Source organism: Euphorbia lathyris, chromosome 2 (assembly GCF_963576675.1).
Source record: "Euphorbia lathyris chromosome 2, ddEupLath1.1, whole genome shotgun sequence".
NCBI lineage: Eukaryota > Viridiplantae > Streptophyta > Magnoliopsida > Malpighiales > Euphorbiaceae > Euphorbia > Euphorbia lathyris.
In genome coordinates, this window is record NC_088911.1 from 113035450 (window position 1) to 113096397 (window position 60948).

General features: G+C 35.9%; 2 protein-coding genes across 3 annotated transcripts; both read left to right on the forward strand.

The window, feature by feature from the left end:
- The first annotated feature begins 27839 nt into the window (after positions 1-27839).
- On the forward strand, positions 27840-42033 carry LOC136219509 (uncharacterized). 2 transcript variants are annotated; one of them, XM_066006931.1, is made up of 10 exons: positions 27840-28071; positions 28980-30608; positions 30714-30851; positions 34740-34811; positions 39395-39436; positions 39653-39742; positions 40449-40556; positions 40653-40745; positions 40891-40965; positions 41053-41219. In XM_066006931.1, the coding sequence occupies exons 2-10, from the start codon at positions 29121-29123 to the stop codon at positions 41074-41076; spliced, it is 2130 nt and encodes a 709-aa protein (XP_065863003.1). In that variant the 5' UTR covers positions 27840-28071; positions 28980-29120; the 3' UTR covers positions 41077-41219. The 2 variants fall into 2 exon arrangements, with proteins under 2 accessions (XP_065863003.1, XP_065863002.1); XM_066006930.1 differs by having other exon boundaries at positions 27846-28071; positions 40891-40970; positions 41053-42033.
- Positions 42034-44034: 2001 nt separating this feature from the next.
- LOC136216502 (probable amino acid permease 7) lies at positions 44035-60437 on the forward strand. Its single transcript, XM_066003026.1, has 5 exons — positions 44035-44214; positions 44304-44540; positions 52730-52823; positions 58961-59537; positions 59822-60437. Exons 1-5 carry the CDS (start codon positions 44157-44159, stop codon positions 60221-60223), a joined length of 1368 nt encoding a protein of 455 aa, XP_065859098.1. The 5' UTR covers positions 44035-44156; the 3' UTR covers positions 60224-60437.
- Positions 60438-60948: the final 511 nt, after the last annotated feature.

Below are 60948 nucleotides of genomic sequence, written 5' to 3' on the forward strand. Positions count from 1 at the left end.
ACGGCACCGTCTGTGGTATGGTTAACGTTGATTCCTCATTTATCGAGCAAGTCAGGATAGCCGGATAACTGAACTGAGATGCTACTTGAACACGGCTGGTCTTCTAGTTTGTCGACGATTTCGTCGGCTAAACATGATGTTTTTTGTTTTTGGTTAGGGATGGAAGCCGGAGTGATGTTCTGTAGCTGTTTATTCCTTGAAGTACATTGTCTTTTGGGTGTAAAGGGAGAGAGAGAAATGGAGAATTAGAGAGAGAGAGGAGAGTTGGAGGGAGAAAGTGAAAATGAGAGAGATGAGAGTTACAGAGAGAGTGAAAATGAGATAAAAATGGAGGAGAGAGAAAATAAAGATGAGATATAAGGTTGCAGAAGGTGAGTGGGTCCCATTTTCATTAAAATATGGGTTAAAAATTGATTATTTGACATATTGACTGGGTTGACCGGTCATTTTTACATGGTGTACACTTTAGTGGGAGGTCACAGGAAGGTTGTACACTTTAGTGTGAAAAAATTTTGGTTGTACACCAAAGTGTGAAAACATGTAAAGGTTGTACATCACACTTTACTGAACTGAATGTTAATGTATTGAACTTAAATGATAAATTTTATATATATATAATTATAATTATAATTATAATAAATAATGTTACATTATATATATAATAAATTATAAATTATATATAATAATTATAAGTATAATAAATAATGATGAATTATATATAAAGAACGTTAAATTATAAATAATATATATAAATAATTATAATAATAATAAATAATGATGAATTATATATAAAGAATATGCTAAATTATAGATAATATATAAAATATATATAAATAATTGTAATATATAAATAATTATAATGAATAATGATGAATTAGATATATATAGAATTATAATTATAATAATAATGATAAATTACTGAGCTGAACTGAACTGAAATTACTGATACTGAAATTAAGTAACAAAGAACATGACCTATGTACTCCTAAACCGTATACGATTATATCATGCCCCGCAAGTTGAACATGGGAAAGAACCAGTTTTAACTTACTATGCAACTCTTGAAAGCGACCCTAAAACAAAGCTTTGGTCATAACATCGACCATTTGACTAATCGTGAAAACAAACCGAACGTGTAATTTTTTTTTCGAGAAACATAGTCCCAAAAAAAAAAATCTATCTCCAAGTGTTTGCTTATTGTTTGATAAATCAGGTTCATGGTAAGATAAGTGTGTTGGAGTTTAGTGTCCTAAAGACAATTGTTTTAGGATATAAATATTAATGAATAAATTGTTTATTTAATCATTTGTTTAATCAGATATATAGCATTAAAATGTAACTATATATAAAGGCACAAATCTTTCATAAAGAAAATAACCCTAAGTTTATTTAAGTAGTTATAAAGTGTTCATACAAGCATGAAGTGAGACTGTACTTTATAATAGACCAATAGACTTAAAGTAAACCCAAGTCAAGTAATATGTTATAGGGGTTGGCATATTAGTGTTGAGACTTGCATGTAACAGTGTTTTCTGTCGAGACAGAAAGCTGATCTCACAAGCTTTAGATATTCAGATATCTAGACAATTACATGGATCCGGTGAAGGAGTTCATTAGGATTGGGACCCGACTTGAGATAACAGAATGGATTGATTTATCTAATGTGTCAACTGTTCATCTCATTGGTATTAGTAAGTATAACTAATCCTCAGACTCAAACATTCGTTAATTAGTGATTCTGGATTATGGAGTCTGATACTTTGATTCTGTGCGAGCACGATCCAACAGGTGAGAGCTTGGGGTGTGTGAGAGCAGGGTTGGGTATCACACAAAGTAATTGCAGAATAGTTAATGTCAGATTGAGCATTCGTCACTCCCGATAAGTGGGAGATATATCCAAATGGCTGCTTGTGGTGAATTGACTGAAATCCTTACAAGGTGATAGAGTTAAGAGTAGAAATGAAAATTTCACTTAACTTATCTTTCAGAGTAAATTCAACCTGTACAAGTAAAACCAGACTCTTCGTTATATAACCTTGACACGTTCCATGGTTATAAGGAATTGACCGACAGGATATAGTTGATGAAGGATCGTAATTGTACCTAATGCAGAAAGGTTAACGTCAGTTATCAACCTGACTTCTTAATTGCTCTGGGGGAATATCATAGGTTCTGCTAGTAACAGCTCGCGACGGTATTCCGTTATATATATGTTGGAATTAATCGTGATGAATAATTTCAAAGGATATATATGGCTAGTGGCAATAAAGAACCTAATGGGCCACATATGGGACTTGGAATCTGAGGACGAAAATGTAATTAGTGAGACACTATATATGGGCCGAAATTTACATATTAATTAGGGATAAATTAATTTGATTAATAATTATAATTTGATTATGATTATGAATTAAATTAAAAGATTATCTGATAATATTAATTAGAAGTTTTTATATGATTGAAACTCTAATTAATTATCCCTAACATTAATTAATTATTAATTTGATTAATAATAATTATCTAGATATAATTAGTTATTATTTAGATAATAGTAAAGTGTTTATTTAATTATCTAATTAGGAATCCTATTCCGAATAAGAATCCAATTATTTAATTACCTAACACAACTGAGATATTAGGGTTTAGAGAAGTCTATAAATAGACTCCCTAACCCCATAAATTCGACCAACACAATGAAAAGGAGCAGGAACCGTTCCGTTTTCGTCTCGGCTAATCTACATTATTTCTTACTCTCTCTTTGATCTCGTATCGATTTCTGTTAGAGACAATCATTGCGATTGCTATTATTAAGGTTGATTACTGATTAGTTATCTTTTTCTGTGTTGTTTCTTTTGTTATGTTCATGAATGTAGAAAAGACATACAAAAGGAGAAATTCGTTTTGCTCCTCCTACATCAGGCCAGTTCACGATTTCGCGGATTCCCAGAGATTGAACCGTCGGATCGTCATGATTTTTGGACAGAAGCTTCTAGAAATATTCTTCCACGTTTCCACCGTTGGGATTGTCGTTCGGAGGTCTGGAAGGTCTGATCGGGTAGGGGAAGATTGGTAGACAGTTTCCATCTCTTTTGAAGTTGTGGGCACTTCGTTTGCAACAGTAGATTGATCGTTATAAAGGTATTTATGTTCAATCTCTCCTTATATGAAATAACGATTAACGGATCTTGGGAAAGGGAAATAGATAAAATAGATAAAATTTTATTATTCCGCTGCGTCTAGGCTTGTCTATTTTCCTACAAAGTGGAACTGAGATTATCACACTAGAGAGTAGGAGAAGGGACTATAATCCCAAGCTTAAAGTGTAACAGTTGCAACCAAAGGACTGCGGATGAAACCGTAGCGAGAGCCCTATATCAAGCTTTGGTGGAGGAGCGGGCAACAGCCCTTTGCTTGTGCGAACTCCTAAGAAATGAGTTTAGAGCCAAGATAAATAAGATACCTAGTCATGGACTTCTAATCATCAAGCAAAGTAGCCTAGTCAGCATCAAAATACCTTTGTAACTGAAGTGAAAGGGAGCTCGATAGGAAACACAAACCAAAAGAGGATGTGCCTTGAGTTACCAAAGATTCTGTTTAATGGTTGCCTAATCAATTTGAGTAGGTGCACTAACAAACTAAGAGACTTTGTTAGGAGCAAACGCAATATTAGGACGAGTGATTATGTGGTACTTTGGTAAAGAAAATGATCATGTATTGGCTTCCCCAACCGAATGTGGAGCTATTCGGTCGAGTTCATCAGACTGGAAATGACATTACACATAGCATACTAACACACCCTAATGAATCCTTGGCATATTTTTGTTGATATAATGGTATTCCCTTAGAATTACGCAATACTTGTAATCCAAGAAAGTATAGACTCCGCTATTTCAAGTGGGAAACTATTTTTGTAACTCATTAATGAGGCGCTGAATGAAGATGGAGTTGTTGATTGTAACATGGAGATCATCCATATATATGAGATAATAAAATTTAATAGATCCGTGACCATAATAGTAAAGTGAAACATTAATCTTAGAACCCCAAAACTCCAATTTGATCAATGTAGATATATTACAGGCATGCCAAACATGAGGGTGCCTACTTGAGACCATAAAGAGAACGTTTAAGCAGCCAAACGTGATTAGGATACTGAGGATCAACATATTCGGGTGGTTATTCCATATATACTTTTTTCGTCAAGATGCCAATGAAGAAACGCATTGGGGAGACATCCATTTGCAAGTAATGACAAGAGACAAAATACAAACACAGGGTGCCTACTTGAGACTGTAAAGAGAACTTTAAGCAAACAAACATGATTAGGATACTAAGGATTAACATATTCGGGTGACTAAACCATATAGACTTTTTCGTCAAGATGGCAATGAAGAAACGTATTGGAGACATCCATTTACTAGTAACGACAAGAGACAAAATAATTCAAATGATGGAAGGCTTTTCCACTAGGTTATATGTATTAAAGTAATCTTAGCCAATTCACTAATGAAACCCTTTAACAACCAATCGTTCCTTGTAGTGGTTAATAAAGCCATCATTCTTTTAATACGCAACACCCAGTGACAACCAACAATATTCAGGGTCTAAACTGCTGGAAACAAACTCCATGTACCATTTAGAAGCGGAGCATTAATATATTCATCATCCATTGCACGATCCAAATAGGAGCATTTATTGGCTTGTGTAAAAGTGGTGGGTTTAGTGTGTGTGTGTAATTAACTTGGGCCATATATGTGGTTTCAAAGAGCCACGAGTCAGTATAATATACTGAAGATGAACAACAATAGGAGAAGGAGAATCTCAGTGTATTTTTTTCCAATGGGCCATATGTTGTCCTCAGATGTGACTTTAGCAAGTGTACTAGATACAAGTAATAAAGTGATAAGTCAAGTATCGTATCCACAGGGATTGAGATCCAAAATTATATGAGAAAATCGTTGCTGAACAGTGTGTGTGTAAAGGTATCTTCTTAGTAGGATTGATTGTTTGAGTTTGGTCAGTTAAGACAAAAGAGTGCTAAATTCTATGAAAGATATGACAAATAGTTGACAGTTTAAAAAGGTAGAACAGGCTAGGCACTGGCGAACAGGTTGTGTAAGGCCATATAACAATCCAACGAATTAGTGACAACACCAATAAAGTCAAAGTATCAGCTTTAATGCCCACTTAAGTCAACTTTCGTGTGTTCTTAAGTTCCTAAGATTTACTAGAACCAATAGCGTCCTAAAGGAACTTTCTTTCTTGCATTAAGATCAAAGCTACATTTCTGTTAAGAAAACCTTTGACACAACCATCTAACATGTCTGCTTTGAGGTTGCGAGATTGATAGAGATATCAGTGAAGATGCAAGTAGTGTCCTAACATTCATCTATCACATGCATAAATGCCGAAGCACAGAAATATAAATCCTCCTCAACACATCATTGGCAAAATACTACAAATTCATTGAAAGAGTTATACAACTTACATCACCGGCCCGGACTGGCCGTGCCCATTCAAAATGGATTACTCACTCATATCGAGTAGTGAGCAATCAGAAGTTCTTGCTACATTTAGAAACTCCATTGGAGCTCTTCTCTAACGCCTAGAAAGTGACTTTTCTATTCTAAACAATAAAATATCCGATGATGAACATGCCCCATCTTTCCTTTGCTACATCTATTTAAAGGAGAAAGACCGGGGCCAAAATTGATACCCGAAAGTACCCTTTCAAAAGTATTACGAAAAATAAGTCAACACTAACTACAACTAAACAAAATAGAAATTATTCTGGATCCTTTTGACCCTTGAACACTCAAGGGTCGAAACTTCTTGTCGTCATGTTACTTTAGGTAATGCCATCGAAACACTTTTCCACCTGCTGCCTCTGCCACGCCCACCTCTGTTCTGTCGCTGTCCATCATCAGAATATCCGGCGTTTGACCGCTGGATCATATAAAGGCTCTACTCCTCTTTGGCAGTTGCGAAACAAGCTGTTTCCAGCAAGTTTGGCTTTAATCTTTGCTTATCTGCAAAAAAAAAACATTAATCAGCCCTTTATTCTTGCAATATAACATAAAAACACCCCAATCTTTGTATAATTATTGTGCTAAACTTAGTCAATTTCATGCCTAACACCATACTAGAGGAAGTCTATGACCAATGGAAATCCAGGGGATGAAGGTGTCACAAATGACTTGGAATACATAAAATCCATGGTTTGAGATTTTTTTTTTTAAAAATCATTTAATGCAATATGTCGCTATCATTCAGAGGCAATATTAGAATGTGTCTTTGGAGTGCCAAATGTTAAATGACCTAATATCAAGGAGCTACTCAATGACATTTGAACTCTAAAAGAACGAATGAGGGCTCTCATCCATGAGTGAGAACCTCTAATTGTTAGCATGACCTCCATCGTGCGCGAGGGACAAGGGAGAAACAACTAATAAGTGTTGGAGAAAACAGAAAACAATAGACTTAAAGTTGAAAATAAAGAAGAAAAGATAACAAGAAAGAGCTGGCGATTTTCTGCATCATTATTTATAAAGAGAAGGTGTCTTTTATACGCTTACAAAGTAACTAAATACCATAAAAATCTGAACTAATTTCAAATTTATTAGCCAATACTGCAGTAATAAAATAACAACTAAATATCTATAACTATGGGTAAATTACATACATGGTGTACAACCTTTACTCTATTTCACAATTTGATGTACAATATTCACTTTTGCACACAAAACTGCACAACCTTTTGGTGACTTCCCATTAAAATGTACAACTGGTAATTGTGACCGATCAACGTGAAGTCAACACGCCACATCAACAATTTGACCTCAATAAAAGTAAACAAATTGACCGATTAACGGAAAGTCAACGTGCCACATCATCAATTTTGACTTTTAGGGAGGTCAAAATGTTGACTTGGCCATAAAAGTAAAAAAAAAAAAATGACCGGTTAACGGAAAGTCAACGTGCCATGTCATCAATTTTGACTTTTAGGGAGGTCAAAATGCTGACTTTGCGTGTTGACCGGTCATAATTACCGACTGTACACTTTAATGGGAGGTCACCAAAATGTTGTACAATTTTGTGTACAAAATTGAAGGTTGTACACCAAAGTGTGAAAAATGACAAAGGTTGTACACCACGTATATAATTTACCCCTGTAACTACATCAGAAAAATCAGCTACAAATCAACTACCAAGTCAACTTTGAATTAGTCTTCAACATCCCCCTTAATTCAAAGTTAGTAACTCCAAGTAAAGCTCTGAAAGAGAAAAACTTTTTTTGAGATAAAGACTTTGTGAGAATATCAACCAAATTCTTATGAGTGTTGCAATAATGCAAAGATATCTCTTCCTTCCCAACTAATTCATGAATTAAATACAAATGAGTATCAATATGTTTAATTCTGCTATGGAATGGTGGAGTCTTTGTTATGACAATTATATCGAAGTTCTGCATTTCTGCAGTAGGTGGCCGATCGGCACACCATGTGGCTGATCAGCTGTTTTTCGTTCGTTTCGTCGGGTTGAGTCTGTAGTTTCCGATTTTCGATAAACTTAGATTCTAGTAGGCATAAATAGACGTTTAAATGCTCAACACGTAAAATGCAATTAATTACGGGTTAAAATGGTATTTTTGGAATAAAATTAATCTGTTAGGATAGATAAATGTAGTTCACTGATCGAATTGCAATGCTGATGTGCTAGATTTCTAGGATCTGATTAAGTCTTATGTGATCGAGTCCGGTGTTGTAGAATAAATCTAAAAGAAGAGTCTCAACACCCCACAACTAACGTTTACTTATTTTGCAAGTTTAATAAATTTGTTTAGGGTTAGATCAATATTATATAAGATTTTGATATTAAATTGGGATGCAATTTATAATTCCGAATTTATTTATCGCTTTCCGCAATCTGTGTGGTGAATGATTATAAACTGAAAACGGATTAGAAATATTTGGTATTCTAACAGAAGTCATGTCTACAATTTTATTAATCAATCACTTCTAAATGTTTAATTCACAAACTTGTCTATAAAGAGATGATCTAGTGTGAGCCCTTATGTTATCTAATTTTTATGTTCCCAGACATTAATCCCGGGTGGTGACTCTAACATATCGAATTAGTCTAAAATCATGATAAAAAGGATAATAATGCATGGCGTACAGATCCTCTAGAGTTTGAGGAAACTCCACAAGGTAGAGTTAAGCAAATCTCAGCCCTCCAAATAAATCAACAGTCTAGATTTATCCTAATTAAAATAGATAATTAACTCATTTTTTCTCTCTCTTCCTCACTCTCTTTCACGCACGCGTTTCTTCTTCCCCCCTCTTCCTTCCCTTTCAACTTTCCAACCACCGTATTTTATGGCCGACCACCACACAGACGCCGGATTTTAATTCCGACGACCACACAGACGCCGGAATTTATCTCCGGCGACCGCACAGGTAGTATTATCAGTTGTTTGCTTTTTTTATTGATTGCTTAATTGAAATTGAAATCCCTAATTACATTAGCTTTACTGTCAAAGCTTGATTTTTTAATTTACATTAGCTTTAATCCTTAATTGTATTTGATCCAAGCTTATAATAATTTATTATTCCCAATTATACATTAGCTTTAGGAAGGCAACTTTGTTATAAGAGCAACAAGATTATTGATGCAATTCATATTCTATTGGTGCATTTTGAAAAGGGTGCTGCAATTCCTCTAGTGAAATCTGGCAAATTACAGAATGCTATGTTTGTTAGGAAAGGCAGACAACTCATTCTGTATCTTTCTATTTAAATGACAATTACAATGGAGTAATGGAGTTGAGACTAGGGTGTGACAATTTCGGGTTTTATGTTTCATATTGTTATATCGTATGATTTCTAAAAGGTATGATTTCTAATTTTGAGAGGGGACAAAATCAATTTAGTTGTTCCTGGTTGAAATAAAGTAAATATTATTTCATGATGATGTTTGATTATAAGTGTTGAGCATCTGCATTTAGCAATAATTTCTTATTCAATTGAGTAGCTATCCAACCAGCTCGATAAGTTTCAAGTTATGATGAAAGAGTGATTTGCTATTTGTTGTTTACTATTATGTAATATGAATAATACGAATAATACTTCCTGAAATTTCTTAGGTTCAAGAACCTTGTGCATTTTGTTGTTTCCATGAAATGAAAAAAAAGGACAATTTTCATTAGATTTGCCAATTTGTGAATGAATTATGATTCTGCATATGAGTTGTTCATGAGTTTGTTAACGAGTTTTGTTCACGAGCAACTCGTTAATTCAGTTCATGAACGTTGAGCCTAAATTGGTACTTTCCTAAAAACCTTAGGCCTATTTTGGTACCTTATCCCTTTCTTTTTTATGTGTATCATTGAATCTATATTTAATTATTTATATTAATACCAAATTTTTTGTTCATAGAATGATGAATAATTCTACAGCAAAAGAGCTCAGCGATAATGTAGACCTATCAGAAAATTAGATTCCTCGTGTTGGTATGGAATTTGACTCGGCGGATCATGCTTGGAATTTTTGGTTAGAATATGGAGGGAAGATGGGTTTTAATGTCCGCAAGCATTATGCGAACAAGAATAAGGGCGGACAAGTTACCTCTCGAAGATTTCTTTGTTCAAAAGAGGGTTTTCGCCGATCTGACAATCGCGATCAATTGACGACTAATCCCCGAGCTGAAACAAGAACTGATTGTAAGGTTCGTCTTGGTATTAATTTAATTAAGTGTACGGGAAAATATCATGTTCATGAATTTGTGTCCGAACACAATCATGTACTTCATTGTCCAAATACCACACATTTGTTGTCATCACAAAGGAAGACAACAGAAGTACAAGCTGTTGAAATTCAACTTGTTGATGATTCTGGAATTAGGCCTAGAGCAGCTCATGATTTCATTGGTGCACATGTTGGTGGATCAACAAATCTTGGCTACACCCATCGGGACCATAAAAATTATCTACGGAGTAAGCACCAAAGAGATTATATGTATGGGGAAGCCAGAAGTTTATTAAAATACTTTCACTTACAAACAATTGAGAATCCTTCATTCCAATATTCAATTCAATTGGATTGCGAAGAACAAATAACAAACATTTTTTGGGCTAATGCAAAGATGCTTATTGATTATGCTGCATTTGGAGATGTAGTTGCCTTTGACACTACATTTGGTACAAACAAAGAGAATCGACCCCTTGGTGTATTTGTTGGTTTTAACCATTTTAGGGAGACAACAGTTTTTGGTGCTGCTTTGTTATATGACGAAACAACTGAATCTTTTAAGTGGTTGTTTGAAACATTTCTAGCAACACATGGCAATAAGCATCCAAAGACAATGTTCACCGACCAAGATATCGCTATGGAAAATGCTATTGCAGAGGTGATGCAATGTGTGGCATGGATTGTGTACTTGGCACATCACAGAAAATGCAACCAAGCACTTGCTACCTTATGGATCAACTGTTCTTCAAGAATTCAAATCTTGTATGTATGAGATTAAAGAAGAGGTAGAGTTTGAAAAAGCATTCGAAGCATTGCGTGGGAAAGTGATAAAACAAAGTTGGTTAGATAGTATTTATGCCGTAAAAGAAAAGTGGGCAGAATGTTACATGACCAATGTATTTTCTTTGGGGATGCGTAGTACTCAATTAAGTGAAAGCTTCAACAGGGATTTAAAAGGTTATCTGAAATGCATTATTGATATAATGCGTTTTTTCAAACGATTTGAGAGAGTTCTTGGGATAAAGCGGCAAAATGAGACAAATAATGAGTTTGAGTCGTGGGAAAAACTTCCAAGAATTAAGATGTGGAGATCACCTTTACTTAGACAAGTTGGCCAAATTTATACTCCTAAGATATTCGAAGCCTTTCAAGATGAGTATGATTGGTCAACGGCAGCTTATGTTGAACAACATGTTGAAGGCCAACTAAGTAATGAATATAGAGTTCGACTTTCAAACCCTGAAACTAATAACTCTATCGATGAAGAATACCAAGTATTGAGTGATCCTTTGAATGATAAAATTTCATGTAGTTGCAAAATGTTTGAAAGATTGGGCATATTATGTGCTCATGCATTAAAAGTCCTCGATACTATGAATATTAAATTGGTTTCGGAAAAATATATTTTGAAACGTTCACTATGCCATTTTCCCTTTCACATGACATAAGATACATGACAGACATTTGTTTTCGTGTCGTCTGAATATTTTTCGTGACAGTATTTTAACTGTATGTCATCTGAAAGCGAAATAAAAAATGCGCTCGATTCTCAGATGACATTACGATTACATAATCCTGTCATCCAAAGAAAACGTGCGTTTTCGTTAAATTTCACTTACTCAACAGATGACACTTCTAATAAATGAATGTCATTGTTTTCCGAAAACAAAAAAGCGGCAAATGAAATTTCACTTACGCGGTCAATCCCCAAATTATAGGCGCTCTTGTTTGACTGAAATATCAGCTGATATATAAACCCTCTCTCTAATCCCAAACCCCAGTTTAGGTTACGCAAGAGCTTCATCCCTCTCATCCCTCTCTATCGCCATGGCTGATTTGAACATGCAATCACTGGGTGAGCTATAAACACGGTACTGGTAAGTATCTATTGATTTTCATTGTTCCTTACTCTCTATTTTCCTCATTCGATTTACTTTTGTGTATGTCGATTTCAGCAGCTGGAATAAGGATCTATTGAAGAGATTGCTGGAGATGTTCTGATTTCTAGGGCAATACATTGCCGGTTGCTGAAGATGTTCTGATTTCTTTTTATTTGAACATAATGTTTGCAGGGATAGTAAGAATGCTACATGCGAAGGCTGACTGAAGAGATTGTCAATCGGTTCATGCCTTTATCATATGGGAAGATTTCTTTAACTTACTGAATATATATTAATGTTAAGTTGGTTTGAACTGATTGGTCATGCCTTTAGAAGTGCTTGTGTATGTTTGATGTACTGTTTTAGAACCTAGAACTCATTGATTTAGGAACTAGCCTGATTTAGTATATATATTGTTATGTGGGTTTGAACTGAACGATTACATATATGTATGATGTTTTGGGTGATGATGAAATGATTGGTTAGATATAACTGTTTAGGAAGTTAAGACTCACAGAGTTTATGTATGAATGATCATTAAGCATGTGGCTGATTAGGCATACTCTAAAGCTTTGAATGTTCATTGAGATTGGCACTACTCTTACACCTATGAGTTATACTGCTAGAAGTGATTGAGTATGTGTATGTGTATGAAACATGTTTATGTATGATGTTCTGTTGATGTTTATGTTTGAGGTTCTGTATGAGTATGTGTACGATTGTTCATTTGGGCATGTAGCTTATTAATCATGCATCAAGTATTAGAGGAACATTATAAAAGGGTCATTGAGCATGTATGAAGCATGTATTAAAAGGTAAATTTAAGCTAATTGCATGTACTGATATGGCTTGCAAATGATAAGATATCACCATACTCTTTTTTATTTGAACATGACCTATGATGATAAGTAAGGAATAAGTTGTCTTGAATAAGTAAGGAATAGACATGCACGAATAAGTTGTCTACTTGTTATAGCATGTTCACTTGAATATACATGTCTACTTGAATAAGTTGTCTACTTGTTATAGCATGTTCACTTGAATATACATGTCTACTTGAATAAGTTGTCTACTTGTTATAGCATGTTAGGCATACTCTTAAAGCTGAAAATGTTATGAACTCAACTGGCTCATTTTTATTTGAAATGATAAGTAAGGATTCTGAATGCAATTCGTTTATGAAGCATGTATTAAAGGGTAAATTTAGGCTAATTGCATGTACTGATATGGCTTGCAAATGATAAGATATAAACATTCTCTTTTTTATTTGAACATGACCTATGATGATAAGTAAGGAATAAGTTGTATGCTTGTTATAGCATGTTCACTTGAATATACATGTTTGCTTGAATAAGTTGTCTACTTGTTATAGCATGTTAGGCATACTCCTAAATCTCCATTACTATGTATCATGTCACTTGGCTTGTTATGCTTATGGAAAAGTGTTTAACATGGTGATGAAGTTGTATGATTCTAATAAGTTTATGACTAAGCTTGTGGTGACAGTATCATACACTTCATCACCATGCTAACTTCATCATGAACTGTACAATCCAAGTGGCAGGTACATAGTGGTGGCTTTATGATGCTATGAGAACAAGTTTTAGACATGCACGAATAAGTTGTCTATTTTTTATAACATGTTAGGCATACTCTTAAAGCTGAAAATGTTATGAAACCATTCAGGATGGTGATGAGATAAGTTTACAATATACCTTCCACTTGGCTTGTTATCTGATTGAAACCATTCAGGATGTTGATGGGTTTTCGATGCTATCAGCATAAGTTATGAACTTGATATTATGTTTAGGAAGGTAGCTGATCATGCATACTCTTAAAGCTGAAAATGATGAACTTGCCTGATTCTTTTCTATTTTAACATGAGTTATGCTGATGAGACATATGTTTCATGTCAATTTAACATGTTATGTGTTATGTGTCTATGTATGAAGCATGTTGGCTTGTTTTATGTTCTGTTTATGAAGTAACTGATTCAAGAATAGACATATGTTTCATATCAATTTAACATGTTATGTGTTAGGAAGTAGAACTGATTCAATTTAATAGACATAAACGAATAAGTTGACTACTTTGTTATAGCATGTTATGATCCACTTGAATATACATATATATGTCTACTTGAATAAGTTGTCTACTTTGTATTGCCTATCAAAAAAGGATAGCGTGCAAGGGGGGCATTATGGTGTGACATGCGAATAGCGTACAGGGGGGCGTGATGCGCGATTAGAAAGGAGATTTTGATGCTAAAGAAACACTGGAGCTGGATGGATGGAGTGGAGTACTGGAGGGGCATGGAGCCAACATTGAAGATCAGATTGATTACCAAGTACATTTGTAATCAGTAATCATTCTGTTCTTCAAGAATGGCTCTATGCCCATCTAGTAGTCCACACCATCCAGCTCAGTGTTTCTTTGGCATCCAAATCTCCTTTCTTCAAGAATGTGCAGATGGTAAACAAGGATATCGGGATGATGGGGAACCATTAGAGTTAAATGGCGTCGAATACTAGAGGGGCATGGAGCCAACATTGAAGATCAGATTGATTACCAAGTACATTTATAATCAGTAATCATTCTATTCTTCAAGATTGGCTCTATGCCCATCCAGTAGTCCACACCATCTAACTCAATGGTTGCCTAGCATCCAAATTTCCTTGCTATTCGCACATCACGCCCCCCCCCCCCCCCTTGTACACTATTCGCACGTCACATCATAATACCCCCCCCCCCCCCTTTGCTTGCTATTTGCACATCATATATCCACTGCATGCTCTTCAGTCCATCTCCTGGAAGTTGCTACATAACCTGCCCTGTTGCTGATGTATCGTTCAGCAATTCGCTCTCGGCCAGAAAATGGCCCCTCAATGAAGGGCTCTACCAGAAGTCCATAAATATTCCACAACAGCTATAAAATGCATAGATAAATTAAATTAGACCCCAAACATGAGTAGATAAACTAGACCCCAAACATGAATAGATAAATTTACGGGTAAAAATACATAGATTTACATCTTACCGTGGCAATACTATAGGCAGGGCGATCAAGTAGCTGGGGCATAGAAACATGCCCCAAGGGACCGATATTAGGATGGTAAAATTTGGTCCTGAATATGACCTGCGAACAATAGTAATATCATGAGTGTATTTACAAAGATATGAACTAATTTATGTGTGTTAACAAGTTTATGCATATTCTTACAACTGGAGGTGTGGAGGGGAAATCGACAGGGAAGTCCATTTGGACTATGAATACACCTCCTTCATAAGGGAAGTCCATTTGGACATAGACATGATGGGTGGTAAAGAAGTGCATGCTGAAGGTTTTTTATACGAAAACTGTAAATCTGTGAGGTACCATTGCATTTGTTCCTTAGAAATAGGCCATCAATCTTACACTTTTGCGGTAATCTACGTTGTTGTCTGATACGTTTAGCAAGCAATCGATTTGTTGATGACTGTGTACAAGATAAAGTTCAAAAATCTTGGTGGCTACTTGGTTGATATGCAAAGGGTAATGTAGTTTTTTCGAGTTACCGTATACTAATGTCTTCTAAATCATGCCTTGAAATTCTGTTATGTCCATAGCAGGTGAATGATCCGAAGCATTGTTATTTCAAGCTAAAACACGTGGAAAAATTCATTCTCTTGATCGGTACATACGAAGAGATGATCTTCAAAAAAAGAGCAGAACTGTATCAGCATAAACTTATAAAACTCTGCACAAAATGGGATGCAGTAAGTGCCAAACATTTTCAAAATTTTCCAATGTCATTCATGAACTAATGTTTATATGTTTCTCAGCTCAAAGAAGATGAAAGTGAATCAGATACTTCCAACAGCTCATTTGCATCTCTTGACGAAAAGGCGAATACTTCTCAAGATTTGGTAACCATCTCTATGAAACTTAGTAATGTTTTCTTGTATTAGTTAGTCACTGATTAACTTTTATCATTTGGTAAAGATGTTACAAAATACCAAGGAGCTTAAAGAGAAGCTGAAAGCTCGTCTTCGGCAGAAATCTGATCTTTTCCGAAATGGAGGCTTAGGGACAGACAAGGTATGAACTTATCTATCTTTGAGTGTCCACTTTTCGGAGTATTTTCGTTGTTTTCTCACCGAGTTCTTGAACAGGTAAAACTGGGGACTGCTGATTGGAGAAAAAGATACTACAAGGAAAAGTTCTCTGCAGAAAATGCTAGTGATATTGAAAGCACCAGAGAAGATATAGTATGACTTTCGAAACTGAATTTCGAAAAAAAACTGCATACTTTTGTTCTTTATTATTATGAACGAACTAAATTCTCGGTCGATTTTGAAGGTAGAAAAGTACACATAAGGTTTGCATTGCGTCCTTGTTTATTATTTCTCAAAGTTGCCATCATGGACATGGTATGAACTTTGTAATATAGTGCAAGAATGTAATTGTGCAGAAAAAACATTGACAGTGGAAGCTTCCCGTATGTGGCTGCTGCAGTCGTGTACAATCCACCTTCCTCTACTGATGTGGCTGAAAAGGTTGCAAAGGCAAATAATGCATCTCAGTTATCAAGAAATGTATCTCTCATACAAAGGAAAGGATATACCAGCGATGAAGAACTAGAAGAAATGGATTCTCCTCTTGTATCCATAATTGAAAAATCACAATCTTTATCAACTGTTCGAGCTAATGGAAATGGAAAGCAGACTGAAAATACTAGTCCGAAACTGGCAAATGAAAGGTACAAACTCCTTTATGAGGTTTATCTTCCTTTTTCTACTTGTTTTGTTAAATTAAGTTGATGTGTACTAAAATTAGTGGATGCTTTGAATTAATTTTGCAGAATATGGGAGACTTTTCTAGTTGTGTTGGTTATCTACATAGCTTGGGTATCACCATTTGAATTTGGGAGATATTGAGGGTGCTGAAAGGATCTCTAAAGAGTGGGACTCCCAATGCACGGAGTATGAGTAATGAATAGGCTTCCTGCTGCTTGATCAGTGGTACCAGTGCTTGATCAGTGGATAAGTGAAGGGAATACTATTGAGGAACCTCTATTCATCTCTCTCATTTGGCTCCTGCGAGGATACAGGCGCTATAATCATGCTAACGAGGTAATTTTCTTTTCTTTCTTGGAATTACAGTGAGCAGGTTGTTTATACAAGAGTTTCATTGTTCCTTTTTTCCTCTTGTTTGAGCATCCTTAATGTGGTTTTTGAAGCAATGACTGCTCTCTTTTGAATATTATTTTTTATGAATATTTGAGATTTGTTACTTTACGTATTTGCTAATTTAAGTAACAAATGTTTCATGTGAATTTGTGGTGTGAATTCTTAGAAAACCTTTAAAATTTTATGCATTTTATGATGTCGAGTATTGATTCTCTCTCTCTCTCTCTCTTTTCTTTCTCCTTGAAAAGTACAAGGTAATCTTTGAAATGGAGCTGATTAGTGCATTGCATAAAATGGTTTTACTTGATTCAGTAACAATTTCAAGTTTATTATGTTTTCTTTGAAACTAATAATTGTTAGACAGCTACCCAAAAAGCTGCTAAAGCTCTTCAAGCGAACCAGCTGACTCAGTGCTTGATAGAGTTACGTGATGCAAAACATCTGTGTATATGATCTTGTCATTGTTGGTGGCTCTTCTTTTAGTTAGTTCCTTAATCATTACTTTATCATATGCCCTTGTCATGTTGGAGATCGTAGCTTTTTGTTTATCTAAACCTTTTCAATTTGGAGTCTTTCTAAGTTTTAATTACTGGAAGAAAAGTGACATAAGAAGGCAACATTCCAGTGTTTGATTTGTCAAAAGTAATGGAAGAAACCTTGAATCAGATCAACAAGACTCCTCGATTTATCGAATGGCAGAAGTATTCAATAGCTGCAAATGGATATCTGGAGAGTGGGTTGATTGAGCCAGCTTTTACAATGTTTGGTTGTATGATTATCATTTCCTAATTTTGTTTGATTGTATGATTACATAGTATATAATTTACAAATTTTTCTTATGGTTATTAAAATTTGGGATTTGTTTCTTAGTAATATAATGTATTTCCGAGCTCCATTCAATCCAAATATTTTTTTTAATTTGTTACAAGATACTGAGATGCAGGATATTGAAATTAAATAAATTTATTTGTGCAAATAATGTAATCATTTGCATCGGCCCTTAAATATGGCCGATGCAAATAAAGAATCATTTGCATCGGCCGTTGTAAGGGGCCGATGCAAATGATTGTAACATTTGCGTGCAAATATACATCATTTGCATCGGGCTGCGGCCGATGCAAAAGGCCCTAAACGGTCGATGCAAATGGCCATTTTTCCACTAGCGCTGTCATCTAAAACAAATCTCTTGACATGATTGATTAAGACATATGTCATCTGATACAAGTTACTACGACAGAAATTATTATAAAAATTGTCACCGCGAATACCAATATGCCAATTTCCCATATAGCGACTTGACATTTTTAATTATTAGTATGTCATGTGATGACATTAAAAGTGACGTTAATAAATAAAAAGATGCATCGTAATAATGTTCATATGACAGTATGAAACTAGGCTGATGTCATGTATAGTATCTTCAAATGACAGAACCTAACCGTCGTCTGAAGGTGCAATAGATGGCAGCGAGCCCTGTGACAGATTTATATCTCGCGGGACAACGATTTTTAACCGTCGTCTGAAGGGGGTTTTGGCGTAGTGGTTGGACAGGAGAAGCAAGGGCTGAACCGGTGAAAGATATTTCTGGGAGGACTATTCTTGAGGACCCTCGGTTGGATGCTACTTGTAGATACAAAGCTTTATGTCAAAAATTTGTGAAAATGGCTTCGAGAGCATCCAACTTTGTGGAATCATCATCATTAGTAGACAATGGCTTGGATAATATGATTGTTGAGGTTGAGAAGCTATTGTTGAACCTTAAAATAGAAAAGAGTGGAGCTCCTATAATTTCACAAATGAATGAAGATGAACAGCAAGGTGAAACACATGCCTTTATTCCTGATAAGATTGCTCTGAAGCCGAAGGCGGGAAAAAAGGGGGGTAAGCGAAGGAAAAGTTGGACTGAAAAATTTCATCAGACAAAAAAATGTAAGAATGTGTCAAACCAACCAGATAAAGAAAATATCCTGACACAGGTATGTATGAATAAATGTTGTAATATATTCTTGATTATTTTTTATTACTAACAGATTTTTTCTTATGGAACCTTTAAATTAGGAAGGAGAAAATCAGATGGTTTATAACAACAATTTATGTCATTTGGGAACAACTATCAAAATTTTGAAAGACCTTGCAGTAGTTATACACAATTACTCTTGGTAATTAATAGTAAAATACATTATATAAAACAATGTACGTTCTTTTTATTATGTTTTCATGAGCTTTGTGCTTTGTAACCTAGGCTGAAACTTATGGAAGACACGAAACTCCACCTTATTGTGCTTTGTGGAAAGGGAATTCATTTCCAAGTCAGGTATAAACTTACCACAGCTGTAACAATTTGTATTTTGGGAATAATGCTTCATCTTTCAGTTACTTCTTGTAGGTTATGAACGTACAAAATTTTAGTGAACTCCATTCCCAGACTAATTTATGCTATGTGCCAAATGAAAATACCTTAGGTACAATCTTACTTATCAATGTGTGTCTCTTTCTGGATAAAAACTTGACTTATTCTAAATGGAAGTTCTAAATGGATGTAGGTCATTGATGCTCAAAATATCACAAGGGATTGGGTTGCTTTGGCATCGAAACAATTTCATAGGTGCAAGTTTGATGAAGACTTCGGCTTTTTAATTTAATTATAAATTCTTGAATAGTGCTTCAGGTGTTATTTTGGCTTTAATTATTTCTTGTTTAGATATTAAGTACAATTCATCATGCAAGAACTTGTTTCTTTAATTTTTGTATCATATGCAAAACTTGTTTTTTCCATTGTTATTATATTTTGCTCTATAGTTTGCAAGAATACAACAACATTTTGGAGTTTAACACAAGAGATAAATGTCTTTTACAAATTATATGTTGGAAAATGACATGTTAAATCAATATATATCTAAAATTTGTGCCGGATTTATTGATCATGGAAGACAAGTTAAAAAGGGTGAAATTAACCCTTTGTAGAGGCGGTTGTAATCGCCTTAATTCCTAACAACATATTTTTGAAAATTTTGGATTGAATGGAACTCTGGTATCATCAAATTAAGATCCTTAAATTTAGAAATCCAATAACAAGGCTTTGTTTATTGTTTCTTACAAATTGCTGTTAATACTTTATCATATTCCCTTACCTCAAACAAGTTCACATTAACCACTTAATGGTTCTAGTTGTCAAATTACACTCTTAGAATTGAAAGCTGAATTCCAGTAAGAAAATAATAATAATTGAAAGCTGAATTCCAGTAAGAAAATAATAATAATTGAAAGCTGAATTCCAAAGTAAAAGGATCCAAATATATTAGAAAATTTGGCCATGCCTCCTACTAGAGTTTAAAAATATAATTACAAGCCAAGCATTTTCAAGTAATTTTAATTCCAGATCAATAACATTAATAGATACATTCAATTGGCCCAAAATGTTGATTGATAATGCCATAGTATTATATCTTCAGTTCATTCTCTGCTCTCGTATAAGCTGCCCTTTTCCAAACACAATTAGAGGCCTCTCTGCTTTTCTAAGCAATTTTGCCGCAGCTTCAATTTTTGAGCTTCTAACCTCATCCAAAAACAATGATACAAACAGTTTATTACTGGTCATAAGTTCATGGGATGAATTAAGAGATGAGAATGACCAATATTTATATTATGTGTTAAACTTTTGACAGTAAATAATTCAACCAAAAACACATATATAAGATCTTATCTCCATATTTATACCTTAACAATTGGAGAAATCAAATTACTAGAGCAGTCAATTAGGGGATTTCAATTTCAATTAGTACAATCAGTTTGTTTAAAAGAAACGACCTGCTTATCAAGATCAAATCCAATTCTAAAATTGCTTTGAGCAAAGTTCCCAAATACACCAATATCAGCATCAGTAGGAGCCATAGCAAAGCAGAAAACATCTTCCTTGGGAGCAATGAATGTGCTACTCGGCACTAAAGGAATTGCAGCACCCTTTTCAAAATGCACCAATAAAATAGGAATTACATCAATAATCTTGTTGCTCTTATAACAAAGTTACCTTCCTAAAGCTAATGTATAATTGGGAATAATACATGATTATAAGCTTGGATCAAATACAATTAAGGATTAAAGCTAATGTAAATTAAAAAATCAAGCTTTGACAGTAAAGCTAATGTTAATATGAAAAATTAAAGCTAATGTAATTAGGGATTTCTATTTCAATTAATCAATCAATAAAAAAAGCAAACAACTGATAATACTACCTGTGCGGTCGCCGGAGATAAATTTCGGCGTCTGTGTGGTCGTCGGAATTAAAATCCGGCGTCTGTGTGGTGGTCGGCCATAAAATACGGTGGCTGGAAAGTTGAAAGGGAAGGAAGAGGGGGGGAAGAAGAAATGCGTGCGTGAAAGAGAGTGAGGAATAGAGAGAAAAAGGAGTTAATTATTCTATTTTAATTAGGATAAATCTGGACTGTTGATTTATTTGGAGGGCTGAGATTTGCTTAACTCTACCTTGTGGAGTTTCCTCAAACTCTAGAGGATCTGTACGCTAATGCATGCACGAGAGACATACCAAGTGTTGTCCTAAAACAACATTAAATGATGATGTATTGTAAAAATAGACATTTCCAAAGGAAGGTTCATATGTTCATAATAGGATCTTCATCTATAATCCTAAATATTGGACGAAGAACTTTAGACTTGAATTACTAATAATATTAATACATTTTCTAACTATACCAATTAATTTATAATTTAATCTTTTACTAAACTAAAAAACCTAATATTTTTATATTCTCCTTAAATTTTTCAATAACATTCATTCATTAGTTTAATTGTTAATTTTAATTCAAATAATTTTGAATAGAAATATAATTTCTAAAATAATAATAGTAAATTTAGATTTATTAATTGACATTTACCACTAAAATATAGTTAGATGAATATGTTTATCGTATTATTAATTTATTTTTCGTAAAAAAACAAAACAACATTTGTGTTGTTTAGGTAAATAGTAGCAATTAAGAATAGAAATGTCATTTAAAAAACACGTAGCAATAAGCTAATTGAAAAATCTCCTAAAGAAGGTACCAAAATAGGTTTTTTTTTTCGACAATGAATAATCGAATTTTATATATCAGAAAGTAGAACCGTACAGATACAAGGGGGAGGGTGAGAAATCCAAACCATCCTATCTGTGCCTGATGTAGCAACACGGGCTAAAGAATGAGAAGCCCTGTTGGCTGTTTTACGAACAAATGAAATAGAGACATTGACAATTTCCTTTAATAAGAACTTGCAGTCTTCAATGATCAGATCAAGAGCTGAATTGCCGCTAGTTTCTCGCTGTAAAGCATACACTAGCAATTGGGAATCAGAATCTACAAGCACGTTCCGTCTACCCGTCTCCTTCAGCCAGCTTAACGCCTCGCGGCAAGACATAGCCTCAACCAAAAAAGGGTCCAGTCGACAATGAAGCATACCGTTTCCCGCTACAACGAAATCACCCGCACTGTTCCGAAGTACAAAACCGAACCCTGCACAGTTTCTCTCCATAAAAACCGCCCCATCGACATTTGATTTGGTCCAGCCATTCGAGGGGCGGTGCCAATGCTGTTCGCACGGTCTGTCTGTTGCATCAGCAGCAAGGCGAAGGGCTTGAGCAGCGCGCCAATTTGCCAAATACGACACAGCCATAGAGTGAAGAACAATTGGGGTAGAAGATTTTTTATTCCATACCTGGTTGTTTCTGTTTATCCATAGGAACCAGCAGCCAACAGCCGCCATGTCCACATCCTCCGGTTTGACAACCAATAATTTCCGCCAGAAGTCGGAGAAACCTATGCAACCGTCTATCAGCCCCGATAGACCCGTCAAACACCAAAACAACCTAGCCTTTCGACAAGTGACTAGTGCGTGATAGTCGTCTTCTTCCATTTGATTACACATAGGACACGCACTACTAATCTGAACCTTCCGGGAATTAAGAGCTTTTAGTGATGGGAGGCATCCAGATAGCATTCGCCAAATCAGATTCTTTACTTTAGGAGGGGCCTTGAGCAACCAAACCGAATCCCAATTAATAACAGCGCTTACCGAGTTCAGTTGTGCTCTATTCTAGTCCGCCCACAGTTGCCGATAAGCACTTTTGACCGTGAACTTGCCTCTTGAGTCCCAGAACCACTCCCACGAGTCACTGACAGCCCGTAAGCTGAGCGGAATGCTACTTATAAGCTCAGCATCTCTGTCAACAAAAATTCCTCGAATTAACTGTAGATCCTAGTCGCCCGATTCGGTCCAGAGACTCCCTACTGTTTCACAGCCTAGACCAGTAAGAGGGGTGCTCTCCACATAGGGGTTGGCTGGATCCGGGAGCCATGGCTCGTCCCAAATGTTGATTAATTCCCCTGACCCTACCACTCTCGTTGCTCCAGATGCTACTGATAACTAAGTTGCATGAATGCTGCGCCAGATGAAGCTGGGCTTGGTACCAACCTGTGCTCCTAAAAATGAGGTAAAGGGATAGTACCTGGCCTTGTAGACACGGCCTACCAAAGAGTCCGGGTTGGTAAGCAAACGCCAACCTTGTTTAGCTAAGAGGGCAATATTAAAGAGATGTAGCTTGCGGAAGCCCATTCCCCCTTCACATTTTGGCACACATAGTTTCTCCCAAGACTTCCAATGAATACCTCCCTCGTTTGAGCCAGACGAACCCCACCAGAAATAATTCATCATCCTCTCTAAATCCGCACATAGTAGTTGGGGCAGTAAGAACAAACTCATAGCATATGAGGGGAGAGCCTGAATCACTGACTTAAGTAGAATTTCTTTACCTGCTCGGGATAAAAGTTTGGATTTCCAACTTGTGACTCTGGATTTGACCCTATCCGCAATATACTAGAAAACCTGAGATTTGCATCTTCCTACTAACGCGGGGAGTCCCAAGTAAGTAGCAGTATTCGACCCAAAAGGGATTCCCAACAGAGTGCTCAATTCAAGTCGTAAATTGGTGGAGCAATTCTTGCTGAAAGACATAGACGATTTAGAAAAATTCACCTTTTGCCCCGAAGCAGCTTCATACTGGTTTAAACAGCTCTGAACCTCCATACATTCCTCCCTGCTAGCTTTGAAGAACAAATAACTGTCATCGACGAAAAAAAGATGAGAGATGGATGGAGCGGACCTAGCAATGCGACACCTGTGGATCAAACCTTGTGTTTCTAACGCCTGAAGGGATGCAGATAGCCCCTCAGCACAGATTAAGAAAAGGTAAGGAGAAATAGGGTCCCCTTGTCTTAGCCCGCGTTGTGGTAGAATGGGTCCGATTGTCTGGTTGTTATGAGTAATATTGTACCGAACCTTTGTAACACACTGCATGACCAAAGAAATCCATCTATCATCAAAACCCAACTTCTGCATCATCTGCCTAAAAAAATCCCACTCCACTCGGTCATACGCTTTTGCCATATCCAGTTTGAGAGATACAAAACCTTGCTGCCCCCGAGACTTGTGCTCCAGAAAATGATTAACCTCAAAGGCCAGCATGATATTGTCAGTAATAAGACGTCCAGGGATAAAAGCACTCTGAGTAGGCGAGATGATAGTGTTCAAAACCCTTTTAAGCCTGTTAGCGATTGCCTTAGCCAGAATTTTGTATATCACATTACATAATGCTATAGGTCTGAGATCAGAAATTCTTTCAGGAACTGCCTTCTTCGGAATCAGCACAATGTTGGTGTCATGAATGCTTTCAGGAAAACCCCCTTCGTGCAACCACTGAATACAAGACAGAACCACCTCCGGGCCAACTAAACCCCAGTAATGTTGATAGAAGCAAGGATTAAACCCATCAGGACCTGGGCTTTTATCCGGATGCATAGAAAACACAGCCCTTTTAATTTCCTCCTCCGTGAAAGGTTGTAACAGGTCATTATTCATCTCAACAGTTATCTTTGAATGAACATTATCCAACACAGGAGTAGCCCCACATCCAGAAGAAGAGAAGATGACATTGAAGTAATTAAAAATAAGAGAGGACAAACCTGAATTCCAGTCGACCCAGTTTCCTGACACGTCTCTTAGTTTCCTGACCTCGTTCCTTTTCCGTCTGACACTGGCTGCAGAGTGAAAGAATTTAGAGTTTAGATCCCCAGCCCTGAGCCAAAGAGCCTTACTTCTTTGCTTGCAGTACGTCTCCTGCTGTAAGAGAAGTTCATCAAGGCGGATACGGGCTTGTGAAAAGGACTCACGGTCAGGGATGCTTTCTTTATCCTTCAGCCTTTTGATGATTATACGACACTGTCGAATCTCCTTCTTAAATCGGTTCCGAACTGTTAACCCCCACTTTTCAAGAGTTGTGCCACACCTTTCCTGCTTTTCCAGAAGACCACTATCAGCTGACTCTTGCCAAGCTGCAATAATCTGATCCCGGCAGTCCCCCTCCTCAATCCAGGAGTTCTCAAAACGAAAACGCCACACCACTGTGCCTGGGGTATTAATTAGAGTTAATAGAAGGATCGAGTGATCACTGCAATGGGCATCCTCATTGCAGACAAAAGCAGAACTGAACTTAGAAAACCACTCCGTATTAGCAAGGGCTCGGTCCAGCTTTTCCTCAATGGAGTTAGCAGTGCCTCTACCTCTCTCCCAAGTGAACGGGTACCCTGTCATATGAACTTCAGCCAAACCACAATCAGTAACCACAGCGTTAAAACCTCTCAAAAGTGCAGGGGGTGCCTATTACCTCCCTTCTTTTCTGACTGAGAAAGGATGTCATTGAAGTCTCCAATAACAACCCAGGGATCAGCGTTGCTAGAGGATAGACCTCTTAGTAACTGCCAAGAATCTGCCCTCCTCGACCTCTCAGGAAAACCATAAAAACCGGTTAATCGATACTCCGGCAAACCTAGTAGAGTAACCCTGCAATCAATGAAATTGGAAGAGAAACCCAGTAATTGGACTGAACTAGCTGTTTTCCACATCAAAGCTAAGCCTCCTCCGGTGTTAACAGGCTCAACAAAGAACAGTCCATGAAAAGAGAGCTTTTTCTTCAGAGCCTCAACTTTGAGACGGCTACATTTGACTTCCATCAAAAAAATGATTTCAGGATGGTGACTTCTAGCAAAGTCCACAAGCTGACGAACTGTCCGGGCATTCCCGATCCCCCGGCAGTTCCAAGATAGAATGCTCATAACTCTGTGTGAGTCGGGGGTCCGCGACTCGCCTCTATATTACTGCTACTACCATCAGTACTGTCCTGCATACCCTTTGTTTCCAGCTCCCTGAGCACTGCTGCTATACTCTTATTACCGTCTACCCAGGTTCGTTTACGCTTCGGGTCAGATAGCTCAATAACTTCCTCTTCAAATATCTCAATCATGCTGTTAACAGTTTTCACTCCACCCCAAGGGATGTTTTCCTTTCCCCCTGCCCCTTTAGCAACCTTTGTTTTGCCGTCAAAGCCTGGAGGGATCACTGTAGCTATCTTCGGAATACACGTTGCATGAGTTGTCGGCACTACCCCTGCACTGTTGTGTGCCGTATTTGAACTGTTTTCCTGAGGGATAAGTTGAAGGGGACGGTTTAGAAGAAATCTTGATTGAGGCTGAACAGATGACCGACGCGTAGGGGCTCTAAGCCATGGACCATAAGGTCTCTCAGTTTTAATCGGATCCGCCACATGCAGCAAGGCGGGGCAGAATTTATCGGCATGCCCAATGAGTCCACAGACAAAACAGAACGTTGGCAAACGCTCATACTTAAAATTAACCCAGAATACTGTACCGCCCGACACACTGATCTGCATTTTCCTCTTCAACGGCGTGAAGACATTGATCGAAACTCTGATGCGGAGATACGTTCTTGCAATCCCTGTGAAGTTATTAGGATCTGCTTCAACAAAAGCTCCCACAAAATTGCCAATACTAACAGCAACCCGCTCAGACATAAAGCCGACTGGGAGGTCATATACCTGCAACCAAAAATCTGTATGTGATAATTCAACATCCATTGGGTTCTGTCCATCCACAAGAGGTTTCAGGATTAATAGATGTTGCTCAAAGGTCCACGGCCCTCCCTGTACTACTCTGTCTCGCTCCCAATGATGATAGAATTCAAAGCGAAAAAGATTAGGTCCCATATCTTCAACAAACATACCTTTTGAGGGGCTCCAGACATCAGCCAAAGTTGTTTTCATAAACGAGCTTTTAATCGGGCGATCTGTGAGGAAAGTCCCAATTAAGCTCCAGGACAACGGGCAAGGGCGCGGCTCAGACTCCTCTGGCTGGAGGACAAGGCCGAAATTCAATTCTTCTTCTAGAGTTAACTGGGCACTTTTATCCACAAGAGAGTTCATACCTTATTTGAATTGAGCGCTGCAACAAACGCTGGAGGCGGAGCAGTTCGGAATTCCACCTCGCGGCGAAATTAGGTCACGGGAAAGCCACAATCCGAGCAGCGGAAAGCAAGCGGGGATGACGAAGGATTAAGGGGAGGTGGGTTAAGGTTTCTGGTTGTGGCCGGATTTGAGCAGACGGCGCGCCGGAAGGGATGGGGTTTCAAGGGAGCGGTGAACGGTGAAAGGGATGTTATTACTCCAAGTACAAAATAGTACCAATATAGGTTTAACGATTAAAAAAAGTATTAATTTAGGTATCGAGAACAAATTAGACACATCATTCCTATTACTCTGTTAAGTTCCGATTTCTCCCTTTACGTATAATTTACAGAACTTAATGGAGTAATAACAATGACGTGTCTCATTCCGTTATCGAAGACTAAACTAAATTGATACTTCTCCAAAAACTATAAACCTAGTTTGGTACCTTGTTTTTTTTTAGTAGAGGTTTGAATTTAAAAAGCTATTTGAAACGTGTCTCGTTCCGTTTTTGACTAGTCAAAACCTCTAAAACCGATTCAAACCTCTAATTTTACCTCAAATCTCTATTACGAGACAACTCAATAATCTGGTTTTGGAAGAATAATTTTTGTGAAAGCAGCAGATCGCCTTTAACTTGGACTGATAATATCAAAATTCTGAACTTATCCCGAAAGTGTCTACTGATAAAAAAAAATATATACCTAAGTATGGGTATAGGTTAAAATATCATGAATTTAGAAATATAATCGCCAACTAATTAAAATGGATAAATTTTCATAGTGCTCTGGTGTCTTAGGTTTCTTATTAGTGCTATCACTGGTAATTGCTCGCTCCTGCTTCTCTTACTCCACCACCACCGCCGCCGTCGTCGTCGCTACCTGCATCCTCAATTTTATTGTTTTCACGCAGCCTGCTGCTTTTCAAGGTACGCCAGTCCTTGGACTTGCATTCACTTCTATATCAAGCAACATATGATACTGAATTCAATGTCCGCTTCAATTCTGATTATTAGCAGCAGCAGCAAATGAAATGTCTATTCTTAATTGCTATTTTCTGTTGTGTGTGCTGTGACTGTAATCTTAGCTCCGCTAACCTAACCGGTTAGGAATTTGTTGGTTTCTGCTATTTCTTATGCCGTATGGACTTTTGAATCAGTAATTGTTAAAGTATGCCTAATAGAGTAGCAATGAAACAACTATCAGCTAACTTGAACAGTTAGACAAAGTGGCCACTAGGTTTTGATCATTGATAGCTATATGATGTTTTATTTGTGCTCTGTCCTGAACTTACATGAACTATGTGGGTGGTTTATTTCTCTCTCTCTTTGTTTTTGTGTTTTTTTTTTTAATTTTTATTGGAAGACTTGTAAACAGAAAGTTGTCTACTCTTGAATTTATAGCTCCATTAGCTATAATACTTATTTATTTTGTGATCTCATTTTCAGATTGGAAAATATTGTAATAACTGTTATCTACTTTTATTTTCAGTTAATTCTTGATGCATGTTCTCTTCCAGAGCGAGTATGAAAGATCTATAATAATTTTTTTTTTTCGGAAGTTCATGTCTTGCATTATTTGGAATTTGAGGAAAATGCTGTTGAATGCTAGTACTGTACATGCATGCACTTAATTGGCATAAGATTCAATGCTGATATTATTCTATTGGACCTCATTATGTTTGTCTTTCTAAAGTTCCTTGCACGGTACTTGATTTCAATGTTCTGCCACCTATTATGTTGTTAGAAGCACTTATTTGGGTAGACACATGGACCACAGGCTAACATTGGTTGAGGGTTGCTGGCTAATTTTTCTACATTCTACCTTATATGTGCAGATACATTTACGAAGTGACAGTCCAAGAATCTGCTGGCATCTCATTGGCTTTCTTGTGATTCAGCCTAAGTGTAGTGATCTGAATGTTTTATCTGATCTACTAGGACATCAAACTTACTATTGTACTCAGCTTGTGCATAATATGAGCAGATCTAGTCAGCATAAAGAAAGACATGGAAAAAGTAGTGGGATTCCCCTTGTTCGTCATGATGAAGGAACTGCTGCGCGGACAAGGCCTTTAAGCTTTGATGAGATTATGTCAAGACGGGAAAAGAAAAAGAAGCAGTTTGATGATGAGAAAGAAGGAACTATAGAAGACATAACCACAGATAGGGATATTGCAAAAGTTTCTGAAAGGGATACTAGGCGAATCAAAGATTCTTCATCTGGTATTAAAAAACATTTGTTAGAAGGAGATGCAAAGCCAAGTTCCAGAAAGAAAAAAGAGAGCACATCTGTGAAGAATAAAGATGTAGATGAAAGCAAAGATAGAAGAACAAGGGATTCAGAAACCAAATTGAAGCCCGCAATGAACAAAGATCTAAAAGCTAGAGGCAGGATTGAAGAAAAAATTCATGGCAGGAGAAAAAGTGATGAGCGGCAACGGCAAGGCAATATGACTGAAAATGAAGCTTTGAACAAGCATTCAAAAGCTGTAACACAGACTGATAGACGTGTAGATGGAAGTAGAGGAAAATATGAAAGAGAGAGCAAGAGAAAGGAACGTAGTGTGATTGATGAAAGAAATAGAGGTAGACATCCTACAAAGAAACATGAGGTAAGGACAGGGCATGATAGAGAAACTTCAGATAGAAAGGAAATTGATGTAAGAAATAGAGATGGACATCCTACAAAGAAACATGATGTAAGGAAAGGGCATGATAGAGAAACTTCAGATAGAAAGGAAAATAAGGAATTATCAAAATCTCGGTATGAAGAATTAAAACTGAAAAGAAAACGGTCAAGGAGTCGAGAGGGCGAGGACAGAAATAGAAGGTCTATTTCACCTTTGCCAAGGTCGCATAAACGTGCATCTTATCATAGTAGGGAACATGGAGAACTGTCCTCATATTCTAATATAGGGAGATCTGAATGGCAGCATTCTGATACTGACAGGAGCAAGAATACGAATAATGGTTCGAGTGGCCAACATAGGAGACATGGTGGCTCTACAAGTGGGCTTGGTGGCTATTCACCAAGGAAGAGGAGAAGTGAGGCTGGTGCAAAGACTCCTTCCCCACCTAAGCGCTCGCCAGAGAAGAAAAATGCTAGATGGGACCTTGAACCACAAGAATCTCATAAGCCCTTGTCTGTGGCAGTCCCGTCTGATTTTCGATTACCTAACAAGATTGTACCCCTAAATATTAATGTAGCACTTGGTACAGTTCCTGTTCCTTCAATTACAGTCAAACCCCTTTCAGGGGTTCCATCCAGTATTTTGTCGACAAATAAGAATAACCCCCTTGACCCTGTTCAACTGACGCAAGCTACTCGTCCTAGGAGGAGGCTGTATGTGGAAAATATACCAGCTTCAGCTTCTGAGAAAGCTGTACTACAATGCCTTAATAACTTTTTGACCTCTTCAGGTGTTAATTATGTCAAAGGAACCCAGCCTTGTATCAGCTGCATTGTGAGTTAATGATTTCTCAATCAATAATGTTCTTCTTATTCCTTTCAAGCTTATGGTTGCAAGTGCGGGTTTCCTCTAACTTAGATTATCCTGTTATTACTGCAGATAAACAAAGAAAAAAGTCAAGCTCTTGTGGAATTTCTTACACCTGAAGATGCTTCAGCAGCTCTTCATTTTGATGGCAGTTTCTTTGCTGGCTCTATAATAAAAATCAGACGCCCCAAGGACTTCGTTGAATTGGCTGTAAGAATTGCTAACCTACAGTGGTTACCTCTCTTAATGTTCTTAACTCTTAACCTTTTGCAATATTTGCTTCTGTGATTTGTTTGTTTTAGTTATTCCTAATATGCCCCATTTTAAAGATACTAGAGCAGTGCTGGATGTTTAAGAAAGAACTTCAGGTTGCTACCATTTCTCCATTGATTTAAATGGAATTTTGTAAATGTTATGATCATAGAAAGTAGTTAGACTAAAGTGGTTATTTGGCTAGCAAAAGTTGGTCGTTGAAAATCATGAGTCTTGGGAGTTCATTTATCCATATTTTCTGCATCTAGATACATAATTCTTTGCTGGTCTGGATCACAAATTCAGTCAGTTTATTGCAGCTGGCTTTAATAGTTATAGGGATAACAGCCAGTATGAAAATAAGCACATCTTTGATCTAGGTACATATGGGAACTCATTTTGAGACAGGATTTGACATTTCAAAAATATATGAAATTCTTTTATTTTTATTTTTTATGAAAATCCTGAAAACAAGTGGGGACTACTTGTATGCAGACAAGCTCACCTCTCATTTAGAGGAAGGGGACATATTCTGTGATCACCTAAGCCTATCATATAGTCTATAGACAATATTTCTAACTTAGAAGTTAGAAGACATATTTAACTTCAGGTTTGTGTCAACTTCTATCCAATAGTTTGGGACTTAGCTTGTTAGATATCATGTAGCTAGTACTAGTTATTCTTTTAGACTATTTGGGAAGGATAGGCTACTAGAATGAGTCATACAATAGGGTTCTCTTCAATACGTGGCTGCAAGCATGCAGTTTATCCATTGGCAAACATCCAAGTTTTTTCATGCATTCATGAACTAATAGTTCTACGAGAAGTTGAAATTAATGTGGCAAAAATATATTCATCAATTAAGTATTGGCTGTTGAAAAATCAAGTCTTATAAATTGTTTTTATCTCTTATGTATGTCATTGGCTCTAGCTTTGACTGAAGTGATGGAAAGTATATGCTTATCCTTGGAACATTACCATGAAACATGGAGTATAAAGGCTATAAATAATTTCCCACCAAGTTATGCTAGGTAGAATTCTTGATTCACAATATTTTTTTCACGTTACTATTTAGTAATTACTGCATTTATCTTTGGAGGACCATGGGTTGCGATTTGGTGTATATATTATGCAGGAATTAACGTATACTGGAACCTAGTTTTTTTAAAACTTAAATTAACTTCTGAATATTTATTGCTCATTAAATATATGCTTTGGTTGCAAAATTGGATTTAACAAAGTCAACATCATGAAGTTAGTAATTGGATGGTCGGGGGCCAATGAAATTCAGTGCAACCACTTATTTTCAATACACACAATCCATTTTGAAAGCAGGTTATACTTGGGATAGTGATGGTAATATGTTTTCTGTACATGCATAAATGCATACTTACAAGTACAACAGGTCTCTGAGTGCATAGTCCAAATAATTTATGCTATTATTATTTAGCTATTGCTGTGGTGTACTTACAGTTGTTTATAGTTATTAGCTTTTTTTTTGGTTGCTTTTATCAAATTTCTGGTTTCTATCGGGAGTGGTTTAGAGTTGAGTGTTGTCAATATGATAATGCATAGTGTATCATATCTGTATTAATTAAGTTGACCTTTCAAGATAACTAAGTGCTTGTCTTCAAAATTAAGTTTTTGAGAGTCAATATGGTCAGATAATGGCTTGAATTTTTAAGTTCTTGATTTATGTTTTGTATTCTTTGCAACTTGATCCTAGGGCATCAGTTTCATGCAGTTGAATATCTGCAACACCAGTGATCATTCATGTGTTTTTGCTTCCTATGATCTGCTCTCTGGAGCTGAGGTGGAGACATTTAGCTTATGTATGTGCTGAAGGTTGTAAGCTGATGATGGAACAAATGGGTCAGAAAACGTGAATGGGGTTAGGGTCCAATGTGAACCATGTAATTTAGGGGAACCTATTAATTGAGCCCAACTATCATGTCCGTGCATTTCAGTGTTAAGTATGCCAGAGGCCTCTAGACTAAATAATCTCATCTTGAACTCTGTGCTAGAAATTTATTTACGTGATTAAAGGTTGTCAATGTTCACAAGTTTGTTTTTTGTGTAGTTTTTGCATGAAATATAGTCTAGGGACAAAATTGCATGCAATGTATCCGGATTTGTGCCTTTTATTGTCCTTAAGATCTTGGATTGTGAGATTATGCATTTCAAGAATGATCCCTTGAGTCTCCTTCATATTGCTTGAAATACAGTAGATACAAGTTCAGATTGTTTTACAATTTAAGTACTAGGAACTGTTATTGCAGGTTCGCAAACTTTACATTTGCACATGGAATATTCTGTTTGTGACTTTGTGTAGTTACATGAGATTTACTGATTGTCATGTTGGAATCTCTTAATTAGGATGTTTATATTGGGTATGTCATAATTCACGACTGGATGGTGATGAAGCTGTCTCCTAAGTAAGAAGATATCCAGTTATAGCAACAAGTGTGATGTGCATGGAGCTTCATTTTCTGCCATTGGTTTTGGAACAATGATCTAGGCTGCTCAAACAGTAACTTTTTTCCTGATAAAGTAGTTGCAGTATTTTTTTATTTGATATTTAACTTCCAAAATCTTCTTCAGATGTATTGATTTGGGATATTTGGTGATACTTTGAGTTATCTACCATTGCATTTTCCAAGGCTGCAGTAAAATATATTTGGTGATACTTTGAGTTATCTACTGTTTGCATTTTCCAAGGCTACAGTCAAATATACAAATTTTTTTTGACAAAGTTGGCTAGTGATAATCTCCTAAGTCTTGGCACCTTAACAATTTTCTTGACTTAGTGTCCTTTTATGTTGTGGCTAGATGTCTCCACTCTTCGATTTAAGTATTTGCTCCTCATTTTTGAGCAGGTGAAAAGTAGAAATTGAGAGGAGCTTAAGATCTATAAGGAAGGCAGTTTGAGTTTCCATTGTTACTGTTTATGTCATTTTCTTAAACTTCATTTACATTCAAAATATGGTAATGGTTTTTACTGAATATAAGGCATAAGTTCAGCACTATTTGGCTTTGAGATGAAAGGGTTAAAACCATTCCAAAGTTCTTATCATTAGTTAGAGGAATCTTATCGTTTGTAGAACATGATTAGGCTGTAGCAGAACAGTGTTATAGTTTTCAGAGAGCATAGGTCATAGGTGACTGTAGTTCATCAATAGCGTTTGACATGTTTAGAGTCAGCATTCACGGAGATGTGGTACACTGAAGTAATTTTCATTGAAGTATCTGCTCAACATTAACTGTTGGAATTTGATTCTAATTGCTCCAATTTTGTTTCTACTGCAGTTAGGTATTTGTGAGTTCCTTTAATGTTCTTACTGTTGGCATCTCTCTAATGGAAGATGGTCAACAGTCATATAATTTCCATTTTTATGACATAACTAGTTCTCTTCTCTACCACATTAGCTTTTTTCCGTTTTGTGTCCCTTTTATACTATGACGCTGATGAGACACATCATCTTTGTTATTTTGGTGCACAGAATGATATGCTGGGAGATTCTTGATCTCATGATATTGTCATGATGATTCAATGCTTGTTTGGAAATATATTTCAAGTTATCTTTTTTTTTTTGGCCTTTTAATGGAATTTGCACAATGTAATAAAAATCTTCATGTATTTTATGCCCCATGCTAGGGTCTTTTGTTTATATTTTTAAATTTGTTCAGGTCATAATACTTTGCTGAAGCTTAAGTAATGGAACCTTTTTCTGTTTCTAAATTCAACCAGCTCTTACTTTTGCATTTCGATTCTGCTTTTGCATTTGCTGAGGTTATTGTGGTTATATTCATGTAGCAGGTTTTCAGACAGTTGCTATTTTCATGCAGACTGGTGAAGCTGAAAAATCAGTAGCTGCAGTTGAGACAATTAGCAATATTGTGAAGGATTCACCTCATAAGGTAAGCGTAATCACCTTTCAAATGTTTTCATTTGGTGCATCGCATGCATTTTTTTCCTTTTAATTCATGGTAAATACCTGGGTCCTCCATTTTGCTTTTCCCTTCATTTTAAATGTACATTTTCCAATTTTCACTACATGTATGTTTGTCCACTGCAAGTTTTCTTGAAAAGTATTATTCTGACATTTTGCTATGTGGATGATAGAAAACTTCCTTTCTAATTGTTAATTGGCTTAATACATCAGTAACCTCTGAACTTGCCCCAAAAACTGATTAGCCGCGAATAGGATCTAGTCACAGGTCTTTCCACCGCGAATCTTGTTATTGCCCTTCCTTGGAGTACCTATTTTTCTCAATTTGGGAATGGTGGTTTTTTTAATTTAAGAGATCACCAACTCTTCCTTAAATTCTTGATTAAAATTCTCCTTCCTTTTATTCAATCACTTTCTCTCTTTTAAAGAGTAAGATTCCTAACAGCATAAGGTAACTTCCTTCAATAGGACTCTACCACACAATTACTAACAATACAATACCACCAGCTATTAATTTAAATACTAATCGTATTCCTAAATAATGGAACTCCCTAAATAATAAAACTCTTAAATATTAAAGACTCTTAAGTAATAAAAAAAACCCTAAATAATATAACCTAAAATCAAACCATTGTAACATTTCTTCCCTCTTCGACTAGAGCTTGTCCGCAAGCTCGAATTTAGGCTGTCATCCTCCTTCAACCTCCAGTTCGTCCATCAAAAGGCAGAAGAGTCTCTTATACTTATGTCTTGGTGAGTAAAGTTCATCACAATTAAAACACAGCCCTCGAGCCCTTCGGTCTGCCATTTCAGTTTGGGACAGCCTTTTGATTGGAGGCGGAGTGCTATTACTCATGTTTGAAGTTGACGAGGTGTTACTCGCACAAGTCTTTTGATCGTTGACAGCATAGTTGTTAAAGGCGCAAAGCGCACTAAGGCGCCAAGGGGTCCTGGGGCCTAGGCTCAAGGCGCAAGGCGAGGCGCGCGCCTTAGAAACACGAGGCGCATAAAATAAAATTAAAAATATATACTCTTTTACTAGTTAAGCATAAAAAAAAAACACTTATGACCACACAAACAAAACAAAACCACATAATAACATAATACTAAATCATAAATGCAAAAAACACCAAATTAAGTTCATACTTCATAAAGACACGTATACTTAACTTCTTAACCTAAAGTACCTAACTATAACTAATGCTGCTAAATTAATAACAATTCATTGTCAATCAAAAAGAACACACAACAAAAACTAATAATCATCATCATCAAGATCATCCTTCAAATTAATATGGTCCTCTCCATATACTTAACGTGATTTCTTCTCCTAACATATACTTAACATGACTTCTTCTCCTAATCTTTCTCTATTCTGTATATATTTAATTATGACTGGGACGCTTCACATTCTTATTTAAATTAAGGGTTAAGATTAATCTTATTTAAGTTATATTAGTGGTTGAGATTAATAAAGGAGTTACTTTAATAAAAAAACTGTAAAAAAACACTAAGTAAAACTGCCAGGCGCTCCAGGCTCCAAGCCGCGAGCGAGGCGAACAAGGCGAGAGCCTTTTTTACAGCGCCTCAATTTTAAGGTTCAAGGCTCAAGACCTTGAGCCTTGCTCGAGGCGCGCCTTTAACCACTATGATTGACGGTGGTTTGATTCGAGGGTGATGAGTTGAGCCCCTTTGGGACTATCCACGAAGAAGTGGCTTGCCCCATGATCCTTGGCTGATTAACAACTTCCTCTCAAAAGCCCTCGCAAAATTCATGGCGGTAACCAAATTTGAAGGATTTTGCATCTCCACATCCATCCTTAAGGTTTCAGACAATCCAGCAGTAAAAAAGTCTACTTGTTGCTCAGCCCTCATGGACACAGCCCTCGCCAGAAGGGTCTGAAATTGTTCTTGGTACTCTTCCACCGTTCCTGTTTGTCCTAGATTAGTTAATTCACCCAATGGGTTACTGCTCAATGGTGGCCCAAATCGCAGCAAACAATAGGACTTGAAACCGGTCCAAGTGAGTCCGGACTCCTCTTGTTCGAGTCGGTAGTACCATAATTGAGCTTCTCCTATCATGTGAAAGGCAGCTAACCCTGCCTTCTCTCTTCCGTCTATATTTTGATTGCCGAAAAATTGCTCACAGCGGTACAACCAGCCTAAAGGATCCTCCTTTCCGTTGTAAGAAAGAAACTGAAGTCGGGTATACTTTGGAACGGTGTTTGAATTTCGGTGTTGGCCACCGTAGTTGCCTGTTGCCTCTGATTCATTGCTTCCAGTTGCACTTCCACCTTCGGGTTCCTTTCCTTTTCCCAAAACGTGTAACTCCAGCAAACCTTGGATTCCTTACATGCCTTCTCTTAACTTTCGCAACTTGTGGCTAATTTTTTTTTCGGATTGATCCTGAACCTGGGAGAGGGTGAGCCTTGGCGCAACGGTAAACGTTGTTGTCGTGTGACCAAGAGGTCACGGGTTCGAGTCTTAGGAGCGGCCTCTTGCCAAATAAATTGGTAGGGGAAGGCTTGCCCCAGTACACCCTTGTGGTGGGACCCCTCCCCGGACCCTTGCTCAGTGGGGACGCGTAGTGCCCCGGGCCGTCCATTGATCCTGAACCTGGGCTGTCCATTGCTCAAAATCACCCATGACGATAGGCTCTGATACCAATTTGTTATGGGTCCACAAATAGGATCTCGTCATGGGTCTTTCCACCGCGAAGTCGAGCGTGATCCTTTTATTCTTGTTACTGCCCTTCATTGGAGTACCTATTTTTCTCAATTTGGGAATGGTGGTTTTTTAATTTAAGAGATCACCAACTCTTCCTTAGATTCTTGATTAAAATTCTCCTTCCTTCTATTCAATCACGTTCTCTCTTTTAAAGAATAAGATTCCTAACAACATAAGGTAACTTCCTTAAATAGGACTCTACCACACAATTACTAACAATACTACCAGCTATTAATTTAAATACTAATTGTATTCGTAAATAATGGAACTCCCTAAATAACAAACTCTTAAATATTAAAGGCTCTTAAATAATAAAAAACCCTAAATAATATAACCTAAAATAAAACGATCGAAACATTAGCCCCCTGAATCTGGAAAGTGTCTTCTTGTTAGCCCATGAACTTGCTTAAAGTGACTTATCGGCCACTTGGATTTGTTTAAAGTGATCCATTGGCCTCCTGAATTTGCTTAAAGTGATGTACACTTCAATTTGTCCAATCCTCTCTTGCTCTGCCATGTTTACTCAGGGGGCCAATCAGTTTATTGGCCAAGTTCAGGGGGCTCCTGATGTATTAAGCCTTGTTAATTTCATTTGAACTTTGTGGTTGAGTTGGTGAACACAGTGCAAGGACTGGGGATGGAAACTATTATGGCGTTGTACAAATAAATGTTACTTTCTGCTTCTAGAGAGGAACTAGTCTAGAGAAAAAGTTGAGAAAGGCCCCATAAGTTTTTTATAACTGCATCTATCCTTAATTCTATTCTTTTTTTTTTTTGTTTGTTTTAATTTTAATCATATTGTATCGAAGTATCATGCTGCGAGTTTTGTGTATACGCAAAGCAGACACTGAATTGAGGTGCTGACATGGTTGTACAAGCTAAGATTGAAGCAATTTGGTTTGGCTACAAAAGGCATCCTTAACTTGTCAAGTTGGAACAAATAAGTCCAAATTAACTTTTGTGGTCAAATAACCCACTTCACCTTTCTTTTTAGGCCAATTTAATCCAATTCATGAGATGATTCAGTATTTAGGTGAGTCAACTTGAAAAAATCGGGAAAAATGAAAAGTGAACAGCTTATTAATATGGAGTTGTTTGTCTCGACTTGGCAACTTGGGAGTTTAGTTTTCTACTAGTATCCATTTGATTTGGGTCCATCTAAATCTCTCTCACCCATTAAAACTTTGTAGATCTACATATTGTAGAATAAGAAATTTGAAAGGGTTAGACATTTAGGATTTACCACCAAATTGGAACTTCAGAATCTCTTCAGCTTCCATTTCTGTGTCATGATAGCACTTCAGTTTTAGCTCTATAGGAACATATAATTCCTTGCATGTTTCCTAATTCCTATTATGGATGAGATATCTATTTCATAATTTATAAATTATGAAAAAGAAAAATGTTTAACAATTTGATGCAATACTTATGTAAAATTAGGCTATTAATAATAGAAAAAGAAAAAGAATGATGACAGACTTATGCTCTATATGCTGAAGTATGATTTTATATTTTATTTACGGGATGAGAAAACAGGAATCAAGTAATTAGGAACTGGCTTTGTTGTATGGGCAGTGGGAGCTTTCTGTTGATGCAATATAGATGAACTTGTAACTTGACTAGTTGTTGGACTGCTGTCCTAATAAGGAGAAGAGGAGATCACTGTAGTTAATTGAGCTGAATTATTTACTTGTAAACTGGCACGAAATTAGTTGCATGTGCTTGTTCTGTAACGTGAAATCAGGATCATATCCTTCTATTGGTTGACATTTATTTAACCTTGGTTTTTTGTTTTAAATTTAATTTCTCGATTTGTTGGTGCAGATCTTCATTGGTGGAATTTCAAAGACTCTATCTTCTGAAATGGTAATGACTTGTGTGATTTTTGTGCTTCTGTTGCCTTTTTTCTCTATCGTTCGATGGCTTCTATTTTGTGATTGTTGCCTTGAGAAGTTTTCAAAATTTTCCACCCACCAGTCAGCCTGTCTTCCCTCTCACTAACTTCGTTGCCTTGTCTCTTTGTTCAGTTATATCATTGTTCTTCTCTGATTAATGAAGTGACTATTTTTTTTCCCTCTCTAGATTATGGAGATTGCAAGCTCATTTGGACCATTGAAAGCATACCATTTTGAAAATAGTGATCATCAGAATGAGCCACATGCTTTTCTTGAGGTAATGTAGCTTGGTTGCTCTTGCTTGGCATTTGAGGTGGAATGGTCTTTGCTTAATGTTGCCAGGGCATCTTTGGTTATTTGTACATGTATATTGCTAGGAAGCACCAAACACTTCTAGGAGGTTAAAATACAAGTGTCGGACACTCTAGGGACATGCGAGGACACACACCAGACACTCCAAAATAAGTGTCCCTTCTTTTTGTAATATGGGAACACTTCGGGACACGGCCTCTAAGTTAATTAAGTAGAATAAAGGGTTTTATTTTTAATAATTTACAAAAAGGAGGGGTTAATATATGAAAAAATCAAATAAAACCTTGATAAAATAAAGAAATCAAAATCTAAAGAAAAAAGTATAGCAACCACCCATTTTTTGGTAGTTTAAATAGTTTGAAGTATTAAATGTTTCTTTTTGATGAATTAATGACTAATTATGCATGTTGTCCATGGTTTATAATGACTTATGAATGTTATTTATGACCTATATATATATATATATATATATATATATAGATATATATAAATTTAGGGTGCCCGCTGTACCCGTGTCGCACATTTGTTTAAAATTCCGCACAACCTACCTGTACGAGTACCGGTGCTTCCTTCAATATTTCCACTGTCTTTTATTCTTCATTTTTCATATATATTGTTTTTCTCTTCTTCCCTGAAGCTTCCAATAACTTGCATAAAACTTTTGATATCAGTATGTAGACCAATCAGTGACTTCCAGAGCATGTGCGGGTTTGAATGGTATGAAGTTGGGAGGTCAAGTGCTAACTGTACTTCAAGTTTATCCAAATGCATCAACTTTGGTATTACATGGCTTCCGACTCTTGTATAGAATTTTCATTAATTAGACTATCTATTGCATTTGAATGTGTGCTAAACTAAGAAAATACATATGCTAGGAAAGCAATGTAAACTCACAATTCAATGGGATCCCTGATCATGCCAAGTCACTTCTTGAGAATCCTACACAAGTTCTAAAGCTTAAAAATTTGGTATGGTATTTGCTACTGCTGTTAGTTATTTTGGGTAATCGGTACTATTTTTTCTTCCTATATTGTGTAACAACTTCTTAGTTGTCAAATTTAGATTATTATTTTCCTAAACTACCCTTTCTATCTTTTCTGGAAAATGAATTAGTTTGATCCAGAAAATCTCCTATCACTGTCTGAGACAGAAATTGAGGAAGTACTGGAAGATGTACGTCTAGAATGTGTAAGGTTTGAGAAAAAGAAAACCATTCTTCATTTGGATCTCTTGTCTGCAAAAATTTTAAACATGGCTAATCCCTCTGTCCTGCAGGTTTGGCTCTGTGAAATCTGTTAACATTGTCAAGCATGGTTCAACTCCCAGTTCCACTGTACAAGTATGTGAAGTAGATGACGATATGGAATTTGCTCGGTCTCGGAAGTTTGATGTAACAAATGCTAAAACAGACAGAGTTCAGGAAGCTACTAACCTTACGATTGCTAAAAGTAACGGTGTTGAGGACGAGTCCCGTCAATCAGGTCAAATTGAGGATGATACATCTCTTCAAAATCTACCTATCAAGAGCATTCCTGAATCTGAAGAACTTGCTAACGAGATGTCGAAAGATGAATCAGGCACTGCTGATGACAAGGTCATTGGAAATCTTCATACGAAGGATTCAAGTAAGGAAGGCAAAGTGCCCCTTGAAGTAGATTTGATTTTAGAGCCAGCGAGTGGAGATATAAAGGGAACTTTTGTAGATGACAAGGGCCACCAAGAGGAACAAGATTGTAATGTTGGCCACATTTTTGAGCCAGGTTGTGTTTTCGTCGAGTTTGGAAGAGCGGAAGCCTCATGTACAGCAGCCCATTGTTTGCATGGACGATTATTTGATAACCGCACTGTGATGGCAGGATACATTCCTCTTGATGTCTACCGGTCCAGATTTCCAAAATAAATCCTTGCATGATGCAACTGGTTGGTTTTTGTAACATGTATTGGTAGATGGGGAGGACAAGCTCTGCTAACCTAAGACTTGAAGGATGTAATCAAGTTCCATTCTATTTGTGATTTGTGAACTCTGAAACCAAATTTCATAGCTGCACTAGTCCGATTGCACCCCGATAACTCACAGCATATACCAGATGAGGCTTTAAAAAAATCATGCTAGAGCGAGATAATACTGTAACTCATTTGTAGGGTATTCTGATAGTTATTCACTTGCTATATTTTTCTTAAAAGAGACTTGTTGACAAACCTCTTTTTCTTGCGTTGTTATCAAATTATCTCCACAATCTTTGTTTGAAGTAGTCAGTAATGAGTTTATGCGTTTAATGTGAGTGCTGACTGTTTTCTGGTTACTTCTCTTTGCTGGAGGCAACCCGGCAATGTCATTTTGATTAAAGTCGAAAACTGTATGGAAATCAAATCGACTCATAAACGAGTGTATGAGAATGATGGAGGAGAGTGAAAAATTGCATCTCGTGAAGAGGTGATCAAACCTTAAAAGTCTTGAAAGATACCTAAATGAGGGGAATCTGATAGAGATGGTGGATAAAAACATATGATGAGATGCGGGTAGAGTAGCTTTTGTATGGTTATATACGGGTAACCGAAAAACATGAAAGATGACTCAAAATTCTACTACTTTTTTCTTATTACATCTTTGTGCCTAGCAATATATGAATTGTGTTTTTGTATTATGAATTTTAGGTTTTTTATGAATTCAGATTGTACGTTCGGTACTATGGAATCCGTATGTCCGGGTTTATGAAATACCATTGTGTTTGGATTTATAAATTTCATATTGTTCGAATTTTATAGTTGTCACTGCATTCAGATTTTATAAATATGGTTAAATTCAGATTCATCTGGTTTTTGTACTTTCGGTAGTTTATGTCTTTGACTGACATACATTCATATGTCCAGATTGAAATCTGGCAGAAAGTTTTTGAAATAATATGTTGCAGATTCTTATGATAAAGAAAAAGTTAAACTCTAAAAGGGCTTGAACCGAACATGAAGGGGGCATCTGACACCAAGCGTCCTATAGACGTAGGACTTGTACATTCCTATTTTAACTAAAGAGAGAGTCTTTTAGTTAAGCCGGGAAGTTCCTTCCTTATCAATGATCAGGTAAGTCGAATCATATGGAAAGGATTACCTAAACTCCTATATATAGACGTTTAAGTATACGCAAGCCGTAACTTAGAATTAGAGAGGGAAATATCAATATTTAGAGAATAAGGTCAAACTCAAGATAGATTTATATTTCTCTTATCCTGCTTAATTCGTAGACTGACTTGGACATCCTAGCGTCTACCTTATTTTGCAGGTCTCTCACATCCGGACTAGAGACGTTCAGATTCAGATTATAGATGTTTGGTCTCATACATTCGACTGTTACTTGGGATCAATTCATCTAGATCGAAGGACGTATGGTCGCTACCCGAAGCTCTACCCAATAATTTTTCACAAATTTATCATTGGTGCGACATAAGTTTAAAAATAAATTCAGTGATTTTACATTTTAACACTTTGAAGACTAATTTTTTCCCCACTAAATAGTACCCGTGATTTCGATGTTAGCAATAAAGGATTCTAGCGATACTGGTAAAGTTAGAACATTTTTTTCCAATCACTTTTCTCTACGTATTTCATTTTGTTATTTTTGACAGATAACCTTAGATTACTTCTTTTTGAAAGAACCTTAGATTACTTCTAGTTGCCATCTTTACTGTTTTTTTTTATTGATTGGGAGCATGTAATGGGTTCATTTCACCTATTATTTTGAAATTTCTCTATTCATGCATTTTTCTTTTAAAGAATGAATTATAGGAGGGAAAATTAATACGTAATGCATTAACCACATCATCAACTTCAACAGTGATGATGTCGAAATTTCTCAAATTTTAATAGTATTATTAAAAATTTCATTTTTATTCTAACAAGATATTTTACCTGTCATATGTACGTCAAGCTAATAATTTAATGTTACGTTACACCTCAACTAATAAAATATTAACACTCTATAATTAATATATAGTTAATTATTTATATAAAATTTGAGAGACTAAAATATAAACTCTAAACCCTAAAATATATGATCGATTTGATGCGCGGATGACATGGTACGTCGAGCAAATAGTACAAATGCTATTTGCTAACATTGAAACCACATGTACCGTTTTATTAGAAATGTAGTTATTTTTATATATGTGTAAAATAAATAAATAAATAAATAAATAGGTTGTAGCATTTATTAGGATTAGACTAAAATAAGGGTAAAATGGAATTGGTTGGGTTAGTGTTGGCGTATACACAAGAATTGAAGAAGAGAAGATGAGCCAAACTCGTAACTAACTATTTTATCAACTTCACTACCTATTTTTAACTCATTTTACATGAGCCAAGTCTGTATTGAAATTGATTGAAAAATGAGAGAAACACAAGAGACTCCATTGTTGCATACACAGATTTCTCTCAAAAGAACTGGTTTGCTTTCTGTTCTCTTATTTCATCCTTCAATTGCTTTTACATATCTTATATTCTAATTAATTTGGAAGTGTTGGCTTGGCTGGCAGGGAGTGTATGGACAGCAGTGGCACATATAATAACAGGAGTTATAGGGTCAGGAGTGCTATCACTGGGATGGAGTGTAGCTCAGCTTGGCTGGATCGCAGGCCCATTGATGATCATCTTCTTTGCATTAATCACCCTTTTTTCAACATACCTTCTATGCGACTCGTACCGTTTTCCTGATCCTGAATATGGTCCTGGAAGAAATCCTTCTTATCTTCTGGCTGTTGATGCATCTTTAGGTATTTATTCCTTCCTCTTTCTTTTTTTATATATTTTTCATCTTCGTAAAGAAAGACTTAATTCACCCTAAACGAGAATATGTTTAGAAAGGCGAGGATTGTTACGTAAATAAAGGTTTAACTCACTTTAAAACGTAACTCAAATATATGTTTTTTTTTTTGTTGTTGAATACAATTGTGGAACAAAAACTAAAATGGGAAGGAGGGGGTTGAATGGTTGGTAGAAACATAAACTTGGAATGGTAGAACACCTACCTGCATCTATGTGTCTTTTTCATAAATCAATTAAATATGTGTCTAATTAAAATGTCCTTTTCCATATTATATATATGTGCTACATTCTATGCCATGAAATTAATTAAAATGTGTCTACATACATTTACATAGTATTCTTTTTTAAATTTATTTCTAATCTATAACCCAACATAGCTTTAGACATTTACTGTGATGTTCAATCAAGTCATGATTTATTACGTACTTAAATAACTATAATCATGCATCCATTTCATTTTCTAAATATATAACTGTTAATCATTGTAAAAACAGTATAACTCAGTTAGTACGTCTTTGAATACGCAAGTTTAAACCAATTTCCTTGGAAAAAAAAATTAAATAAATAAAATCATGTAATGAGTTAATTAATTAATCCATGCCTAGAATCCAATTTTGAGATTCTTGTATCCCAAATTAATTAATGTTGTGCATTTAAAGAATTGTCTTAGTCCTAGTTATTTTTTATATATATAAAAATCCATTATATTTGTTAGCGGGCGGGTTCTCTATTATAAAAATCCATCAATTCTTTTTCAATGACAAATTGTAAACAAAATTATTTTTATTTTAATTGGAAAAGTGTGAAAATAATTAGTACAGTAGGTATTAGTTTTGTTGAGATCCTAGTAGATTCAGATTATATATATAATAAGATTCGTCAAAGTCACATCTTGCAATCGTCAGGGTTTGGCAACAAATCCATTATGTTGGTGTGTGAAACAAATACAAGTATTCCAATAAATAAATAATTCATTTTTGGACCCATCAATAATTAGACATTCACAATTATTATACACAACATAATTCCGATTATTAAATAACTAAACCGAAATTATGCTAAATTAAATCAAGTTGATTGGATTAAAATACTTTCACTAGACAACCAAGAGCCAATTTATTCTTAACATTATAAATGGTAACTTAAATTATATATAGTTTTGAATCTTGTTATCTCCACTCTACTATTAATAGCAAATCAGTGACACGTGCGTACACGTAAAAAAAAAATTAGAACTTTGAATAAATTTATCGTGTGTATATATGTCTTTAATCCAGTACAAAATGCGAGATATTTTTTTATTTTATTTTTTCATGTGCGTACACATGTTTTTAATCGGTTACTAATAATTGATGACATGATGCACACACGAAGTGGAGATAACGAGATTCATGACTACATAGGATACTCCATTAATAGTGATGGAAATTAACTAACTTTCAAACTTCAGGGGTAAATAGGCTAAAATTGCAAACATTAGAGGTATAATTGTGTCATTTTATGATGTTATGGATAAAATTGATCCTAAAGGTCCACGTTTTTATAACTTATCCCTAGTAAATATATCTGCCAACTGATTTGTGACGCGCCTTGAGCTGGTGCTCAACAAACTGACTTTAGGAACAAGTGTATCTTGTTATATATAATAATCTGAGAAGTCCAATTATCAAATCCACGAGAATTATTTGCAAATATCGAATGTAATAGGCTTTTTTTTTTTGTTATCTAAGCAACTCAATAACGTGAAAATTTTGGTTTTCTAAGTTATAAACTACTCCTACTCCTAATTAGTGAGACAGAAGTAGTATTTCATGCTTCACGAAGTAGCATTAACATAGTATTAATCTGATTAAGCTTTATATGTATCAATTTAAGCCAAATCTCCCGAGCCAATACTTGTATTCAAATGATCTGCAAGAGAATCCTTTGAGTCATAAATACTACGCCAAACATAGCTTAGATTTCGTCATAGTTCTTCCCAAAGAAAAAAAACTATGAAAAAAATATTTAGCTTGTAAGACTCGTTACATCATGGAAGAAGGATTTTTGAGCAAACGCCAACCTAGTTTCATTAAAAGAGCGAGATTGAATAGACGAGCGTCATGAACTCCCACAACGCCTTTACACTTTGAAAGACATAAATGTTTTCTAGATAACCAATGAATTTCACGATTTTGAGATTGACCTTTCCACTTGAATCTTTCCATGGAAGAGGTATTTTTTATAGAACACAATCATTGAAGGAGAACCCATGACTCATGACGTCAATTTTCATCAGAAAACCCATAGAACCTCCTGAAACCTCCTAAAACGAAAAGTGGTCACATTTTTCATATTCAGAACCACAACTATATGGTTATTAGGGGTAAACTACACCAATGGTACCTGAACTTTACATAGTTTACACTTTGGTACCTAGATTACATTTTGTCCCAAAATATACCTGAAGTAACGATGACCGGACAATTTAGTATATTTTTACCGGTTATGACTGGTCAACGCGAGTTTCATGAGTTAATTACATTAATGGTACCCGAACTTTACCATAATTCGCACTTCGGTACCTGGATTTTATTTTATCCTAAAAACATAACACAAGTAAAGGTGACTGAAAGTTTAGTTCATTTGATCGGTTAGTGACCGGGTAACATGAACTAAACATTGAGACTCACCATACACTCAATTAACATAAAATTATAATACTGTTATAATTTTATGTTAATTGAGTGTATGATTGGTTTCAATTTTTAATTTAAAATGGTCAAACTCGGGTTGATCAATCACTGATCGGTCAAATATACTAAAATATTGAGTCATCTTTACTTGAAGTGTATTTTTTGGACAAAATGAAATCTAGGTACCAAAATGTGAATTCGGGTAAAGTTCAGGTACCATCAGTGTAATTTACTCATCAAAATCGGATTTGACCGGCCATTAACCGGTAAAATATACTTAATTGTCCGGTCATCGTTACTTTGGGTATATTTTTGAGACAAAATGTAATCTAGGTACCAAAGTGCGAATTATGGTAAAGTTCATGTACCATTGGTGTAATTTACTCTGGTTATTAGAGAAACTCTACGATCAACAAAAGCTTTATTCTTCTAAAGAAAAGATAATCCACTACTACGACTCCAACAATCCAGCGTGAAACAACCCTCAAAATAAGTTGTAGTTTCATCATCCTTTCCCTTATAGTTACATTAAGCATATAATTCTCTTTTCAAACTATAAAAAATATTCTGAAATACTGTTGGAATTTCAGACTTAATAAAAGAGAATGAATGAGATGATTTGATAACAACTCAATTTGTTGTGAAAAGCGTACATATTATTGAGTTTAAATACATCAGGAACAGTTACAGAATAACTGTTGAATAACCACTTCCTACAAATCAGTAAATTAATAACCACTTCAGCAACTGACTAAATCAAACTTACAGAAGAAGATATTCTAAACATAATATAAAAATAATGTAGCAGTTACTAAAGCATAAATTCAACACTCCTCCTTGCTTTGGTTGCTGCAAACTCTAAGCTTTTCTCTAAGAAACTCAAACTTGCTCTTTGGCAATGGCTTGGTGAATATGTCTTGCCAGTTGGAGATCAGTCTGGCAATACTTCAACTTAACAGATCCTTCCTTTTGCACATCTCTGAGAAAGAACAACTTGATATTAAAATGTTTTGTTTTCCGATGAAATACAGGATTATTTGAGATGGCAATAGCAGCTTGATTATCTACAAACACTTCTGTGCTTTCTTTTTGTTCCAATTTTAGATCAACCATTAACTTTCTAAGCCACAAAGCTTGATTCGCAGCTGCAGTTGCTGCTATGAACTCTGCCTCAGCAGTTGATTGTGCAACTATCTCCTGCTTCTTACAACACCAAGAAAACATCCCGAAACCCAAATTAAGGTGCTCTTCATATCTTCAGAACCACCATGATCACTATCAGAATATCCCTGCAAAACACAGTTCTGACTTGCACAAAACTTAACTCCAAAATCAAGTGTTCATTTGACATATCTCATCACTCTTTTTGCAGCGGTAAGATAAGTTTCAGTTGCAAAATGACAAAATCTTGATAATACACTAACAACATGCAAAATATCAGGTCTAGTTGCTGTTAAATACATTAGACAACCAACCATTCTTCTATAAAGAGTCTCATCCACCTTTTCAGTTTCATCATCCTTGCTAAACTTCTGGGTTCTACACATTGGAGTGGGCATTTCCCTACAATCTTCCATTCTGAATTTTTTCAGAACCTCCCTTGCATACTTCTTTTGACAGACAAAAATGTTGTTTGGATTTTGCTTCACTTCCATTCCAAGAAAGTAAGCCATCTCTCCCAAATCAGTCATCTCAAAACTTTTTTACATATCCTGTTTAAATTCTTCAACAAGACTGACATTGCTACCTGTAACTAGCAAGTCATCAACATACAAAGTAACAACCACAAAGTCAATTTCATCACCTTTAATGTAGAGGGTAACTTCACTGACGCTTTTTTCGAAACCCAGCTTCATCAAATGCTCGTCAATTCTGCAGTACCATGCTCTAGGTGCGTGCTTCAACCCATATAAAGCTTTTTTCAGTAGATAAACCTTATCGTCATGCTCCTTTATTGTAAACCCATCAGGCTGTTTTACATATATCTCCTCCTCAAACAAGCCATTCAAAAATGCAGATTTAACATCAAGTTGATACACCTTCCAACCTTTTTGTGCAGCCATAGCAAGTAGCAATCTGATTGTATCTAGCCTGGCAATAGGAGCAAATGTGTCAGAAAAATCCACTCCATAAATTTGAGCATACCCCTTAACAACAAGTTTGGCCTTGTGCTTGTTTATGGAGCCATCATGATTCAATTTTGTTTTGAACACCCATTTTACACCTATCACTTTTCTGTCTTCATGCTTTTTCACCAATTACCAATCTGATTTTTCTCAATCATCCTCAGCTCTTCCTTCATAGCAGCTACCCACTTAGGATCTTTCCTTGCTTCCCAAAAATCTGATGGTTCAAGAACAACAACATTACACCTTTGGTAAATATCAGAAAGTGATCGTGTACCTCTAATGGGACTATCATCAACTAATTCATCTTCATTGAAGTGAATAGTTGAAACTTGAGTCAGAATTGAAATTGATTGCTCCCATTTCCAATTCCATTCTTCATTCTCCATAAAATGCACATCTCTACTTATTAGAATTTTCCTTAAATGTGGTTGGAAAACTCTATAAGCTTTGGAGATTGTACTGTACACCACCAAAAATTCTAGCTTCTGCCTTGCTATCAAGCTTTTCTCGTTTTATCTGTGGCACATAGACAAAACACAAACAGCCAAAAATCTTGAAATTTTTCAAAGATGGTTTATGCCCATACCAGGTTTCAAATGGAGTCTTTCCTTCCACCGCTTTTGTTGGAAGTCTGTTAAGAAGAAACATTGCAGTATGTGCATCTTCAGCCCAATACTCTTTTGGCAAGTTCTTCTCATACAATAAGCACCTCGCCATCTCCATTATTGTGCGATTTTTCCGCTCACTAACCCCATTTTATTGTGGAGTGTACGAAGCTGTAAGTTGATGTTCGATGCCCGATTCTTCACAGAATTGATCAAACTGCTTAGAAGTGTATTCTTTGCCATTATTAGACCTCACAATTTGAATCTTGCACCCACTTTGAGTTTCAACCCACTGCTTGAACTTCCAAAATACACCAGCAACCTCTGACTTGAATTTGAGGAAATAAATCCAGCACATCCTGGAAAAATCATCAATAAAGATTAAAAAATATTTACTCCCATTAGAAGAATGAGTTCTATGAGGTCCTGCTACATCTGTGTGTATGAGTTGCAAATTTTTTTCAGCCCTCCAAGTTGATTGCTGGAAAGGAAGTCTTGTTTGCTTCCCTTGATGACAAGCTCTGCAATCTGGAATTTCAGATTCAAGGTGTGGTAATCCTTGAACCAGCTCTTTTCTTTGCAAATTCACAACAGCAGCATGATTGAAATGCCCAAGTCTTTTTTGCCAGACTTCTGAATTAATTTGTGTTGCAGTAAACACTATTTGCTCCTCCTTCAATGGATTCAATGCAAAAGCTCTTGCCTTTCATCTTCACTTTGAAGACATCTTTATCCGCTGAATCCTTTATGATGCAGTGATTTGTTTCAAATAAAACTTTGAAACCCTTCTCAAGAAGTTGGCCAACACTCAACAAATTCTGACTTATGTTAGGCACAAATAATACATCTTTGATTATTTTTGTACCTAAAGTGCTCTTAATAGCTACTGTACCTTTTCCCTTCACTGGAATGTATTCTCCATTTCCAATTTTGGACTTTGGAAACTGCTAATGTATCTAGCTCTTTGAACAAAGCACGATCATAAGTCATATGGTTCGTACATCCGCTATCTACAAGTTAATTATCACTTGAATTTCCAGCAGCAAAACATGAAGCCACAAAAAGATACTCCTCTTCTTATTGATTATCACTTTTGTTGAGTGTTGCTTTTGCAGATCTTTTGATGATGTCCTATCTTTTTGGCACTTCTCACATTGTTGATCTGGTCTTCTCCAACATTTAAAAGGTGGATGACCTTTCTTCCCACAATGATGACAAGGAGGAAAGTCAGAGTTAGTTCTTCCATTGGTGTTAGAAGAATCTGAAACTTCCTTCTTATTCTTCTTGTACTTCTTCCCTTTTTCTCCCTAACTGGATTGACCCTTTGCAAATAATGCACCTTCAACAAAATTCTCAGACCTCAAAAGTCTCCTCTGCTCTTGTGCCTGCAAAGCATTCAATAACTCTGCCAAACTAATTTTTGACAGATCCTTAGTGTTTTCCAGAGAAGAAATGGTTGCCTCAAACCTTTCAGGAACAGTCACAAGAAGCTTTTGAACTAATCTAGAATCAGAAAATTCAGTACCAAGTAATCTTACTTTGTTAGCAATGTTAAGCAATTTGTCTAAATACTCTTTGACAGTTTCTAAATCCTTCATCTTTTGAAATTCAAATTCTCTGATCAAGTTAAGAGCCTTCATTCCCTTGATCTTCTCATCTCCTTCAAATTCCTTCTTCAAGAAATTCCAGACTTCAAAAGTTGATTTCATTGTCATGATTCTGATAAAGATACCAGATGAGACTGCAGCAAATAATGTAGCTATGGCCTTAGTGTCACGAGTTTATTTTTCCAACCCGTGCGGCACTTAGACGCTCGCTATCAAAGTCGCTAAGTAAGCCTAATTTTCGTATGTAAGAACAAAATAGGCTGAATGGACGTAATGAGTTTGGGAGAATGAAAGGGACAAGAGAGTTTTGCAAAGAAAGCTTTTGTATTGCTTTAGACTTTCTTGATTTCTTCTCTTTGTGATTTTTGATCTGTGCCATAGTTGGATTCTCGGACAATGGAGGAACTTCGTATTCCTCTTCAACAGCTTCCCAGAGATCATTAGCCTCTAGATGTGCCTCCATCCTTGCTGCCCAAATATGAAAGCCTTCACCATTGAAAACAGGCGGTGCTAATGCAGTAAATGGAGTTTCTGATGAATCCATAAAAGAATAAGAGAAAAAGAAATAAGAACAAATTCACAAATCCCTCAAGAAGAGAGCTTCAGACCTAATAAAAGAGAATGAATGAGATGATTTGATAACAACTCAATTTGTTGTGAAAAGCGTATATATTATTGATCTGATACTGAGTTTAAATACAACAGGAACAGTTACAGAATAACTGTTGAATAACCACTTCCTACAAATCAGTGAATTAATAACTACTTCAGCAACTAACTAAATCAAACTTACAGAAGAGATATTCTAAACATAATACAAAAATAATGTAGCAGTTACTAAAGCATAAATTCAACAAATACAAATGAAATAGGTCATGTCGACCCCGAATCATTTCGAGACTAAGGCTTTATTCTTGATGTACAATGAAATAGGTCATGAATTTTTAATTTAGTTTGATGTTCATATTTTCCCATCACAATTATAATTAATGAATTACTTAATGTGTCAAATTGAAATCGAAAGGATTAATGTGTTGAAAATTGAAAAATGAAATAGGGATTTGAGGATATTTTGTCAGATATTAATTATAACAAAAAATGCATTGATGGATTAATTTCAGGTAAGAAAGCATCGTGGATATGTGGTATCTTCGTAGAAATAAGCTTATATGGGGTGGGAATAGCTTATACCATTACAACTGCTATCAGTGTGAGGTATATTTTACTTTTCTTTTTTAGAACACAAAAAAAAATATTCAAGTTTTTTTAACTTATATTATTTTATTCAAAAGGTCTTTGATAAATTGTTTTATTCCATTGAGTTTCTTGGTTTTTTTTATTTTATATATCAGACCCTTGATCCATTATATTACCACATTAATTAAGCCTATAAACTTTCACTGTTTTATTCATAAGTCTTTCATTAATCCTTTTTTACATTAACTAGCCTTGCATTATCAGTTCCGATATGATTACGCTCCACTTCTGTGGTGACATTATAGTAGAAAGCTTAAAATGAACTGCCAATGGATCGACTTTGCATTTCGTCATATCAAACCTCTTAAGGACTTTCTCAATATACCTTTCATGGTTAAGTTATAACTTTCCAGCTACCATGTCATTGACAATCTCCAGACCCAAGATTCTTTTGGCTCCACCCAAGTATTTCATCTTAAATTCAATTTAATAGATTTTTCAGCTTACAAATTTCAGACAGATGTTTACAAGCAATGAGCATATCGTCAACATATAATAACAGATAGATGAAAGGAATATCCAACCCTCTTCAGATAGACACAACTATCATAAGATGATCTCGTGCAACCATATGACAACATAAAAGAATCAAACCTCTTATACAATTGCCTCGGTGACTACTTTATTTGTAAAAATATTTCTTCAACAAGCATACATTATCTTCCTTTTCTTTAGCCTTAAACCCACTATGTCGTTGCCTACAAATCTTCCCCTTTAACTCTCTATGCAAGAAATATGTCTTGATATCCAGTTTCTCCAACTCGAAGTCATTCATACCAACATGAGACAATAAAGCAAGAATTATTGTGTGTTTTACTAGCGATGAGAAAACGTCATAGAAGTCTACCCTGACAACTTGATTGAAGCCTTGTGCCACAAGCCTTGCCTTCTAGTGTGTGTTGTCCACACCAGGAATACCGTGTTTCTTCTTATATACTCGTTTACAGCCGATATTTCCTTACCTTTGGGTGCTAGAACTATATTCCATATGTCATTCTAGTGAAGGGATTGGATGTTTTCCATAGCAACCAACCATTTTTCAAAATCAATTGACCTGATTGCCTTATTAAAGGAACTTGGATCACCATCTGACTCTACTTTACTTGAAATAGTAATGTATGAAACTTAATTTTCATTGCCACATTGGTGGATGTATCTTTGTGCTTGATCTTTTCTTAGAAATACATACAAACATTGTATTGCATTGGATACTCACATCACAACTAACTCAACTTATTAGTAACAAGTTCCCCAAATGTTGGTGTGTTGGGTGACATTTCAAGAGACGGAGGAATTACCTCTAACTCAATCAATTTGCCAGTTATTTCATAAGGACTTGCCTTACTAGAAATAAAACCTTCCCCTCTTGGACGTATCTGTTGGAAATTAGGCTAAGGTATAGCAGCAGAAATATAAAATTTTTAACCTATTTCCATTTAACCACAAGATCCGTTAACCGTTATTTCATATAAAGAAGGATAAGAAGAAATACATTTTAGAAGTTCTATCTACCGTTGCAAACGAAGTGCCCACAACTTCAAAAGAGATAGAAACTGTCTACCAATCTTCCCCTATCCGAAACAGATCTTCCAGACCTCCGAACGACAATCCCTTCGGTGGAAACGTGGAAGAATATGTCTAGAAGCTCATGTCCAAAAATCGCGATGATCCGACGGTTCAATCTCTGGGAATCTGCGAAATCGTGAACTGACCTGATGTAGGAGTAGTAAAACGAATTTCTCCCTTTTGTTTGTTTTTCTTCTTCGAGTTCCCAAACACGAAATAAAACACGGGAAGATTAATTTAGTATCAACCGTTGAATAGCAACCAAAGTAGATTGCCTCTAACTAATCAACACAAGATCAAGGATAAAAGAAATAGATGAAAATTAATTGATCAAACGAAGCCGTAGAGAAATCTCGTCCTCGAACTAGGGGTGTCGAATTTTCTCTCTCTTGGACTAGGTGAATTTTGAAAATCACAAGTAGGGTATGGCTTGCTTGGATTTCGAAAATCTCAAGGGAAAGGGTATTTATAATCTCTTGTATCTAATCCCTAGTTAGATAGAATTAGGTTACTGAATAGGAATTCCATTCGGAATAGAATTCCTAATTATTATCTCACTATATATCTAATACATTAAGGATAATAATGATAACCTTATTGGATAATAATATGAGTATATTAATCTAATTAAAACTCCTAACTTAATTATCTCTTAATTAATTTAATTCATATTCCTAATCTAATTAGGATTAACAAAATCAAATTAATTATTCATGTATATCACTACATGAATTTCGACCCCCTTATGTCCATGGGCCTTATTGGGCTCAATTGGGCTTCTATCAATTAATTAACATCTATCTCTCTTTTAGGTTCCAAGTCTTATGTGTGATCCATTAGGTTCTTATTGCTTCTAGCCGTATGCAACGTTATTAAATTAATTTTTAAAGAATTACATTTAATCTTTGCATAACGGAATGATGTACAGAGTATGTGATTAGCAAGTCCGTAATCATTCCCCCAGAGCTATAAGAAGACAGGTTGATTCTGTCGTTAACCTTTCCGTATTAGTTACAGTATAATTCGATCCTTTATCAACTACATCCTTGAACTGAATCTTGTGACTATGGGTGATGTCAAGTCACATATAGCGAGACGTTCATTTTACTTGTACAGGCCGAGTCAACTCAAAAAGATAGGTTAAGTGAAATCTGTATTTCTTACTCTTAAGCTATCACCTTGCAAGGATTTATATTCGAGTCTTCCACAAGCGATCCATGGATGTATCTCCCATTTATCGGGAGTGATAAATGCTCAATCCAATATATAACGACTCCACAATCCCTTCCTGTGATACCCAACGTCTACTGTTCACACCCCAGAGTCATCTCTGTTAAGGATCGTGTTACACCAGAGTCAAAGCATCACATTCCGTAATCCAGAATACCAATTAATATTCCTTTGAGTCTGAGGATTAGTTATACCTATTAATACCAATGAGATGAACAGGTGACAAGGATGAATCTACCCATCCTGTTATCTCAAATCGGATCCCCAATCCTAATGAACAACGTTTCATCGGATCTATGTAACTGTCCAGATATCTGTATATATGAAGCTTGTGAGATCAGCTTTCTGTCGGACAGAAGACATTGTTACATACAAGTCTCAACAGTGATATGTCAATCCCAAACATATCACTTGACTTAGGGTTGTTTTAAGTTTATCAGTTTACTATAAAGTTTTGTCTCACTTCATGCTTGTATGAACACTTTATAATCACTTTAAATAAACTTACGGATTTCCTTTTATTAGACTTTATTTAGTGCTTAAAAGGGATTGCTTTTATATAGTTATAAAACATATATCTCATTAAACAAATGATATAAAGAACAATTCATTTACATTAAGTTTGTATCCTAGAACAATTGTCTATAGGACACTAAACCCCAACAGTATCATAATTAACTCATGAAATTTTACATCCCATACTTATTACAAATTTCTTTGAAATAAGACACTGAAGTTTATAATCCTTGACCCAAAAACCATAACCAATCAATACATTTTCTAGCTCTGTGTGTCGATTTGTTGCCATTATTGACATATATATAGTGGACAACCAAAGACTTTTAAATTAAAAAATCATAAGGATTTTCAAACCACACCTCCTCGGCAGTTTTCATGTTAAGGGATGCATGTGAAAATTAGTTCACAAGATAGCAAGCTATATCAGAAATGAATGATTGCCATATTCACGCGTTCAACAATGTCATTCTGTTGTGGTTGGTAAGTGCATGTATGGTGCTTAACTATTCCTTCATTCTCATATAATTGATTAAATTCACCAGAAACAAATTCAAGACCATTGTCTGCCTTTAGACATTTTATTTCCCTCCCAATTTATTTCTCAATCATGGTTTTTGACAGTTTGAATTTTTTAAACACACCATTCTTACTTGCAACAAACCTAACACCATCAATGGATGGCTCCCTTGATGGACTAATGAATTGGAACGAATGGACGGCTTGTGCAGTATTTTCAATATTTTTATCTTTTTCATTCATCTAATTTTTTCTCCTAAATCAATTGGCCCTTATACGCCCATTTTTACTGCAGAAGTGACAAAATTAGGTTCTTATGAGACCTAGAATGAGATATACCTTTCCCTTTGTTATTACTTGAACCCCTCTAAGAAGTTCTTCCACGAACTACAAAACCCTGGTTCATATACTCTGTAGTAATTAACTTTTAAGAGTTTGGAACCAACATAAACTTCTATTGAACTTCAGAAAATTTATACAGCAATACAAACATCAGTTACAACTGACTTCCATAACTTCTCCTAAACATAAGCAATAAGTGAATAACTTCTCCTGAATTCAAATAATTAAATAAAACATTGTCTGCTAATAAATTAACTAAGGCATGTTTCCAACAAACTCCTCATTGCCTTAGTATTTACAAACACCCAACTTGTTTCTCAAATATTCGAATCTTCCTTTTGGAAGAGCTTTGGTCAGCACATCTGCAATCTGCTCCTCTGTTTTGCAATAAATCAGCTTGACTTCACCATCTTTCTGCTTTTCTCTCAAGTGATAGTGTTTGATGTTGAAATGCTTTGTTTTCCCATGGAAAATGGGATCTTTAGAGATTGCAATAGCTGCTTGATTGTCTACAAATATCTCTGTTGGCTGAAACTGCTTCATGTCTAAATCTGCTAAGCGTATTTTGATCAAATCTCAACACTCCCTCTTGATTCAAAGTTTGTTTTGATGATGTACTTCCCATCACCATTCTAGAATTGGAGCACTTCTCTCCAAATGCTTCATATTGGTGCACATCTCACCAATTTCAAAACAATGTTTCTTCTTCTTCTTCTTCGGCAACATGTGTCAACTTGACACTTTCTTCAGACTTGGTTGTACAATTCTTTTAAATATGTCCAAACCTTTTGCACTTGTGACACTGAGGCTTCCCTTTGTGCCAGCAATCGTCTTCATGGTGACCGGGCTTGCTACAGATAGCACATTTGGACTGAGCTTTTCCTTTTGAAGATGAACCATTTGCCATATAAGCACCTTCAACTACTTGTTGGGTTCCTTCTTTTCTTAAACTTCTTCTTTGCTCTTGTGCATGTAGAGCATTGATTAATTCAGACAAGGAAATTTGACTGATATCTCTGGAATCTTCCAGAGATGAAATTTTTGCCTCAAATCTTTCGAGCAAACTTACAAGCACCTTCTCTACGATTCGGCTACCGGGTATATCTTCTCCCATCAATCGGATTTTATTTATCACCGTCATTAGTTTATCAGAAAACTCTTGTAGAGTCTCCTTTTCTTCCATTCTCAAAATCTCGAAATCTCTTTTGAGATTTAACAATTGCATTCTTCTTGTTCTATCATTGCCATGATAGAGACCCTTCAAACTTGCTTGGCAGTTTCGCAGCCCATAATTCTGGAAAAATGGACTCAGCAACACCGGCATGGATTTGAGACAAGGCTCTTGGACCTTTCGTTTCTTCGTCTTCATGAGCTCGAATTTGATTGAGTGTCGGATTGTTTCCAAGAGGTTGTATTTCCCTCTCAGTTTCAACCCACTCCCATAAGCCAATACCTTTCAAGTGGGTTTTCATTTTGATTGCCCAAACTTGATAATTTTCTCCATCAAAGATTGGAGGTGAAAGATTTGATGGATTATTTGTTACCATCTTTCTCCCTCTCACTCACAAGTCCCTCAAGATAAAAAAGGCTCTGATACCAATTTGTAGTAATTAACTTTTAAGAGTTTGGAACCAATACAAACTTCTATTGAACTTCAGGAAATTTATACAGCAATACAAACATCGGTTACAACTGACTTCCATAACTTCTCCTAAACATAAGCAATATCTGAATAACTTCTCCTAAATTCAAATAATTAAATAAAACATTCAAAGGTAAAATCTTCCATGCCATACAACAAAATCTCCCTAAAAACTTATATGAACGTGGCAACAAGAATAACCTTTTGTTTTGTTTTATTTTTCTCTGTTTTGTCACTTTTTCCCCTAAAAACTGATTATATAAAATTGTTGAGATTGAAGGGCAATACAGAAATCAAACTGTTACCATAGAGAAGGACATGAAGCTGCATGTGAATATTCAGACAGCTTATACATGCTAATATTTGGAGCAGCACAAATCATTCTCTCTCAGATACCAGATTTCCATGAAATGCAATGGCTTTCAATACTTGCTGCTGTCATGTCCTTTGCCTACTCCTCTATGGGATTCGCCCTCGGCGTCGCACAAGTTGCAGAAAATGGATACATAATGGGCAGCATAACTGGAGTTTCAGCTGCCACCACAACAGATAAAATCTGGAATATATCTCAAGCAATAGGAGACATTGCTTTTGCATTTCCATATTCTGTAATTCTTCTTGAGATTCAAGACACCTTAAAATCACCACCACCAGAAAACAAGACTATGAAGAAAGCATCCACAATAGCTCTCATTTTGACCACTTTTTTCTATCTATGCTGTGGAGGATTTGGATATGCAGCTTTTGGACAAGATACTCCTGGGAATCTCTTGACAGGTTTCGGGTTTTACGAGCCTTATTGGCTTATTGATTTCGCTAATGCTTGCATTGTTCTTCATCTCCTTGGAGGCTACCAGGTACGAATTTATTAGAGATTAATATAAGATATATGATTGAGCCTTAACTATCAGCTTGAGCTGTAGGCTAAAACGGTTCCATGATATGGTATCCTGTTGTGCAGGCTGCAAGCCCAAGGGGCATTTGCGTGTGGGGGTGTATCAGAGATTAATATAAGATATATAATTGGACCTTAACTATCAACTCAAACTTTTAGTTCAAACGGTTCCATGACATAATTGATTAAAATTTTGAAAAAATGATTAAACTTTTGAGTTAAACGGTTTCTGTATGCATTTGACAGGTTTACAGTCAGCCAGTGTTTGCTACTATTGAGAAATGGTATGCACGTAGATATCCAGAAAACGAGTTTATAAATAAGGAATATAGCTTGAAACTCCCATTGTTTCCAGCTTTTAGATTGAACTCGTTCAGGCTGTGTTTTAGAACGGCGTACGTGGTGTCGACCACCGCGATTGCGATGGTATTTCCTTACTTCAACGAGGTGATAGGGTTGATGGGAGCATTGAATTTCTGGCCCTTGACAATATATTTTCCAGTTAGAATGTATTTGAGGCAGAGGAAGATTGAAGCATGGACAGTTAAGTGGGTTATGTTACAAGTTTTTAGTATTGTGGTATTTTGTGTGGCTGCTTTTGCTTTGGTTGGATCAGTTGAAGGGGTTATTAGTGCAAAACTAAGCTAATTTATTTATCAATGAAAAAGAAGAGGAAATGAAGGAAACATTCATCAAGAATTTATCTTTTTTAGTGGCTTGCTAGTACATTTATTTATATGGAATAGTATGTACCAATGTAGTTCTTAGTTACTCCCTTTATCTCATAAAAATGTATATACACGCTGAACAAAAAAAAAATTAAATATTATCGATATTTTTCTTATATATCCTCAATTAATAAAGTATTTTAATAACTAAAATACTTAATTCATTCTGTATTTAGTAATTTTAAACCATAATAAATAAAGGGTACCGGTGAATGTGATGATTTTTTTGTGGTTAAAAGAGGAGTTATATACATATGAGAAATAGGTTTTATATATATGTACATATATACCGGGGAGTAATTCACGTATACTCAAAAGAACATTAAATTGTCACCATTGTAGTAATTGAGATTTTGTTTTTTTAATGAAAGATTGGGACGCGATTAAGAGGTTAGACATCCCAACTAGGTTGGCACCCCTAACGCACTTAATCAACCCTGAATATTATTAATAAAAAAAAGAAAATTACAAGAGGGGGAGAAAATTAAAGGAAACGAATATGAGCAACATTACAAAGGTAATCGAAAACATGAAATTGACAAAAATAAGGCGCAGAGTGCCACCAGTGGAGCGCTGACGCAGATTTGCCAAAACAGGCAAGACGATCCGCAGCTTGATTACCTTCCCTGAAGATATGAGTGATTT

Bases quoted from the DNA above. Each gene is read 5' to 3' on its own strand.
- LOC136219509 (XM_066006930.1), top strand. From the start codon at position 29,121: ATGAGCAGATCTAGTCAGCATAAAGAAAGACATGGAAAAAGTAGTGGG. The intron at 34,812-39,394 runs GTAAGCGTAATC...TTGTTGGTGCAG, and splicing joins TGAAGGATTCACCTCATAAG to ATCTTCATTGGTGGAATTTC. The intron at 39,437-39,652 runs GTAATGACTTGT...TTCCCTCTCTAG, and splicing joins AGACTCTATCTTCTGAAATG to ATTATGGAGATTGCAAGCTC.
- LOC136216502 (XM_066003026.1), top strand. From the start codon at position 44,157: ATGAGAGAAACACAAGAGACTCCATTGTTGCATACACAGATTTCTCTC. The intron at 44,541-52,729 runs GTATTTATTCCT...GATTAATTTCAG, and splicing joins GGCTGTTGATGCATCTTTAG to GTAAGAAAGCATCGTGGATA. The intron at 59,538-59,821 runs GTACGAATTTAT...TGCATTTGACAG, and splicing joins ATCTCCTTGGAGGCTACCAG to GTTTACAGTCAGCCAGTGTT.